This window comes from Gossypium hirsutum, chromosome A04, assembly GCF_007990345.1.
Source record: "Gossypium hirsutum isolate 1008001.06 chromosome A04, Gossypium_hirsutum_v2.1, whole genome shotgun sequence".
NCBI classification, from domain to species: domain Eukaryota; kingdom Viridiplantae; phylum Streptophyta; class Magnoliopsida; order Malvales; family Malvaceae; genus Gossypium; species Gossypium hirsutum.
The window spans coordinates 39576508-39648596 of NC_053427.1; positions in this window are offsets into that span (position 1 = coordinate 39576508).

Sequence of the window (72089 nt, forward strand, 5' to 3'; positions counted from 1 at the left end):
TTTAAAAATACCTTATCACTGAGTTGATATTCAATTTCTTTCCGTTTCAAATCCACGTAGGATTTCTGCCTATTTGAAGCAGCTTTCAGACAATCACAAATTACCTTCACCTTCTCTTCGGTTTCTTTGACCAGATCAACTCTGTGAATTTAATTCTCTCTAAGCTTGGTCCAATACAATGGTTGTAACACCCCTAACCCGTATCCGTCGTCAAACTAGGGTTAAAGGCATTACCAGACAAATCGAAACATTTAACTTTCATTTCATAAACATCAAAGCATCAGTGATCAACATTAGTAGAGTATCCCTTATATAAGTCATTGAGACCATAAACATGCATTAGAAAAGGGTCAGAACTAAATTGAATACAAACAAAATTTTTCCAAAACTTAAACATTTTTCAAACATGTATAGGTCACACGCCCGTGTGAATAGGTCGTGCACCTCATACGGCATTAGACACACTCGTGTGTCTAGGCCATGTCAAAACAGGGCATACATATTGACTTGCTCAGATGGCTACAAGACATGCCCTTGTGCTTGGCTCTGGTTGAGTCTAACTTGAGCCATACGGCTAGCTCCACACCCGTGTGCCTTGGCCATGCTCGAACCTAACTTACAATTTTAGGGTACCCCAGGGGACACACGGCCATACAACATGACCATGTGTCACACACGGCTAAGACACACGCCTGTGTCTTTACCGGTGTGGACAAAAATAAGCTATTAGAAAAGCCAATTTTCCACCCATTTAAGTCAAACCTACATGCAACCAAAATCACAACATTTCTTAACCAATTCACATCCAATTCACAACCAAAAATTTAACCATTCATGTTATATCATTGCCAACGAATTCCATGCTTAATAACCTTACTATTTTATGCCAAAACATAAGACAAAAACAGCTCAAAACATAGGGTTTATAAACCTTAATACATGTCACTCAATCTCATACTATGAGCTTACCAAATACTTGCCAGATTGACCATTTATTTTGGCCCAACAAGAACATGTCATAAACATAACTTCATCATATAACTTATACCACAACTCATTCATAAACATATCCATAATCAAGCCAAATCACATGGCTAGATATATATACACATTTCAAAACATATTCAAAGTACTTCTAGCCTATACATGCCATACTCCAATATTTACATTTCCAAAATGTACCAAAATGAAGTTCAATAGTGCAGTGATGATCCACAATGATCCCCGAGCTTCCAGTAGCTACGATATCTGTAATACAGTTAAAAGACACACAGAGTAAGCTTATAAAAGCTTAGTAAGCCATATACAAATAAACTTAACACATTAAACATTAATTCATTATCAAATTACATATACTTCAAGTCATAAACTATTACAACTTCCATATTCACATACATTTCATATCTTCCAATTTCCATGACACATATAGCATAATTTCTCATGCTTTTACCACATATCATCTTTTGTTCATTAAATAGTACATACTTACCTTTCACTATCAAATGTGATACTCATTTCGAACATACCTGAATCGGATATGTATTTCACAAGTCATTCATTTTTCAAAATGCCCGTTTGAACCATTTGGAAACGTAAGGATATGCGAAAAACTTGGGAAGCATATACAATGCCAACATCCCAGAAGTGGTCTTACATGCAATCAAACATCGATGCCACTGTCCCAATCAAACTTCCAATGGTCAAATAACCACATAAGGACCTCAAAATTAAGCACACAAACATTTAAATTTTCATACGAGACTTTCACATATACTAATTCATATATTATAAGCAAAGAAAATAATATTTAAATATTTTTCTTACTCGAATTTATGGTCCCAAAACCACTATTCCGACTAGGGTTAAAACCAGATTGTTATAATTCTCCCCTTTAGGGATTTTCGTCCCCGAAAATCTTACCGTTAAATAGATTTAGATATTGTAGTCTCATAGCATTTCAGGCTCCCACGTGGCCTCTTCAATACCGTGCCAATGGCACATCTCTTTTACTAATGGAATTTTCTTATTTCGCAGTTCTTTAACCTCACAAGCTAAGATACGTATCGGCTTTTCTTTGTAAGTCATATCAGACTGAATTTCAATCTCAGACGGGTAAATCACATGCGACGGACCATATCTGTATTATTGAAGCATCGATACGTGAAACACATCATAAATCTTTTCTGACTCTGGTGGCAACAACAATCTATATGCTACCGGTCCAATACGCTCGGTATTCTCATACGGCCTAATGAACCTCGGACTCAATTTCCCTTTTCTACCGAAACGAAGTAATTTCTTCCACGGAGACACCTTCAAAAACACTCTGCCATTGATCTCAAACTCAATATCTTTTCTTTTTAGATCCGCATAAGATTTTTGATGATCGGAAGCTGCTTTCAAACTATCTTAGATCACTTTTACTTTCTGTTCAGTTTCTTTTATCAAATCAATTTCGTGAATCTTATTTTCACTGAGCTCAGTCCAATACAAAGGTGTACGACATTTGCGACCATATAAAGCTTAGTATAGTGCCATTTTAATGCTCAATTGAAAACTATTATTATAAGTGAATTCAATCAAAGGCAAATACTATTCCCACGTACCTACAAACTCAAGAATGCAACATCTCAACATATCCTCAAGTATCTGAATGATTCGCGCAGACTGACCATCTGTTTGCGGATGGAAAGCAGTGCTAAAATGTAATTTAGTACCTAGCGCATCTTGTAGTTTCTTCCAAAACCGCGATGTAAACCTCGGATCTCTATCCGAAACAATAGAAATAGGCACACCGTGCAATCTCACAATATGACAAACATATAACTCAGCAAGCTTGTCAAGGGAATAATCTGTACAAATAGGAACAAAGTGAGCCGATTTAGTCAATCTATCCACACTAACCCAGATTACATTTTTCTTGCCTGGCCCAGACATTACGGCCAAGTCTGACGTGTCACATTGACTTACGGTTGATTGTGTTCTTTGTTTATGGTAATCAAGGTGATTTTGTAAACCAATGGTTAATTTTTGACAATGGAAAAGAAAACACAGATTAATTAAGTCTTTAGGTTATCCATTTGTTACGCTCATTGTGTTTGAAATCATTTATTAATTTTTGAACAAAAACCTACACTCCCTAAATTTAACAGTTTAAATCGAGTATAAATAAAACAAGTAATAAAACCATAAAATTTACGAGCGGCCTTATTACAACTTAAAACCCAAACCAAATAAAGTAAGTAAATGCTGATCAAAACACATGAAGAAAACTGAATTTGTAGAACATGTGGCCACTCCGAATCCCTCACAGCTCCAAGTCCACTATGGTTGGGGATTTCCTGCATGGATGAAATTAACGGGTGAGTTTGGAAAACTCAGTGTGTAAAACAACCCAACCATAGTCCAAATCAAATCAAACCACAGAAACAGATTAAGTTGGGCCTTAGCCCTATACAGAATTCAAAATAAAGCCCATAGGCCTATAACAGATACAGAACAGATATATCATGTATGCAGAAAACCCAACCCATATCCATCCGTATACACCCCCATACCAACCTTACACCATGTGGGGAGACAAATCGACTTACCCATCCACTACACACTACAGAATTTGCAGCATCGCTACCATAATAGATATTGTGACAGAGTCACCAGATACAGATATTGTGGCAGAGCCACCAGAACAGATATTTATGGCATAGCCACCAGAAATAGATATTTGTGGCATAGCCACCAGAAGGCTTCCGCCATCAATATAACCCATATCCCATGCAACAGATATACATGTCATGGCATACAACATACAGGATCAGAATATCATGCATTTTAGTCAAAATTAACCCTAGGGGTATAACGGTCACTTTGCACCTAGGGGTATAATGATAATTTTCATAATTAGAGGTATTTTAGTAAATTTACTATTTCAGGGTTTTCATGCATATTACAGCCATTAACGTATTAAGAGAAACACTTACCGAGTGTTTTTACCGAATTGGGCCCGTTGGCCCATTAACCCGATTTCGACCAGTTAAGCCCAAATATACCGAAGTGCACGAAATTGCGCACTCTACAATCTTACCGCTTGAGATTACTAGGATTAACAAACAACTATCTCACGAGTGCTCGCACGCTCGTAAGTTCACAAAATGCCGGCTCTTCAGTATTTCGGCTTTTTAGCTTTTGTCGATCTAGTCTATAAGTGGGTGTCGTTTACACACCTGCTTGTGACGACTATCAACGAAATCTTCCACGGTATCCTACAATCGATCACTATGCTATTAGTTTACAAATCGATGATAACCTTACGAAAAAACTACTTACCACATTCGACCACAATAGGCATCCTTAACCAGTTACCTTCGTCAATCCTCAGCTACTAGATCTAGTCTTTCCAAAGATCTTAACCTCCAACTGCTCCTTGATTGACAACCTTTAGTCCACCTTACTCATAACAAAACAATAAACAAATCTAATAACCCTTTAGTCTTAGTCGATAGCCACCCTATGTGAATAGGGGTTTTCGGCTTTTCTTATTTCTCGAAATAATGAACATAGAGATGAGAGCTGAGCACTTACCGAAGATTCACTTGCTAGAAACATTCCCAAGTACCTTCCTATTCTCGATCTGATGTAGTTCAAATCCCCAAAATACGAGTAGAGAACAGATCTAATGATTCGGCTTCTAGAACCTATTCTGAGGTATGCTTAATTCTGTTTACGAAGAAAATAGAAGAATGGGTTACCAAAATAGAAGAGATTATCGACAGATGAGAGGTTAAGGTTCGGGTTAAATATAAGAGAGATGAAAAGAAGTTTTATGAAAAAGAGGAAATAATTGGTAATGGATGAGAGAGTTGAGGGTTTTCGCCTCTTGAAAGATTGGAATAAAGAGGGTAAAAGATTCAACCAAGAGGAACAATCGGCTTCTAAGGAAATTCGGGTTTCGGCTTTTAAGTGTAATAGGCTATCTTTAATTGAGAGAAAAGATGAGTAAAAAGAGAACAGAAGAGTAGAAGAAGATAGGTTCGGTTCTTGATGAAGAAGAGATGAACAAGAAGGAAACAACTCATAAAAGCCCAAAATTAAAAGAATAATTTCGGCACAATTCCTTCCTGACTTAAATTCCATGTTTTGCTCCTTAATTCTTGGCCAAATTCAGTGTTTGAATTTCATTCAAACTCTTAACCAATCAGCAGCCTTATCCACCTCTTCATCATGCTGCTAAGAAGAGTTTTGGTCCAACTCTACTACTCACCCTCACGCATGCAGCAAAAAGAGAGTCCTTTGCGCGCACCGCAGCTCAAACCTGGGTCCTCCAGGCACACCCCTACATTGCTGGCGACTGGGACACAACCTTGTTTTCGATATAATACTGCTAAAATAATTTATAACCCTTACCTGCTTCAGTTCTGGCCCGCTTTAAAAATAAAACAGAATTCGCTCGTGCAAGGACTCGAACCTGCACCCACTCCACGTGCCCAGCACGCTGCTGCGACTGCGCCACCGGCACTCCTTGTGCTGGATTAGGCTCGCAACTCCTCTTAACCCCTATTTTATCCGCGACCTGAATACTAAAAAAAAACAACCATTTGCGAGCGCCGTGCCTTGAACCCAAGCACCTCCCACGCCCTCCTAGCTTGCTTAGCCACCAGGCCAGGTGCTTGTTTGTGCTAAAACTCAGCCCAATTTATTAATAAGGCCTAATGCCCAGATTCCCTAAGTTAGCATAAATTATTTTTTTTCGCTAGAGTCTTGAATGGAACCTAAGCCTTTTCCCACACTATAAATCCATTGTAACTCACTTAGATCCTACACTAAATAATTAATAACAATATTGATAATAATTTCCCGTAAAAAGTTAAAACATCAATAATTCTATCTCGGGCCATCTTCTACCCAAACTCAGACTCCGAACCCAATATTTCTAGGGTCAACTTTTGGGGCGTTACAACTCTACCCCCTTAAAAAAAATTTCATCCTCGAAATTTTCCATCCAGCTATCAATTGTCTAATACCGACTATTGTGCTATGCTACCGCTGCGCACTCTGATTAAAAAGAATTCTTAGTACGACCCAGAACATCTAATTACCAAAGTAAAGAAACATTTATCAAGCACGCATACAACTTGTAACACACACTTAAATAGAATAAGCTTGGCAGTCCTCAGCTCGATGCTCCTTGGACCCATATCTAAAGCATGCTCCTGTCTCCCTATGGCATTCACCTAGATGACATCCGTTGCAGTTCTTGCAGGTTGGAAAGTTTGGTCGTGTCTTAACATGTTTCACAGAATGAGGCTCGGTCGTCTAAGAACTAGAATCCTTCCTCTTCTTGCACTCCAAGCACCCTGCTTGAAGCGGTTTCCTAATTTCCTTAACCTTGGTCTCTAACACCTCTTCTACCACTTTCCTTACTATCTCGGCCAATGCCTTAGTACCAAGCTCCGAGTTACTGCTACCCGAAGTTGGCAGACTTTGCTTACCCTCAGAATCCATATCAATACTCTACATTACCGGCATATGTATCAAATAACTACCAAGGCCTCGATTCAATAATTTTAGTACTTATTCATATGTTTTATGCTGAGATAGTATTTTAAAGTTTCTATTTTCACAGAATCATAGCCTAGCTACAGTCTCAGTATTCTAGGGTTTTTAGTATTGCCCTAGCTATAGTGTCATGATATGGTCTCAGTTCTATCTACAGTAATAACTTAATACAGTGTAGTATGAGTAACAAAAATACTTACAGACTTGGGCTAGAGATTCGGTGTGCGACCTTCTCAGAATCCAAATTTTAGAAAATCGGATTTACAATCTTTGAAATCATTTATTGTAGAAAGAAAATTTTTTGTTTTTTTTTGTTTTTTAGACCCATTTCACAGTCGAGTTGTTGCCATCTGGCTCTGATACCACTAAATGTACACTCCAAACTCGGCCCAGACGTTACGGCCAAGTCCGATGTGTCACATTGACTTACGGTTGATTGTGTTCTTTGTTTATGGTAATCAGGGTGATTTTGCATATGAAAATAGACTCATTAATATTGAATTCTATAATTTTTTTGATATTTAATTGAACTTACACAATTTTTGGTAAATTTTCAAAGTCATGCACTGCTGCTGTTCAACACTATTTTACTACTAAAGTTCACTTTTAAACAATTCACTTAATCCATTCCATTTTACCGAGGTTTGCTCAAATATCGAGCATATTTCTCATAAATTCAAATAAAGATATACTTGCACTTGTTCATCACATAATCACTTTCACATGTACTTTCATTTAATCGATTTCCTGTTGAACTCGTCGAAATAATAACAGATACACAATTACCTGCACATTTTTCGATTTCCACACTTGTAGCCGAAGCTATCTGGTACGCATAGTAGCCTGCGCTTAGTACTACACATTCGACCAATAATCTGGTACACGTAGTAGCCTGCACTTAGTATGTAACACCCCGTACCCGAGTCCGTCGCCGGAGTCAGACACGAGGGGTTTGCAGACTTAAATCACTTCTTTGCACAATCCCTTTTAAATTTTCCAGGCAATCTGGCTAACTGCGTCACTGTCACCTTAAAAATTATATCTTGAGTTTCACAACTCAAAAATCAGCTTCATGATTTTTCCCTGAAACTAGACTCATATATGCATCTACAAATTTTTTCCAGAATTTTTGGTCGAGCCAATTAGTACAGTTTATTAGTCAAAGTCTCCCATGTTACAGGGATCGACTACACTGACCTTTGCGCATTACGACCTGGATATCTCCCTGTACAGGGCTTCAATGCTGATACCTTTTGTTTCTATAGAAACTAGACTCAAAGAGGAATCTATACATATATGGAATGACTCCTAATTATCTCTGGTTAATTTATAATGAATTTCCAAAGTCCGAACAGGGAATCCAGAAACCGTTCTGGCCCTGTCTCACGAGAACCTGAATATCTCTTAACATACTGTCCATATGATCGTTTCGTTACTTTCCTATGAAAATAGATTCATTAAGGTTTGTTTACATAATTTATTCACTATTATATTCCATTCCTACTATTTTTAGTGATTTTCCAAATCTACATCACTGCTGCTGTCAGCATCTGTCTTTAAGGTAGAGTTTACCTATTTCGTAGTTTCCATGATTCAACTAGCCCTTTTAGCATAAATAGCACAAATTATGATAGTGATTAACCATTCCCATGGCCAATCCTTGTTAAGCATATCCACACCTCTCAATAACCATATCCATACCAAATGATTATAACATTATGCTCAAACATATATAAGCCATTTTCGCATGGCTATCCAAAATTATACAAATCCAAAGGGTCCATGACCCACAACAAAAAGGGTAGTCCTATACATGCCATTTCAAAGTTCAACCAAAATTGTACCAAAAGGGGGCTTTGATAGTATGGGAGACTTCGACTTCCAAAAATCCCGAGTCCGATACCTGACGAGCCAAAATCTATAAAACAGAGAAACAAAGGAACGGAGTAAGCAATTTATGCTTAGTAAGTTTTGAGCAAGGGATTCCAGCACAACAAAAGTATAGCATTCATGTAGCTAAACAGATAATTTCATATGCACAAATTTTCAATATCATACTTACTTCACATTACCAACCCTTATATTCATACACAAAGATCAACTTAGCCAAAGGCCGGTAGCTCATTTATCAACTAAGCGAATACTTATTTGTAAGGGCTCAACTAATTCAAAGCACATACGAAACATACCTCAATGTTGGGATGTTACAAGCGTATTAACTGAAATTTTTACAGTAAGATCGTTCATTCCCAAATCACGTACCTTTGGAATTTAACCGGATATAGCTACTCATTCAAATGCCTTCGGGACATAGCCCGGTTATAGTAACTCGCACAAATGCCTTCGGGACTTAACCCGGATTTAGTAACTCGCACAAATGCCTTCGGGACTTAACCCGGATTTAGTAACTCGCACCAATGCCTTCGGGCTTAGCCCGAAATTAGTATCTCGCACAAATGCCTTTGGATCGTAGTCCGGATATGGTCACTTAGCACAAAGCCTTTGGGACTTAGCCCGGACATCATTCGAATAACCATGCACATTTAACAATAAATCATGACACATTCGTATTTCATTTTCATTAGCAAAACTCAAACACAAGAAACTTATTACTCTTGCAATTTCGGCTCAATAGCCACACACAAAGAGCATGATTTTGATTTGCTTAAAACATGATCTAATCAAATCATAATTTAAGCTCTATTACTCAAGAACTTACCTCGGATGTTGTCGAACGATTCCGATGGCTATCGACCACTTTTTCCTTCCCTTTATCGGATTTAGTTCCCCTTTGCTCTTGAGCTTAATTTAACAAATAAATTGATTTAATCATTTGAGCATCGAAAAGAGGAACTCAAGATACTTAGCCCATATATATATACATTAGACATTAAAGTCACATACATATGAAATCATGAATCAACTCAACATATTAACCCACACTTCTTTTTAGCCGATTGTCTAAGCCAAGATAAAAGCATCAATATGCTTGCCTCTAACCGAATACATGCAACACCAATCTTCTTCCTATGGCCGAATATGCATGTCTATGTTGAGGCCGATTATATGCTTAATACTTCCTACAAGTATGGTTACTTGTATTGATTATATATCATCTTGTTTCAAGTTCAAAACTCGGCTAATACGCATATATATACACTAGTAATCAAATACTAACATTTTGCACTTCACCTTACTACCATTTCACATCTATTTTCTACCATGGCCGAATGCATCAAGACACCATACCATTCAATTTTGGTCATGGGTTACACAAAGAACTTAATGTCTAACTCAAAAATGCCAAAAAGAAAATTCAAGAGTCATCAATCACCATCACATGTATCATTACAAAGCTTTACACTTAGCATGGAAATGACATCAACACAAATCCACCTTAGCCGAAACTTAACTCATCTTCATGCCTCATCACCACAACATCAAACATCAACCAAGAAGACAACACCCATGGCCGAATATCATCTCCATCTCATAGCAAAGATTTAAACCATGGGCTAGGTAGAACTCAAACTAACAACTAAAAACATGCATGAATCTCAAGGACAACATCAAACATACCTTAGTCTAGCAAACCACCATAGCCGATTTTCTCAAGCTCTTCCCCTTCCTTTCTTTCCTCTATTCGGCCAAAGATGTTCAAGAATGAACACTTTTTTTTTTGTTTTCTTTCTTCAATTCACGGCAATGGGGGGGAAACATGGATGAGACAATTTTTTTCATCATCATTTACCTTTCCATTATTATTTTATTACCCATACTCCTTATTTTATTTTATTGTTTCCTCCCATGATGCACCAACACAACATGTCTATGACATGTTTTGCCCATCACCCTTTGTCCATCCTAATGTCATGGCCGGCCACTACAAGATGGGGGGAAAAATTGACATGCAAGTCCCCTCTTTTTCAACATGCACTAATAGGTCCTTATATTTTGATCTATCACATTTCAAAAATGTCACACATAAGTCCTATTGACTAAATTCACATGAAATTTACTAAATCGAAGCTTAAAATTTTCACATATTTATTTTAGACAATAAATATCATATTCAAATAATTTGGTGACTCAGTTTAGCGGTCCCGAAACCACTTCCCGACTAGGGTCAATTTTGGGCTGTAACAACTCTCCCCCACTTAAGAAATTTTCGTCCCCGAAAATCTTACCGGTAAATAGGTTTGGGTATCGTTCTTTCATCGAGCTCTCAGTTTCCCAAGTAGCTTCCTCAATCCCGTGTTTGAGCCATAACACCTTTACTAACGGAACCCTTTTGTTTCGCAACTCCTTCACTTCACGAGCTAGGATACGAATCGGTTCTTCTTCATAACTCAAGTCAGATTGAATTTCAACTTCTGAGGGATTAATCACATGTGACGGATCGGATCTATAACGTCGAAGCATCGAAACATGAAAGACATCGTGAATCTTTTCAAGTTCAGGGGGCAAAATCAATCTATACGCAACCGGACCAACTCGTTCGGAGATTTCGTACGGCCCAATGAATCTCGGGCTCAACTTGCCCTTACGGCCAAATCTGAGTATCTTTTTCCAAGGCGAAACTTTAAGAAACACTTTATCTCCCACCTGATATTCAATGTCTTTTCGTTTCAAATCCGGATACGATTTCTGACGATCTGTGGCTGCCTTCAGACTTTCACGGATTACCTTTACTTTCTGTTCAGCATCTTTAATCAAATCAACTCCGAAAATTTTGCTTTCACCGAGCTCGGTCCAAAACAATGGTGTGCGGCATTTACGCCCATACAAAGCCTCGTAAGGTGCCATCTTAATACTTGATTGAAAACTATTGTTGTAAGCGAATTCAATCAAAGGTAAATACCGTTCCCATGAACCACTAAACTCAAGGATGCAGCATCTCAGCATATCCTCGAGTATCTGAATTATCCGCTCGGATTGACCATTGGTTTGGGGATGAAAAGCGGTGCTAAAATGCAACTTGCTACCCAAAGCTTCTTGCAATTTCTTCCAAAATCGCAAGGTGAATCTCGGATCTCTATCCGACACGATAGAAATAGGTACCCCGTGTAATCTCACAATTTGAGAAACATACGATTCGGCTAGTTTATCCAATGAAAAATCCGTACGCACGGGGATAAAGTGAGCCGACTTAGTCAGTCTATCAACAACAACCAAAATCGCATCCTTCTTACTTGCTGACAATGGCAGTCCGGACACAAAGTCCATTGTGACTCGATCCCATTTCCACTTGGGTATCATGATCGGCTGAAGTAATCCTGAAGGCACTTGGTGTTCTGCTTTCACTTGTTGACATATTAAACATCTTGAAACAAAGTCGGAGATGTCTCGTTTCATACCATGCCACCAAAACCGACGTTTCAAATCATTGTACATTTTCGTACTCCCCGGGTGAATTGACATTCGGCTACAATGGGCTTCGTTCAGAATCATCGAAATGAGTTCCGAATTCCTTGGAACACACAAACGACTTCTGAACCTCAAACAATCATCATCATCAATTTCAAACTCTGATTCCTTGTTCGGAACACACTCAGCCCATTTTGCAACCAATTCATCATCGACTTTCTGAGCTTCACGAATTTGATGAATCAATAATGGTTTGGCTTTTAATTCAGCTACTAACACATTGTCGGGTAGAACAGACAAGTGTACATTCATCGCTCGCAAAGCAAACAGTGATTTCCGGCTTAAGGCGTCCGCAACCACATTAGCCTTTCCCGGGTGATAATTAATGACAAGCTCATAATCTTTCAACAACTCAAGCCAACGCCTTTGTCGCAGATTCAAGTCTCGCTGGGTCATCAAATATTTGAGGCTTTTGTGATTCGAAAATACATGGCACTTCTCACCAAACAAATAATGTCGCCATATTTCCAAAGCAAATACGATGGCAGCTAGTTCGAGATCATGGGTCGGATAATTTCTCTCGTGTGGCTTCAATTGTCTTGACGCATAGGCCACAACTCGACCTTCTTGCATCAATACGCAACCCAACCCAAGTAGGGATGCGTCACTATTAATGACAAACTCTTTGCCTGATTCGGGTTGCACTAAAATTGGAGCTTCAGTCAAATAAGTTTTCAGTTGATCGAAACTTTTCTGACATTTCTCCGTCCATTCGAACTTAACATCCTTTTGAAGTAGCTTCGTCATTGGTGTGGCTATCATCGAGAAACCTTTTACAAATCGTCGGTAATAACCGGCGAGCCCCAGGAAGCTCCAAACTTCGGTAATATTTCTTGGAGGCTTCCAGTTAAGTATGACTGAAATTTTGCTCGGGTCAACTCGAATACCCGATGCGGATACCACATGACCCAAGAAGCTAACCTCTCTTAACCAGAACTCACACTTACTGAACTTAGCATATAACTGCTTATCCAGCAAAATTTGCAACACTAATCTCAGGTGCTCAGCATGTTCGATCTCATCTCTTGAATAGACCAAGATGTCATCAATGAACACAACTACGAACCGATCCAAATACTGTCTGAAGATCCGATTCATCAAATCCATAAATACCGCAGGGGCATTAGTGAGCCCGAACGGCATCACTAAGAACTCGTAGTGACCGTACCTCGTTCTGAAAGCAGTTTTGGGTACGTCCGAATCTTGAATCCGCAACTGATAATAACCCGATCTCAAATCTATCTTTGAAAACACTGAGGCTCCCTTTAGTTGATCAAACAAATCATCAATACGCGGTAACGGATATTTATTCTTTATCGTCACTTTATTCAGTTGACGATAGTCAATGCACAACCTCATGGTTCCGTCCTTCTTTTTCACAAACAATACTGGTGCACCCCAAGGTGAGAAACTTGGTCGAGCGAAACCTCTATCCGTCAACTCTTGCAACTGAGCTTTCAATTCTTTTAACTCGGTTGGTGCCATACGATACGGAGCTATCGAAATTGGCGTAGTTCCAGGTACAAGCTCAATACCAAACTCTATCTCCCGAACAGGTGGTAAACCCGGTAACTCTTCAGGAAAAACATCTGGGTATTCACAAACCACCGGAACAGATCCGGGTTTCTTTTCTAATTCTTTGTCATCAAGTACATACGCAAGGTATGCTTCGCACCCTTTTCTTACATATTTCTGGGCCAACATTGAGGATATTACAGCTGGCAACCCATCCAAGTCCGTAGACTCAACTCGAATTACTTCGTTATTTGCGCACCTCAAATCAATAGTCTTGCTTTTGCAATTCACAACCGCATCATGCACGGTCAACCAATCCAACCCGAGAATAACATCAAATTCATCAAACGACAAAAGCATCAAGTCCGCCGAAAAACAGGAACCTCGAATTACTAGGGGACATTTCTTACACACTTTGTCGACAAGCACGTAACGACCCAAGGGATTTGACACCCGAATTACGAACTCAGTAGACTCAATAGGTAAAGTCTTACTGGATGCTAAGGTTTCACATATGTAAGAATGAGTAGAACCGGGGTCAATCAAAGCAATTACATTAGTATCAAAGAGAGTAAAAGTACCGGTAATAACATCAGGCGAAGAAGCATCCTCGCGGGCACGTATAGCATAAGCTCTAGCAGGCGCACGAGCCTCGGATCTGGACGTAGCATCTCTAGATCCTCTCTGACCACCACTAGCATTGCCCGTAATTCTAGATGGTCTACCTCGAGCAGTGGTAGCACCCGGTTTCCCATTCTGATTTACATTCTGTTCAGACAGCCTCGGGCAATCTTTAATGAAGTGGTCAACAGATCCGCACTTGTAACAGGAGCGGTCATGGAATCTACAACTCCCATAATGCCATTTACCGCAATGTCGACATTCCGTTCTGTCTCGACGTTCATTCCCAACACTGGCGACCGAAGTGCCTTGTGTACCCACAGGGGGTCGATCACGATCTCGTCTAAAAAGGCCCGAAGTGCCTCTAGACCGGCCCACATCATCTCGAAATTTCTTCGATGCCTATTGAAGAGACTTTCCCGAGGATCTTTTACGAAACTCTCCAGTTCCCACATCAACTTTTTGTTTTTCTTTTCTAAGCTCTTCGGCTTTATAAGCTCGCTCGACAAGTACTACGAACTCTCGTATTTCAAGAATGCCAATGAACATTTTTATATCTTCATTCAGCCCATCCTCGAAGCGTTTACACATGATAGCCTCGGACGAAACACATTCCCGAGCGTATCTACTAAGTCTAACAAATTTTCGCTCGTAATCAGTAACTGACATAGAACCTTGCTTAAGCTCAAGAAATTCCTTCCGTTTTTGATCAACAAATCTCTGACTGATATACTTTTTCCGAAACTCAGTTTGGAAAAACTCCCAAGTTACTTGCTCTCAGGGCACAACAGAAGTCAAAGTACTCCACCAATAGTAGGCAGAATCGCGTAGCAAGGAGATAGTACACTTTAGGCATTCATCGGGTGTACAAGATAGCTCATCGAGTACCCGAATAGTGTTGTCCAACAAAAATTCAGCTTGCTCGGCATCGTCGCTATCCGCAGCTTTAAATTTAGTAGCCCCATGTTTTCGGATTCTGTCAACTGGGGGCTTATTTGACCTTATTTGGTCAGTTACCGGAGGTATTGTAGGTGCGGGGTGGTATTTGTCGGGAATGGAGGTTGTGGAACAGCCGTATTAGTTCGAATGTATTGGTTGAACCAATCATTCATCACGCTATAGAAAGCTTGTCTAGCTTCATCATTCGGGTTACTAGCATTAGGTTGAGAGTCCACCGGCGCTGTCCCTTGTGCGGGAGCAGGTGCTACACTCTCAAGATCATCAGCTACCGCTCGGTCGGGATCGGGATCCATTACTATAAATAAACACATTTGCAAATGTCAGAAATCACCACACTATCAAATAATCTCATAAAATGGCATGTATAGCTAGACCCAACGCATTACGGTAGTCATAGAATCGACTAAACCGTAGCTCTGATACCAATAAAATTGTAACACCCCGTACCCGAGTCCGTAGCCGGAGTCGGACACGAGGGGTTTGCAGACTTAAATCAATTCTTTGCCCAATCCCTTTTAAATTTTCCAGGCAATCTGGCTAACTGCGTCACTGTCACCTTAAAAATCATATCTTGACTTTCACAACTCGAAAATCAGCTTCGTGATTTTTCCCTGAAACTAGACTCATATATGCATCTACAGATTTTGTTCTAGAATTTTTGGTAGGGCCAATTAGTACAGTTTATTAGTCAAAATCTCCCATGTTACATGGATCGACTACACTGACCTTTGCGCATTACGACTTGTATATCTCCCTGTACAGGGCTTCAATGCTGATGACGTTTGTTTCTATAGAAACTAGACTCAAATGGGAATCTATACATATATGGCATGACTCCTAATTATCTCTGGTTAATTTATAATGAATTTTCAAAGTCGGAACAGGGAATCCAGAAACCGTTCTGGCCCTGTCTCACGAGAACCTGAATATCTCTTAACATACTGTTCATATGATCGTTTCGTTACTTTCCTATGAAAATAGATTCATTAAGGTTCGTTTACATAATTTATTCACTATTTAATTTCATTCCTGCTATTTTTAGTGATTTTCCAAATCTACATCACTGCTGCTGTCAGCATCTACCTTTAAGGTAGACTTTACCTATTTCGTAGTTTCCATGATTCAACTAGCCCTTTTAGCATAAATAGCACAAATTATGATAGTGATTAACCATTCCCATGGCCAATCCTTGTTAAGCATATCCACACCTCTCAATAACCATATCCATACCAAATGATTATAACATTATGCTCAAACATATATAAGCCATTTTCGCATGGCTATCCAAAATTATACAAATCCAAAGGGTCCATGACCCACAACAAAAAGGGTAGTCCTATACATGCCATTTCAAAGTTCAACCAAAATTGTACCAAAAGGGGGCTTTGATAGTGTGGGAGACTTCGACTTCCAAAAATCCCGAGTCCGATAGCTGACAAGCCAAAATCTATAACACAGAGAAACAAAGGAACGGAGTAAGCAATTTATGCTTAGTAAGTTTTGAGCAAGGGATTCCAGCACAACAAAAGTATAGCATTCATGTAGCTAAACAGATAATTTCATATGCACAAATTTTCGATATCATACTTACTTCACATTACCAACCCTTATATTCATACACAAAGATCAACTTAGCCAAAGGCTGGTAGCTCATTTATCAACTGAGCGAATACTTATTTGTAAGGGCTCAACTAATTCAAAACACATACGAAACATACCTCAATGTTGGGATGTTACAAGCGTATTAACTGAAATTTTTACAGCAAGATCGTTCATTCCCAAATCACGTACCTTCGGAATTTAACCGGATATAGCTACTCGTTCAAATGCCTTCGGGACATAGCCCGGTTATAGTAACTCGCACAAATGCCTTCGGGACTTAACCTGGATTTAGTAACTCGCACAAATGCCTTTGGGACTTAACCCGGATTTAGTAACTCGCACCAACGCCTTCGGGCTTAGCCCGGAATTAGTATCTCGCACAAATGCCTTCGGATCGTAGTCCGGATATGGTCACTTAGCACAAAGCCTTCGGGACTTAGCCCGGACATCATTCGAATAACCATGCACATTTAACAATAAATCATGACACATTCGTATTTCATTTTCATTAGCAAAACTCAAACACAAGACACTTATTACTCTTGCAATTTCGGCTCAATAGCCACACACAAAGAGCATGATTTTGATTTGCTTAAAACATGATCTAATCAAATCATAATTTAAGCTCTATTACTCAAGAACTTACCTCGGATGTTGTCGAACGATTCCGATGGCTATTCGACCACTTTTTCCTTCCCTTTATCGGATATAGTTCCCCTTTGCTCTTGAGCTTAATTTAACAAATAAATTGATTTAATCATTTGAGCATTGAAAAGAGGAACTCAAGATACTTAGCCCATATATATATACATTAGACATTAAAGTCACATACATATGAAATCATGAATCAACTCAACATATTAACCCACACTTCCTTTTAGCCGATTGTCTAAGCCAAGATAAAAGCATCAATATGCTTGCCTCTAACCGAATACATGCAACACCAATCTTCTTCCTATGGCCGAATATGCATGTCTATGTTGAGGCCGATTATATGCTTAATACTTCCTACAAGTATGGTTACTTGTATTGATTATATATCATCTTGTTTCAAGTTCAAAACTCGGCTAATACGCATATATATACACTAGTAATCAAATACTAACATTTTGCACTTCACCTTACTACCATTTCACATCTATTTTCTACCATGGCTGAATGCATCAAGACACCATACCATTCAATTTTGGTCATGGGTTACACAAAGAACTTAATGTCTAACTCAAAAATGCCAAAAAGAAAATCCAAGAGTCATCAATCACCATCACATGTATCATTACAAAGCTTTACACTTAGCATGCAAATGACATCAACACAAATCCACCTTAGCTGAAACTTAACTCATCTTCATGCCTCATCACCACAACATCAAACATCAACCAAGAAGACAACACCCACGGCCGAATATCATCTCCATCTCATAGCAAAGATTTAAACCATGGGCTAGGTAGAACTCAAACTAACAACTAAAAACATGCATGAATCTCAAGGACAACATAAAACATACCTTAGTCTAGCAAACCACCATAGCCGATTTTCTCAAGCTCTTCCCCTTCCTTTCTTTCCTCTATTCGGCCAAAGATGTTCAAGAATGAACACTTTTTTTTTGTTTTCTTTCTTCAATTCACGGCAATGGGGGGGAAACATGGATGAGACAATTTTTTTCATCATCATTTACCTTTCCATTATTATTTTATTACCCATACTCCTTATTTTATTTTATTGTTTCCTCCCATGATGCACCAACACAACATGTCTATGACATGTTTTGCCCATCACCCTTTGTCCATCCTAATGTCATGGCCGGCCACTACAAGATGGGGGGAAAAATTGACATGCAAGTCCCCCCTTTTTCAACATGCACTAATAGGTCCTTATGTTTTGATCTATCACATTTCAAAAATGTCACACATAAGTCCTATTGACTAAAGTCACATGAAATTTACTAAATCGAAGCTTAAAATTTTCACACATTTATTTTAGACAATAAATATCATATTCAAATAATTTGGTGACTCGGTTTAGCGGTCCCGAAACCACTTCCCGACTAGGGTCAATTTTGGGCTGTCACATAGTACTACACATGCGACCAATTATCCGGTACACGTAGTAGCCTGCACTTAGTACTACACACGTGACCTCACAATAGTTCATTTGTATCGTTCCTATTCCGAAGGTTCAACCGAGAAATTTCTCACTTTTCAACATTTTACTAAATTGTCCGTAATCAATTTAAATTCATAACTTACATCAAATAACCATTTCATAGGCAGCCACATTTCATATGATATCAAAATATAATAACATAAAAAGAATCGATAGATTATTTATGTACGAACTTACTTGAAGTGTCGATCTCACTATCCATAGTACCAATTGTCCATTCATAGTATAATAAGACACAACTCAAACATCAGATCAGCTTTTAAGAATTTGCATAACATATATCACGTATTTCATATATCACTTGTCATGTATCATCATTTTCTTGCATTTCATGTAACATTCTTTCATGTCATATTTCCACATCATAAACACCATTCCATCAACTTTTCCAATATATTAAATCATACAATATATGCAATAATAGTAAGAAATATAATTCAAACATAACATTGCATTATTATTATCATACGAACTTACCTCGATCCAAAAATGGCAATTTACCATTTTAGTCCACAACCTTGTATTTTCCCAATTTAAGCCCGAATCTCGATTTCCTTCATCTATAATATCACATTTAGCCTAATAATTAATCACACTATTCATATGGGCACAAAAATCGTATTTTTACAAATTTTCATTTTGACCCCTAAACTTTTGCTTTTTTGCACTTTTCCCCAAGGTTCGGAAATTAAACTTCATCCTATTTTCTTATGTTTTATGACATGCCTATCATTTTTCCTTCTATGACAACATCAAATTCTCACTCTAACATGTACTTATGACTATTAGGTATTTTTACCGATTAAGCCCTTTTACTCATTTTGACTTAAAAACGAGTAGCACAAGTTGTCTAACATAATTTAAAACCTCATATTCTATCATAAAACACCAAAATACACAAATTTCACCTATGGGTATTTTTCCAATTATGAACCCTAGGTTGAATTATTGCTAGCATAAGCTAAATTAAGTTACCGGGACTCCAAAAACATAAAAATCATTAAAAACGAGGCTATAACAGACTTACAATCGAGCTTGGAATCTTGGAAACCCTAGCCATGGAGTCTCCCTTGGTATACACGTCCATGGTGAAGAAGATGAACAAAATTGGCTTTTAATTTTGTATTTTAGTTCATTTTACCCTTAAATGACCAAAATGCCCTTTTTACTAAACTTTCCAAAAATTCCATCCATGTCCAATTTTTGTCCATAAACTTAGAAATTGGTCAAATTTCTATTTAAAACCCCTAATTAATATTTCAAAGCAATTTCATACTAGAAACTTCTAGAATGCAAGTTTTGTAACTTATTAAATTTAGTCCCTAACTTCAGTTTAAGCACTTTATGCATAGAATTTCTTTACGAAATTTTCACACAATCATGCAATCATATCATAGACCTCAAAACAATCATAAAGTAATTATTTCTATCTCGAATTTGTGGTCATGAAACCACTATTCCGATTAGGCCCTAATTCGAGATATTACAACTCTCCCCCCTTTAGGGATTTTCGTCCCCGAAAATCTTACCGGAAAAGTGGTCTTCACTTAGATTCCTCAATTTCATATTCAGTACTGAGGAACTTTCACTCAGGCGGTGCCTCCAATATATCTCTTTAATTTCTCATATATTCTGAAAGCTTACGGACTCATCTCTTAATTGTCCTTAAATTTTCAACCCTTCTCTGTTTCCCTTGTCATCTTGACATAAAACCAGATCTCAATTTGGTTAATGGAGACTAAAATTCCAAGAAATCCAACAATCAAAGGGACCTGCACTCTTTCGAAATAATCATACAGATTTTTATCATCAATAAATCACAATCCAATAACATCTGAATCAAATTACAATACATGTCATTACTTTCTGAATGAATAGGCAAATTTTCACTGTGAGCTTCATACAATTCTTTCTGTATAAGCCTCAGAATAATAATAATAATACCATGAATCAGATCCAATCTGAAATTCAACATCAGAAGTCGATCCTCACTGTACTCTTTTAGTTTACTACTCACTATCACATTTCCCTCTTTCCGCTACGGAAATAATTCTGATATAACCTCGAAAATAATCCTTTCTTCTAGTTACAAAACAATTCATCATGCCATCCTTTACTATTGATTCATTACGTTAATCAAAACCGTCTCAATTGCATTAGTTCAAGTACCAAAATATCTCAGTTGAAGACATTAACTATAATTGACTTACTTGAGAGAAGTAATCCACCATACCGATTGAAACTCGCACTTTTATCACTTATACCTTTACTGCTGTCAAACCTTACACGAAAATTAGAAAAATCCCAATACTGAAATCACCACATCACCCAAATCAAATCAGAAGTCTAGTCATACTTGACATGCTTATCACGAGCTGAAGAATGCACTCCGAACATGAGCCATAATTGACAAATTACGGCATAAAGATAACAAGAAAACTGAATAAAGAAATCCTAGATAGAGAAACCCAGAATAAAGAAACCCAAGATACGATACTATGCCGGAAAATTGAAAACCAAACTCATAGGAAAATATAGAAGTTCCCGATAATTCCTCAGAGAAAAGAAATCCAGTAGAAAACATCATTTAATCTCACTGGAATCAAATGCAACAAGAACAATGTATCTTCCCATATATATACATATCAAATGGAGCATCAAGTAGAAGAAACAAAATCATAGTATTATACATATTCTCTCACCAATTTCTTTATCAGGTAGAATATAATGGAATGCCCGAAGGAATACAGTAATTCAAATTATAAACCAATCAGGCTACCAATGTTTTCGTCTAACATTAGGATTAGAAAACATCCCCATATAACAAAAATTTCTTCAAAAGATCAATAATCATAGAAATATTTCTGGGAACGGATAAACACATAGAACATCTTAGAAGAAACTACTAAAATCTATCTAGCCATAACTGTCACACTTAGATATTACACATTTCAGATATCATTTCCCCAACTATTTCTGCCATCACAAATTTCATATTTCTTTTCACTAAAGAAGACTAGTTCTGAATAAATTTTGATTTGCACTTTTCTCGACCTTGTACCTTAGTAATTCGATTTACCAAAATAAATTTCTTCTCTAATTGGAACAATGCATAACTCCAATAATCCTTATGCCAATCTGATACTTTTCTAGCTTTGACTTTACTTATCAACTCATTCTTCAATCTCTAATCATATTTATAATTATTCTAGCACTGAACTCTTTGGTTTCTCAACCGGAAACTTATTCAGTACAAATCTCATGAAATTCCATTATAAAACACCACTTTGGTAAGAGGGAAGGGGTCGTAGGGCCTCTAACTCAACTCTCATATACATATACATGTAACATAGTTTTCATCATAGCAATCATATCTCAATCATGTCATTCATTTCGAGTAACTAACATTCATATTGGTTTAATGCCCACTTTCTAGTTATCTCATTTAGTCAAGTATAATTATGCATGCATCCTATGTTTTCTAGATAACTTGACTTATCCATTCATCTACTCGAACAAATCATACTCATGACATCATATAATGGTTAAAAAAACATAGATATTTGCATCACAATTGCAACTTTCATTTCGTGCATCATCATATACATATCATTACAATCACATAATTCAGTCCAAACAATTTAACATAGATAAATTAATTTCATTATAATCATTTATCTCATAAAAAATATCATTGACATTCATCAACATTCAACATTAAATCAAGGCAATGACATTTTCATTCATATCATGATATTAGGAACTTTTACTCATACCTCTACGAATTTCTATTTATCTCGTTCATCTTATCAAGTAAGTCAAATACACTACATCATATGAGCATCAAGCAAGTATGGATATTTATCACAACATGACCTTTCATCTCACGTGTTATCACTTATATATATCATAAATTTTTATTCATACTTTTCTAAATCGAGACTCATCATAATCGTAATTTTATTCAAACACCTTCGCATCACATTGGACATGGTCAGTGCAGCTCGGTTGGAGAGTACCTCTGTCTAAACAAGATGGTGCTCATACGCGTCGGGAGACATCACACTATCACAGATCAGTGGCATGTATAGCTGGACTTTTACACATGCTAAGTTAGTCCAAGAACCGACTAAACCATAGCTCTGATACCACTAAATGTAACACCCCTTACCTGTATCCAAGGCTGGAACAGAGTACGAAGCATTACTAGACCTAACAATACACATAGACGAAAATCGAGCCATAAAATTTCATTTAATTCAAAACTTTTCGAACACATGCATAACAAACAAAGCTAACTATATCATCACATCAAAACATAGAACATGTCACGATTAATTAAACTTATAAACCATAATGGATAAGGACTACATCTCATGATTATATACGATAACTCAATGCAGACTGATACGTATGGTCAAAATCTGTAACACCCCTCGCCCGTATCCCTAGCCGAAACAGGGTTCGAGGTGTTGCCCGACTTAAACTCAGTCAATCACACAAAAACAGTGCCGAAAAATTTCAATCAATTTAAAACTTGTCTTTTCACATGCAATCTGTCCCATATATGGGCTTACGAGGCCCAAAACATCACTAGCCAACACCTTTGGCTAAATTATAATATCACATACTCAACATTAAAACCCTATACATGCCATAGACTCGAAATACTAGGATTTACTTACACCAATAGCGTGAGATCGACAATGTGATAATATCTCCGGCGAACTCCAACCCGAGCAGGTAACCGAAGTCAACAATCTATAAAACAGAGGAATGTAACAACGGAGTAAGCTTTCATAAGCTTAGTAAGTCTTAAGCAATGCAAACAAATAAACGCAATTATACTTCGATTATTCAATTTCTTAAGTGGCCATATTCTAGGTATATTGCCATCTGGCCGAATACACACAAACACATAATGCACGTTCAGCATTCTTATCACACTTAATCTGAATTCGTATAACATAATTAAATCGAATACTTTCACATACTTTCACACCCTGACCCGGTGTATCATGATCATAGATATAGTTATAACATTTATTCACGTATGTATCACAATGCACGCTTATGATTCATTGCAAATCAAACTCACATATGAGTACATAATGCGTACCTGGCCCACTTAACGTACTGAATGTATTCATTTGTCAACCTAACACGAGGTACCTTAGTCATGGACTTTTCTCAAATCACCGGCATTTCGCCTGTTAGGCTCGAGGCCCGATATCAATTCACCGGCATTATAGCCTGCTAGGCTCGAAGGCCCGAATAGTATCTCACCTGCATTATAGTTTGCTAAGCTCAAAGGCCCGAATAATCAAGTCAACAAGTTCCATATAACATATTCATATCAATTAAGTACTAACATCATTCGAACGTATATAATTATACATCTCAAACACTTTTCTTTCATTTCATTTTCACACTTAGCATTTGATAGCTTATGCATAACATTTCACTCACGTTCATTTCAAACTTATCATTCGATTATAAAAGCATATTGCATTTTTACCAACATGTTGTACTTTCCATTAGGCCATATAAGCATGATACAATACACTATCATTTCATCTTTAACATTCGGCTAAACCCTTATCTTACAAGGAACACCAAATTCACATAACATATCATTTCACCAGCATTAGCCTGCTAGGCACGAAGGCCCGAATACACATCACTGGCACGAAGCCTGCTAGGCACGAAGGCCCGAATACACATCACTTGCACGAAGCCTGCTAGGCACAAAGGCCCGAATACACATCACTGGCACTAAGCCTACTAGGCACGAAGGCCCGAATACACATCACCAGCACTAAGCCTGCTAGGCACGAAGGCCCGAATACACATCACCGGCACTAAGCCTACTAGGCACGAAGGCCCGAATATAATACCAGCACTAGGCCTACGGGATTTATCTCGGATATAATACCAGCACGAAGCCTGCAGGATTTAACCCGAATACACATCAAATATCATGCATATTTAATCATATATTAATACATCTCATTCAACATATCACATTCGTAGTCATTTGCAACATTCGGGTATAAGCTCCATATGAACACCATCGTTTACATTTCGGTTCAAAAGTCATTCATAAATATCACATATCCATTTCACCATTCAAACTTAACCCATAGTGACCATTCGACTATAAGTCATATACATAAATTATTTATCGCACAACTTAATTCAAGTAGAACCAAAAGGTCACGATTCATCTAATATATACATACTTCTCGCTGATTCACACACAACCTTTCAAATTAGCAATTATAAGATGGTTTCGTACATAGCCCATCCTTATCGATAATTTACGATGGTTTTACCCTTACTCACATATATGTCATAGGTATTTTTACCTATGCTTCGCAATTCACATTCATGATTCAATTCCAATCGATTTAACATGCATAAGTACATATCACATACCTTAATAATTTACTTTACGGAATGAATCCACATATCGTATTAGCCCATAGTCTTATAGCACCACACTTTTAATAGTTTACCTCATCGAAGTTCACATTTAATCACTTTAGTGCCAAGCCATATTCGGCTACCACAAAGGACTAATAATAATAATTTTATACACATCATGGTTTCCTTTAGGTATTTAATAATCACAAATCGTGATATCCCCACCAGCATATATACGGCACAGTTTATTCATTGTAACACTCATTGAGTGCATCAAATTTCCAAATCCAATTCAACTTAAGCATAATAGCCATAATCGGCTCATAGCCTTAAATCATTACATATTCGGCACATTAACTAAATAAAATTTACATTCCCTTTTCCATATTAATTTAACTCTTGGGCATATAAAAAGGAATCAAGCTTAAACACTTAAGAACTTACCTTGAATGTTGTCGAACGATTACAAGGGCTATTCGATTACTTTCTCTTTTCCCTTATCCGAATTTTGCCCCTCTATGCTCTTGAGCTTGAATTCAAAGATTTGAAACTAGTCATTATTCGACTATTCGAGCATCACTTTCAAAATATAATATATACATATATATATTCGACTTTCACACCTATGATCATAGTAAGCTTATAAGAAATCAATAAGCAACTCATCAACAAATTTTTGTCAATGTTTACCACATAATCATAATTTCACTGCAAGCTGTCTTCCTGAGCAACAGTCACTAAATCATTTATAACTGGAGCTACGAAACTCCAAATCAAGTGCCGTTAATTTTCCCTAAAGATAGACTCATATATATTTCATACATAAAATTTTCAAAATTTTTGGTTTGGCCAATCAATACCATATTTTTCTTAAAGTTTCCCCTGTTTCACTGTTTGACTAATCTGACTACTCCTCACTACGAATCAAATTTATCATTGTACAAAATTCAAATTATGTTCTTGTTTATTTTATTTGAAACTAGACTCATAGTCTAAGCATATAAATTTCATCTTATGAAATTTTTTTTTACAATTTATAATGATTTTATAAATACAGAACAGAGGATCTAGAAGTCATTCTCACCCTGTACCACATCACTTCAAATATCTCATTATCGAAAATTCTTTTGCTTACACTGTTTGTTTTATAAGAAACTAGACTCATTAAGCTTTAATTACATAATTTAATCAGCTTCTAAATAATCTCCCACAATTTATGGTGATTTTCCAAAATCACGTTACTGCTGCTATCCCAAACAGATTTATTACCAAATCACTCTTTCACACATACCTCGCATGCATGTTATTTAAACATGCATATCACCAATCAATAAGCACATATCTATAATTTTACTTAAGCATAATTTTCATTTCATCATTTTAAAGCACAACATGTTAGCCGATTTTTCCCTTAGCATCTAAGGCACATGCATGCTCATTTGCTTGGCTCAACTTCACCTATCTTCCATTTTTCATCAAAACGACATGAAACAACAACCATTTCCTTCATTTTAATTCATGACCGAATGCTCACAACACAACCAAAAATCAAAATATGCTTCATGAGTTAGGGTAGAATCAAGAAGAACTCATGAATATCAAGATAGAAGCAAACTACCATGGACTTACCTTGGATTTTTCTTCCCTAAGTGACCGAACATTCAAGAGCTCTTTTCCTCTCCTTTCTCTTCTATTTTCAGCTTTCATGAACAAGAATGAACAAAAACCTTCCTTTTCTTCCTTTTTTTATTCTATTACTAAACATTTTATGACACAAAATAACATATATTATTTGTGCCATACTTATGCCATAACTTCAATAAAAAAATTTGCACATGTTGTCTACCATTAACACCATGGCCGGTCACTACACATAAAATGGGGAGTTTGACATGCAAATCCTCCTATTTTGCACTACTATTTATTAGGCCACTACATATTAGCCTATAGCATTTTCAAAAATTTTCACATAGGTCCTATTTCATAATTTCACTCACAAATGGTAGAATCAAAGCATGGGATTTTCACACATTCACTTTCACATGAAATAAACACATAATATAACATTTGATTATTTTTGGGACTCGATTTTGTGATCCCGAAACCACTTTTCGACTAGGACCAAATTAGGGCTGTCACAAAATCATAATAAAAATACATATCACAAACCAACTTCCTATACATGCCACTCACTTGATATTTCTAATATTCGAATTAATTCTCCCAAAATGATAGTTTGATAGTGTGATTTTGCCTCCGACGATCTCCAACCCTGAGCCGACCTGCCAATACTAAAGAAATGGAGAGGATGGGTAAGCTTTATGCTTAGTAAGTTCATATGAAAATAATAAGCAATTACTACCACGCTTTTCAAGATAAAACACTATAATTGTACAATTACACATGTTCAGGTTAAGCTGTGTTATCGAGTTACACTTACTAAATCATTCATATCTGAAGTTACAAAACTCAAAATTTAGTTTCGTTAATTTTCCTTGAAACTAGATTCATATCTATTTCTCCCATAAAATTTCTAGAATTTTTAGTTTAGCCAATTAGTACAGTTTATTCATTAAAGTTTCCCCTATTTCAGGGTATGACTACTCTAACCCCTGTTCACTACGAACCAAATTTTTCCCTGTACAGAATTTCAACGACCATGCTGTTTGTTTCACTTAAAAACAAACTCAACAAGGAATCCATGCATGTAAGGTATGACTCTTAATAATTTTTTGTACAATTTATGGTGAATTTATAAAGTCAGGATAGGGGATCTCAAATTTATACTGACACTATCTTACAAAAATTATAATATCAAATAATATATAACTCTTTTGCTCCCCCTGTTTCTTTTATATGGAAATAAACTCATTAGTCTTTAATTCCATAATTTTTTTGAAATTTAATTCAACTTACACAATTTTTGGTAAATTTTCAAAGTCATGCACTGCTGCTGTTCAACACTATTTTACTACTACAATTCACTTTTACACAATTCACTTAATCTATTCCATTTTACCGAGGTTCGCTCAAATATCGAGCATATTGCTCATAAATTCAAATAAACATATACTTGCACTTGTTCATCACATAATCACTTTCACATGTATTTTCATTTAATCAATTTCCCGTTGAACTCATCGGAATAATAACAGATACACAATTTGTAACACCCCTAACCTGAATCCAAATGCCGGATTAAGGCTAAGAGGTATTACCGAACTAAACATTTAATTATCTCATTCACAGTGTCAATAAATATAAACAAAGATCGAGCTGAAATACATACTGATATTTAAGTTATACGCAATTTTCGTATGGCCAAAATATTTACAATTTCAAAACATAGTTATCATCAGCCTAACCTATACATGCCATATCGAGTCCAAAATATAACTATACCAAAAAGATCGATAGTGTGATGAACTGCTGACGATCCCTGAGTCGGTGACCAAGATCAACAATCTATAAAACAGAGAAATAAAGAACAGAGTAAGCTTTCAAAGCTTAGTAAGTTTTAAGCATCACAAACAATTAAAGACTTATCGAAAATCAAAACATTCATTCACACTTAAGTATCATTCTTTAGTACTAATAATTCACAAAAATCATTGACTGAATGTACATGAGTACATAAAGAAATTTTAACATATAATTCATATACAAATATACTATGACCGATTAAATCATTCTCATATTCAAAAATATAACCATCAAACATATTTATATATATATTCTTCTTTGATGCTAATGATTCACTTCGAAATCAATTAACCGGTGAGTAAGTAATACGTACCTGAACATTTTAAATGTATAGTACTTACTCGATGATGGTTTACTGCGAACATTAAATATCGTAATCTTACTTAACTTACTGGCATTAAGCCTGTTAGGTCTTAGGACTTGAAACCAATTACCAGCACAAGCCTGCGGAAATTTAAACCCGGTATAATACCAGCTCGAAGCCTGCGGGACTTTAGCCCGGACATATTTCCAGCACGTAGCCTGTAGACTTTAAGTCCGGATATAATTCCAGCACATAGCCTGCGGACCCTAAGTCCGGATATACATCACTGAATGTCGTGCATACTTATTCGTAAGAAAATTCAATTCACATAACATCTCACAATCATAGTTCATTTATTCCATTCGAATAATAGCATAACATGGGCACCATTCATATAACTTTTGGCTCAATAACATACATAAGAATATATGTCCATTTACTTTCCAAGCTTAACTTCTAATGTCTATTCAGCTTTAAGCCTTAAACATAAATTATTTTTCACTCAACTATATTCAAATAGAATCAATAGATCGCAGTACAGTTATCATACACATATCAAGACATTATCAATTACGTACTAAATGTGACTATTCAAAACTTACCTCGGATATACTTGAACGGTTGCAGAAAGGCTACTCAATTACTTTCTCTTTTCCCCTATCCAACTTCGACCCTCTTTGCTCTTGAGCTTGATTTAAGCCTATGGTAACCGAATGAAGTTTTCTCCCCTTTCCTCTCTTACATTTCGGCCCAGAAGAACAAAGGTGAAGCTTTGTTTTCATCACCCATTTTCTTTTTATTAATTCATTACTAAATTAAAATTATAAAGCCATTATAATTAAATAATACATATATTCCATATAACATATCATCATTGCCGGCCACTACCTAAATAAAATGAATATTTGACATGCAAGTCCATCCTCTTTGTCACATGCATTAATAGGCCACTTAAGATTAACCTATCACATTTCAGAATTTTCTCACATAAGTCCTATTTAATAATTTCACATACAATTGACCAAATTAAAACATGAAACTTTCACACGTGCATGTACACATACAGTAAGCATAGATTATAACGGTTAATTATTTTTATGACTCGGTTTTGTGGTCACGAAACCACTTTCCGACTAGGGCCAAATAGGGCTGTCACATAATTGCCTACACATTTTCCCATTTCCACACTTGCAGCCGAAGCTATCTGGTATGCATAGTAGCCTGCACTTAGTACTACACATGCGACCAATAATCTGGTACACGTAGTAGCCTGCACTTAGTACTACACATGCGACCAATTATTCGGTACACGTAGTAGCTTGCACTTAGTACTACACAAGTGACCTCAAAATAGTTCATTTGTATCGTTTCTATGCCAAAGGTTCAACCGGGAAATTCCTCACTTTCTAACATTTTACTAAATTGTCCATAATCAATTTAAATTCATAACTTACATCAAATAACCATTTGATAGGCAGCCACATTTCATATGATATCAAAATATAATAACATAAAAATAATCGATAGATTATTTATGTACGAACTTACTCGAAGTGTCAATCTCACTATCCATAGTACCAATTGTCCATTCATAGTATAATAAGACACAACTCAAATATCAAATCAGCTTTTAAGAATTTACATAACATATATCACATATTTCATATATCACTTGTCATGTATCATCATTTTCTTGCATCTCATGTAACATTCTTTCATGTCATATTTCCACATCATAAACACCATCCCATCAACTTTTCTAATATATTAAATCATACAATATATGAAATAATAGTAAGAAATATAATTCAAACATAACACTGCATTATTATTATCATACGAACTTACCTCGATCCAAAAATGGCAATTTACCATTTTAGTCTATAACCTTGTATTTTCCCGATTTAAGCCCAAATCTCGATTTCCTTCATCTATAATATCACATTTAGCCTAATAATTAGTCACATTATTCATACGGGTCCAAAAATCATATTTTTACAAATTTTCATTTTGACCCTTAAACTTTTACATATTTTCACTTTTGCCCCAAGGTTCAGAAATTAATCTCATCCTATTTTATTATGTTTTATGACATATCATTTTACCCTTCTATGGTAACATCAAATTCTCACTCTAACATGTACTTATGATTATTAGGTATTTTTACCGATTAAGCCCTTTTACTCGTTTTCACTTAAAACCGAGTAGCACAAGTTGTCAACATAATTTAAAACCTCATATTCAGTCATAAAACACCAAAATACACAAATTTCACCTATGGGTATTTTTCCAATTATGAACCCTAGGTTGAATTATTGCTAGCATAAGCTAAATCAAGTTACCGGGACTCTAAAAACATAAAAATCATTAAAAACTAGGCTATAACGGACTTACAATCGAGCTTGAAAGCTTGGAAACCCTAGCCATGGAGTCTCCCTTGGTATACATGTCCAGGGTGAAGAAGATGAACAAAATTGGCTTTTAATTTTGTATTTTAATTCATTTTACCCCTAAATGACCAAAATGCCATTTTTACTAAACTTTCCAAAAATTCCATCCATATCCAATTTTTGTCCATAAACTTAGAAATTGGTCAATTTTCTATTTAAGACCTCCTAATTAATATTTCAAAGCAATTTCATACTAGAAACTTCTAGAATGCAAGTTTTGCAACTTATTCAATTTAGTCCCTAACTTCCATTTAAGCACTTTATGCATAGAATTTCTTCACGAACTTTTCACACAATCATTCAATCATATCATAGACCTTAAAATAATCATAAAATAATTATTTCTATCTCAGATTTATGGTCATGAAACCACTATTTTGATTAGGCCCTAATTCGGGATATTACAGATTAATTATGTCTTTAGGTTATCCATTTGTTACACTCGTTGTGTTTGAAATCATTTATTAATTTTTGAACGAAAACCCACACTACCTAAATTTAACAGTTTAAATCGAGTATAAATAAAACATGTAATAAAACCATAAAATTTACGAGCGGCCTTATTACAACTTAAAACCCAAACCAAATAAAGTAAGTAAATGCTGATCAAAACACATGAAGAAAACCGAATTGGCAGAACATATGGCCACTTCGAATCCCTCACAGCTCCAAGTCCACTATGGTTGGGGATTTCCTGCATGGATGAAATTAAGGGGTGAGTTTGGAAAACTAAGTGTGTAAAACAAGCCAACCATAGTCTAAATCAGATCAAACCACAGAAACAGATTAAGTTGGGCCTTAGCCCTATACAGAATTCAAAATGAAGCCCATAAGCCCATAACAGATACAGAACAGATATATCATGTATGCTGAAAACCCAACCATATCCATTCGTATACACCCCCGTACCAACCTTACACCATGTGGGGAGACAACTCGACCCACCCATCCGCTACACACCACAGAATTTGCAGCATGGCTGCCAGAATAGATATTGTGACAGAGTCACCAGATACAGATATTGTGGCAGAGCCACCAGAACAGATATTTGTGGCATAGCCACCAGAAATAGATATTTGTGGCATAGCCACCAGAACGCTTCCTCCATCAATATAACCCATATCCCATGCAACAGATATACATGTCATGGCATACAACATACAGAATCAGAATATCATGCATTTCGGTCAAAATTAACCCTAGGGGTATAACGGTCACTTTGCACTTAAGGGTATAATGGTAATTTTCATACTTAGGGGTATTTTAGTAAACTTACTATTTCAGGGTTTTCATGCATATTACAACCATTAACGTATTAACAGAAACACTTACCGAGCATTTTTATCGAATTGGGCCCGTTGGCCCATTAACCCGATTTCGGCCCGTTAAGCCCAAATATACAAAAGTGCACGAAATTACGCACTCTGCAATCTTACCACTTGAGATTACCAGGATTAACAAACCACTATCTCACGAGTGCTCGAACGCTCGCAAGTTCACAAAATGTCGGCTCTTTGGCATTTCGGCTTTTCGGCTTTTACCGATCTAGTCTATCAGTGGGTATCATTTACACGACTGTCAACGAAATCTTCCACGGTATCCTACAATCGATCACTATTCTATTAGTTTACAAATCTATGATAACCTTATGAAATAACTAGTTACCACATTCGGCCACAATAGGCATCCTTAACCACTTACCTTCGTCAATCCTCAACTACTAGATCTAGTATTTCCAAAGATCTTAACCTCCAACTACTCCTTGATTGATAGCCTTTAGTCTACCTTACTCATAACAACACAATAAACAAAACCAATAACCCTTTAGTCTTAGTCGATAGCCACCCTATGTGAATAGGGGTTTCCGGCTTTTCTTATTTCCCGAAATAATGAACAGAGAGATGAGATATGAGCACTTACCAAAAATTCACTTGCCAGAAACATTCCCAAGTACCTTCCTATTCCCGATCTGATGTAGATAAAATCCCTAAAATACGAGTAGAGAACAGTTCTAATGATTCAGCTTCTAAAACCGATTCTGAAGTATGCTTAATTCAGTTGAAGAAGAAAATAGAAGAGTAATAGGCTATCTTTAATCGAGAGAATAGATGAGTAAAAAGAGAAGAGAAGAGTAGAAGAAGATAGGTTCGGTTCTTGATGAAGAAGAGATGAACAAGAAGGAAACAACTCATAAAAGCCCAAAATTAAAAGAACAATTTCGACACAATTCCTTTCTGACTTAAATTCCATGTTTTGTTCCTTAATTCTTGGCCAAATTCAATGTTTGAATTTCATTCAAACTCCTAACCGATCAGGAGCCTTATCCACCGCTTCGTCATGCTGCTAAGAAGAGTTTCGGTCCAACTCTACTACTCACCCTCACGCATGCAACAAAAAGAGAGTCCTTCGCGTGCACCGCAGCTCGAACCTGGGTCCTCCAGGCACACCCCCATTTTGCTAGCCACTGGAACGCAACCTTGTTTTTGATATAATACTGCCACAATAATTTATAACCCTTACCTGCTTCAATTCTATCCCGCTTTAAAAATAAAACAGAATTCGCATGCGCAAGGACTCGAACCTGTGCCTACTCCGCGTGCCCAACACGCTGCTGCCACTGCGCCACGGGCACTCCTTGTGCTAGATTAGGCTCGCAACTCCTCCTAACCCCTATTTTAACCGCAACCTGAATACTAAAAAAAACAACCATTTGCGCGCGCCATGCCTTGAACCCAGGCACCTCCCACGCCCTCCTAGCGTGCTTAGCCGCCGGGCCAGGTGCTTCTTTGTGCTAAAACTCAGCCTAATTTATTAATAAGGCCTATTGTCCAGATTCCCTAAGGTAGCATAAATTATTTTTTTTCTCTAAAGTCTTGAACGGAACCCAAGCCTTTCCCACACTATAAATCCATCGTAATTCACTTAGATCCTACACTAAATAATTAATAACAATATTGATAATAATTTCCCGTAAAAAGTTAAACATCAATAATTCTATCTCGGGCCATCTTCTACCCAAACTCGGACTCCAAACTCAATATTTCTAGGGCCAATTTTTAGGGCGTTACAACTTTACCCCCTTAAAAAAATTTTCGTCCTCAAAATTTTCCATCCAGCTATCAGTTGTCTAATACCGACTACTGCACTATGCTGCCACTGCACACTGATTAAAAATAATTCTTAGTACGACCCAGAACATCTAATTACCAAAGTAAAGAAACATTTATCAAGCACGCATACAACTCGTAACACAAACTTAAATAGAATAAGCTTGGCAGTCCTGAGCTCAATGCTCCTTGGACCCACATCTAAAGAATGCTCCTGTCTCCCTATGGCATTCACCCGGATGACGTTCGTTGCAGTTCTTGCAGGTTGGAAAGTTTGGTCGTGTCTTAACATGTTTCACAGAATAAGGCTCGGTCCTCTGAGAACTAGAGTCCTTCCTCTTCTTGCACTTCAAGCACCCTGCTTGAAGCGTTTCCCTAATTTCCTTAACCTTGGTCTCTAACACCTCTTCTACCACTTTCCTTACTATCTCGGCCAATGCCTCGATACCAAGCTCTGAGTTACTGCTACCCAAAGTTGGCAGACTTTGCTTACCCTCAGAATCCATATCAATACTGTACATTACCGGTATACATATCAAATAACTACCAAGGCCTCGATTCAATAATTTTAGTACTTATTCATAGGTTTTATGCTGAGATAGTATTTTAAAGTTTCTATTTTCACAGAATCATAGCCTAGCTACAGTCTCAGTATTTTAGGGTTTTTAGTATTGCCCTAGCTATAGTGTCATGATATGGTCTCAGTTCTATCTATAATAATATCTTAATACAGTGTAGTATGAGTAACAGAAATACTTTAAGACTTGGGCCAGAGATTCGGTGTGCCACCTTTTCAGAATCCAAATTTTAGAAGACCGGATTCACAATCTTTGAAATCTTTTATTGTAGAAAGAAAATTTTTTGTTTGTTTGTTTTTTTAGACCCATTCCATAGCCGAGTTGTTGTAATCTGGCTCTGATACCACTAAATGTAACACCCCAAAACTGGCCCAGACGGTACGGCCAAGTCTGACGTGTCACATTGACTTACGGTTGATTGTGTTCTTTGTTTATGGTAATCAGGGTGATTTTGTAAAAAAATGGTTAATTGTTGACTAAGAAAAAGAAAACACTGATTAATTAAGTCTTTAGGTTATCCATTTGTTACACTCATTGTGTTTGAAATCATTTATTAATTTTTAAACAAAAACCCACACTGCCTAAATTTAACAGTTTAAATCGAGTATAAATAAAACAAGTAATAAAACCATAAAATTTACGAGCGACCTTATTACAACTTAAAACCCAAACCAAATAAAGTAAGTAAATGCTGATCAAAACACATGAAGAAAACCAAATTTGCAGAACATGTGGCCACTCCGAATCCCTCACAGCTCCAAGTCCACTATGGTTGAGGATTTCCTGCATGGATGAAATTAAGGGGTGAGTTTGGAAAACTCAGTGTGTAAAACAACCCAACCATAGTCCAAATCAGATCAAACCACAGAGCAGGGTACGAGGTATTAACAAATTATAGTATATACTATTAAATAAAACCCAACAAAAAATATGGCGTGCAATTTGATCATGGATCATTATAACATATGCCATTAACGATACAAACCAATTTCAAAGGCTTCGTACAAAATGATTAGTTTGATACTATAAGTAGTAATATAAACCTAGACAATTATGACATGTAACAAAATAACTAAGTCTGCTATACATGCCATATTTCAAAATGTTGAGTTCAGATACCAAGAGTATTGATAGTGCGGGCGAATCTTCTACGACTCTAACTCCTGTGCTAGTTGGATGACACTATAAGACAAAGGAGAGAAAAGAAAGTAAGCTTATAGCTTAGTAAGTAAGTATATAAATAACAAATAAGGAATCTAATATGTTTACAACATAACTCAATTATATCATATTTTAAATTTTACTGTCTACTCCAATTTGATCAAGCTATCCCTCCTGCGTCATGATTACTAAATAAATCATAACTCGAGTTACGAAACTCAAAATTCAAATCCGTAAAATTTCCCTGAATCTATACTCATAAAAATTCTTACTGATTCTTTTCTAGAATTTTTGGTTTAGCCAATTAGTACAGTTTATTAGTTAAATTTTCCCTTGTTACACAGCTCAACTAATCTGACCTCTGTTCACTACGAATTGAATTTCTCTCAGTACACAATTCAAATAACCATGAAACCTGTTTCATTTAAAACTAGAATCAATAAGGAATTTATTCATATAAACTATATTTCTTAATTTGTTTTATACAAGTTTTAATGATTTTTCAAAGTTGGAATAGGGGATCACATAGTCATCCTGAGCAAGTCACACGTAATTGTAAATATCTCAAAATATAGAATTCTTTTGCTTGATCTGTTTCTTTTATATGAAAATAGACTCATTAAGTTTAATTTCACATCTCATTCAATCTCTAATTAAATTCCTTATATTTTTGATGAATTTTCAAAATCACATCACTGCTACTGTCCAAAACAGTTTTAATGCTAATTTCACTCTTTCACACTTTCTTTATACTAACCTCATTTTAACTTACATATATATACCACAAATCATTTTCACCATATTTCATACATCACAAGTGTAGGTCCATGACTACAATGTCACCACAAAACCATCCCGTTGAACAACAAAACCATCCCGTTGAATAATTTGGATTAATCCTCGATACTTGATGGTTTCAGCACACAGCCCCACCATCATATTTCATTTAATTCGGCTCTCTTGTACACATGGTGAACACTTAGTACCACTCATGCGACCTAGCCGATTTGTCTCGTAGCTCTCTTGTCTACATGGTGCCCTTCACTTGGAATCACGCATGCGACCTAGCTACATTTATCTCTCACGTAGCTCTCTTGTCTACATGGGATACATCCCGTATCACACATGTGACCTAGCTACTACATAGTATCTCGTAGCTTTCTTGTACACATGATGTGCACTCGGCACCATACATGTGACCTAGCTACGCTCCCTCTATTTTATTCGATCTTTCCGAATGTTCAACCGGGATCTCTCTCTCTATTACTTATTTCTATTCTTCCAATAGTCGATTTATACTTCAACATCAGCTAGTATATATATTTAATAGGCTGAAATATAAGAATGTAAATGAAATTAATGTATTATTTACATACAAACTTACCTCGGTGCAAAATATGGGAATTTTGCAATTTAGTCCAAAACTTTCTCCTTCCCCCGTTCGAGGTCGATTCCACGCCTTTCTTGATCTATAACAACATATTTAGCTCATTTAACACTCGAACTATTTATTTTAATCCAAAAAATCACATTATACAAAAATTACATTTTTGCCCCCTAACTTTTACAAAATTATGATTTTTCCCCAAGGCTCGGAAATTTAATTTCAGCCCTTATTCTTATTTTTAATGACCTACTGATCATTTTTCTCTTCTATGGTAACATCAAATTCTCACTCTAACACATAGTTATGAACAATAGGTATTTTTATCGGTTATGCCGTTTTGCTCGTTTTCGTTAAAAATCGCTTGAAAAGATCGTTCTCCTAACTTCAAACATTCATATTCTACCATCAAACAAGAAAATACATGCCTATCATTCATGGGTAAATTTTTAAACATAAACCCTAACTCGAAATAATGGTAGAAATAAGTAAACCGAGCTACGAGGATTTCAAAAATGTGAAGAACATTAAAAACGGGGCTTGAAATCACTTACTATGAAGCTTGAAAGTTGAAGAAACCCTAGCTATGGAGGAGAGCAATTTTTAGCAGTAACTAATGAAGATGGTAACCAATTTTGCGTTATTTTTCCCATTTTATTTCATTTAATATACAAATGACCAAAATGCCCTTACTACTAAACTTTCAAAAAAATTCCCTCCATGTCCAACTTTTGTCCATAACTTAAGAATAGGTCAAATTGCTATTTAAGACCTCCTAGTTAATATCCCAAAGCAATTTCATACTAAAAACTTCTAAAACACGAGTTTTACAATTTATTCGATTTAGTCCCTAATCTCAACTTAAGCGCGCAATGCAAAGAATTTCATCACGAAATTTTCACGAAATCATGAAATCATATCATAAACCCCAAAATAATTATAAAACAATTATTTCTATCTCAGATTTGTGGTCACGAAACCACTATTCCGATTAGGCCCTAATTCGGGTTGTCACAGAGTTGGGCCTTAGCCCTATACAGAATTCAAAATGAAGTCCATACGCCCATAACAGATACAGAACAGATATGTGACAACCCTAAAGTGACACTAGTAGGAAAGCGGTTTCGGGACCGCTAAACCGAGTCACCAAATTGTTTGAATATGATATTTATTGTCTAAAATAAATGTGTGAAAATTTGAAGCTTCTATTTAGTAAGTTGCATGTGAATTTAGTCAATAGGACTTATGTGTGACATTTTTGAAATGTGATAGATCAAAACATAAGGACCTATTAGTGCATGTTGAAAAAGGGGGGACTTGCATGTCAATTTTCCCCCCGCATCTAGTAGTGGCCGGCCATGACATTAGGATGGACAAAGGGTGATGGGCAAAACATGTCATAGACATGTTGTGTTGGTGCATCATGGGAGGAAACAATAAAATAATGAGCATGGTAATTAAATAATGAAGGGGAGGAGTGATGAAAAAAAAAATGGTCTCATCCATGCCCCCCCTTTGCCGTGAATGGAAGAAAGAAAACAAAGAAAAAAAAATGTGTGTTCATCCTTGAACATCCTTGACCGAAATTCAAAAGGAAAGAAAGTGTGACAGCCCTAAAGTGACCCTAGTACGAAAGCGGTTTCGGGACTGCTAAACCGAGTCACCAAATTGTTTGAATATGATAGTTATTGTCTAAAATAAATGTGTGAAAATTTTAAGCTTCTATTTAGTAAGTTGCATGTGAATTTAGTCAATAGGACTTTATGTGTGACATTTTTGAAATGTGATAGATCAAAACATAAGGACCTATTAGTGCATGTTGAAAAAGGGGGGACTTGCATGTCAATTTTTCCCCCCCATCTAGTAGTGGCCGGCCATGACATTAGGATGGACAAAGGGTGATGGGCAAAACATGTCATAGACATGTTGTGTTGGTGCATCATGGGAGGAAACAATAAAATAAAGTTAGTAATAAAGAAATGGAAAAAAAGAAAGAAGGTGTGATTGTTTCTCCCCCTCCCCATTGCCGTGAATGTAAGAAAGAAAACAAAAAAAAAGTGTCCATCTTTTTTTCATGTCTCTTGGCCGAATGTTCTAAGGAATAAAGGAAACAAGTTGTGTTCTTTGGTTCTTCTTGGCCGGATTGAGAGGAGGAAGGAAGGAGTGAAGCAATCGGTCATCTTAGGTCGATATTAAGGTAAGGAAGTTGATACTAGTTCTTGAAATCCTAGTTGATTTTGAGTGAGATATCAAGTTATTGTTGTAACCCATGTTAAAATTGTGATTTTGGAATAAGTAAGGTTTTCGGCTATGGAGATTAATAAGGGTGATGGTTGTGTTTCATGCTAAATCTAAATGAAAAATGGTAGTTGCTTACATCTTGATGATTATGAGTTTCTTTCTTGGTTCTACCTTAGATCCATGAAGTATATTTTTATTTGGTGTTGTTGGAAGTATCGGCCATGGTATATCCATAAGTGTGATTTATGCTTATTGCATGGTAGGTAAGATTTATGTTTTGGATATATGTTTAAATTTGGTTATAATCAAATTTGTGATTCGGCTCTTGCACATATATATATGATTGCACATGATGTATTGGTGTGACCTATATATTATCTCAAGGTATATACTTGCACATGATGGTGCTTCGGTTATGGATTAAATGATGGATGCGTATTGAGTTATAATATGTAATGCATTAGTTAGTAAAATGTATGCCATTTATGTGTGGAATTAAATATATAATCGGCCTCAACATAGACATGCATATTCGGCCATAGGAAGAAGATTGGTGTTGCATGTATTCGGTTAGAGGCAAGCATATTGATGCTTTTGTCTTGGCTTAGAAAATTCGGCCAAGAGGGAAAATTAGCTAAAATGTTGAGTTTGATTCATGATTCTGTACATATGTGACTTTAATGTCTAATGGATATATGTGGGCCAAGTGCCTTGAGTTCCTCTTTTCGATAATCAAATGATTAAATCAATTTATTTGTTAAATTAAGCTCAAGAGCAAAGGGGAACTAAATCCGATAAAGGGAAGGAAAAAGTGGTCGAATAGCCATCGGAATCGTTCGACAACATCCGAGGTAAGCTCTTGAGTAATAGAGCTTAAATTATGATTTGATTAGATCATGTTTTAAGCAAATCAAAATCATGCTCTTTGTGTGTGGCTATTGAGCCGAAATTGCAAGAGTGATAAGTGTCTTGTGTTTGAGTTTTGCTAATGAAAATGAAATACGAATGTGTCATGATTTATTGTTAAATCTGCATGGTTATTCGAATGATGTCCGGGCTAAGTCCCGAAGGCTTTGTGCTAAGTGACCATATCCGGACTAAGATCCGAAGGCATTTGTGCGAGTTACTAATTCCGGGCTAAGCCCGAAGGCATTGGTGCGAGTTACTAAATCCGGGTTAAGTCCCGAAGGCATTTGTGCGAGTTACTATAACCGGGCTATGTCCCGAAGGCATTTGAACGGGTAGCTATATCCAGTTAAATTCCGAAGGTACGTGATTCGGGAATAAACGATCTTGCTGTAAAAATTTCAGTTAATACGCTTGTAACATCCGAACATTGAGGTATGTTTCGTATGTGCTTTGAATTAGTTGAGCCCTTACAAATAAGTATTCGCTCAGTTGATAAATGAGCTACCGGCCTTTGGCTAAGTTGATCTTTTGTGTATGAACATAAGGGTTGGTAATGTGAAGTAAGTATGATATTGAGAATTTGTGCATATGAAATTATCCGTTTAGCTATATGAATGCTATACTTTTGTTGTGCTGGAATCCCTTGCTCAAAACTTACTAAGCATAAATTGCTTACTCCGTTTCTTTGTTTCTCTGTTTTATAGATTTTGGCTCGTCAGCTATCGGACTCGGGATTTTTGGAAGTCGAAGTCTCCCACACTATCAAAGCCCCCTTTTGGTACAATTTTGGTTGAACTTTGAAATGACATGTATAGGACTACCCTTTTGTTGTTGGTCATGTACCCTTCGGTTTTGTGTAAATTTGGATAGCCATGCGAAAATGGCTTAAATATACTTTGATCATAGCATTATAATCGTTTTGTATGTTGTCCGTCGAGAGGTATGGAAATGTTGGTAACGGTTAGCCATGGGAAGGGTTATTCTTGATCACCTTTGGAATATGTATGACAAACTCTAGTTGATCCATGGAGGATCATGAAATAGGTAAAGTTTACCTTAAAAAAAAACAGATGCTGGCAGCAGCAGTGATGTGGATGTGAAAAATCACTAAAACTAGTAGTAATGGGATTAAATAGTGAATAAATTATGTAAACGAACCTTGATGAATCTATTTTCATAGGAAAGTAACGAAACGATCATATGGACATTATGTTAAGAGATATTTAGGTTCTCGTGAGACAGGGCCAGAACGGTTTCTGGATTCCCTGTTCTGACTTTGGAAATTCATTATAAATTAACCAGAGATAATTAGGAGTCATCCCATATATGTATAGATTCCTCTCTGAGTCTAGTTTCTATAGAAACAAACGGCATCAGTATTGAAGCTCTGTGTACGTAGATATCCAATTCGTAATGCATGAAGGTCAGTGTTGTCGAACCCTGTAACAGGGGAGAATTTAACTAATAAACTTTACTAATTGGGCCGACCAAAAATTCTAGAAAAAAATATGTAGATGGGCATATGATTCTACTTTTAGGGAAAAATTACGAAACTGATTTTCGAGTTGTGAAACTCAAGATATGATTTTTAAGGTGACAGTGACACAGTTAGCCAACTGCCTGGAAATTTTTAAAATGGACTGCGATAGTAAGCGAATTTAGTCTGTGAACCCCTCGTGTCCGACTCCGGCAACGGTCTCGGGTACGGGGTGTTACAATTTTATTGGTATCAGAGCACGGTTTAGTCGATTTTAGGACTATCGTAATACGTTTGGCTCTAGCTATACATGCCATTTTGTGATTATTTGATAGTGTGGTGATTTTTGACAATTGAAAATGTGTTTATTTATAGTAATGGATCCCGATCCCGACCGAGCGGTAGCTGATGATCTTGAGAGTGTAGCGCCTGCTCCCGCGCAAGGGACAGCGCCGACGGACTCTCAACCTAATGCTAGTAACCCGAATGATGAATCTAGACAAGCTTTCTATAGCGTAATGAATGATTGGTTCAACCAATACATTCGAACTAATACGGCTGTTCCACAACCTCCATTCCCGACTAATGCCACCCCCGCACCTACAATACCTCCGGAAACTGACCAAATAAGGTCAAATAAGCCCCCAATTGACAGAATCCGAAAACATGGGGCTACTGAATTTAAAGCTACGGACAGCGATGATGTCGAGCAAGCTGAATTTTGGTTGGACAACACTATTCGGGTACTCCACGAGCTATCTTGCACACCCGATGAGTGCCTAAAGTGTACTATCTCCTTGCTACGTGATTCTGCCTACTATTGGTGGAGTACTCTGACTTCTGTTGTGCCCCGAGAGCAAGTAACTTGGAGTTCTTCCAAACTAAGTTTCGAAAAAAGTATATCAGTCAGAGATTTGTTGATAAAAAGCGGAAGGAATTTCTTGAGCTTAAGCAAGGTTCTATGCCAGTTACTGATTACGAGCGAAAATTTGTTAGACTTAGTAGATACGCTCGGGAATGTGTTTCGTCCGAGGCTATCATGTGTAAACGCTTCGAGGATGGGCTGAATGAAGATATAAAAATGTTTGTTGGCATTCTTGAAATACGAGAGTTCGTAGTACTTGTCGAGCGAGCTTGTAAAGCCGAAGAGCTTAGAAAAGAAAAACAAAACGTTGATGTGGGAACTGGAGAGTTTCGTAAAAGATCCTCGGGAAAGTCTCTTCAACAGTCATCGAAGAAATTTAGAGATGGCTTAGGCCGGTCTAGAGACACTTCGGGCTTTTCTAGACGAGATCGCAATCGACCCCTTTCGAGTGCACGAGTCACTTCGGTCGCCAGTGTGGGAAATGATCATCGAGATAGAACGGAGTGCCAGTATTGTGGCAAATGGCATTCTGGAAGTTGTAGATTCCATGACCGCTCCTGTTACAAGTGCGGATCAGTTGACCACTTCATTAAAGATTGCCCGAGGTGGTCTGAACAGAATGTAAATCAGAGTGGGAAACCGGGTGCTACCACTGCTCGAGGTAGACCATCTAGAAATACGGGCAATGCTAGTGGTGGTCAGAGAGGATCTAGAGATGCTACGACTAGATCCGAGGCTCGTGCGCCTGCTAGAGCTTATGCTATACGTGCCCGCGAGGATGCTTCTTCGCCTGATGTTATTACCAGTACTTTTACTCTCTTTGATACTAATGTAATTGCTTTGATTGACCCCGGTTCTACTCATTCTTACATATGGGAAACCTTAGCATCCAGTAAGACTTTACCTATTGAGTCTACTGAGTTCGTAATTCGGGTGTCAAATCCCTTGGGTCGTTACGTGCTTGTCGACAAAGTGTGTAAGAAATGTCCCCTAGTAATTCGAGGTTCCTGTTTTCCGGCGGACTTGATGCTTTTGCCGTTTGATGAATTTGATGTTATTCTCGGGTTGGATTGGTTGACCGTGCATGATGCGGTTGTGAATTGCGAAAGCAAGACTATTGATTTGAGGTGCGCAAATAACGAAGTAATCCGAGTTGAGTCTACGGACTTGGATGGGTTGCCAGCTGTAATATCCTCAATGTTGGCCCAGAAATATGTAAGAAAAGGGTGCGAAGCATACCTTGCGTATGTACTTGATGATAAAGAATTAGAAAAGAAACCCGAATCTGTACCGGTGGTTTGTGAATACCCGGATATTTTTCCTGAGGAATTACCGGGTTTACCACCTGTTCGGGAGATAGAGTTTGGTATTGAGCTTGTACTTGGGACTACGCCGATTTGGATAGCTCCGTATCGTATGGCACCAACAGAGTTAAAAGAGTTGAAAGCTCAGTTGCAAGAATTGACGGATAGAGGTTTCGCTCGACCAAGTTTCTCACCTTGGGGTGCACTAGTATTGTTTGTGAAAAAGAAGGACGGAACCATGAGGTTGTGCATTGACTATCGTCAACTGAATAAAGTGACGATAAAGAATAAATATCCGTTACCGCGTATTGATGATTTGTTTGATCAACTAAAGGGACCCTCAGTGTTTTCAAAGATAGATTTGAGATCGGGTTATTATCAGTTGCGGATTCGAGATTCGGACGTACCCAAAACTGCTTTCAGAACGAGGTGCGGTCACTACGAGTTCTTAATGATGCTGTTCGGGCTCACTAATGCCCCTGCGGTATTTATGGATTTGATGAATCGGATCTTCAGATAGTATTTGGACCGGTTCGTAGTTCTGTTTATTGATGACATCTTGGTCTATTCAAGAGATGAGACCGAACATGCTGAGCACCTGAGATTAGTGTTGCAAATTTTACGGGATAAGCAGTTATATGCTAAGTTCAGTAAGTGTGAGTTCTAGTTAAGAGAGGTTAGCTTCTTGGGCCACGTGGTATCCGCATCGGGTATTCGAGTTGACCCGAACAAAATTTTAGCCATACTTAACTGGAAGCCTCCGAGAAATATTACAGAGGTTTGGAGCTTTTTGGGACTTGCCGGTTACTACCGACGGTTTGTAAAAGGTTTCTCGATGATAGCCACACCGATGACGAAGCTACTTCAAAAAGATGTTAAGTTCGAATGGACGGAAAAATGTCAGAAAAGTTTTGATCAACTGAAAACTTATTTGACCGAAGCTCCAATTCTAGTGCAGCCCGAATCAGGCAAAGAGTTTGTCATTTATAGTGATGCGTCCCTACTTGGGTTAGGTTGCGTATTGATGCAAGAAGGTCGAGTTGTGGCCTATGCGTCGAGACAATTAAAGCCACATGAGAAAAATTATCCGACCCATGATCTCGAACTAGCTGCCATCGTATTCGCTTTAAAAATATGGCGACATTACTTATTTGGTGAAAAGTGCCATGTATTTTCGGATAACAAAAGTCTCAAATATTTGATGACTCAAAGAGACTTAAATTTGCGACAAAGACGTTGGCTCAAGTTGTTAAAGGATTATGAGCTTGTCATTGACTATCACCCGGGAAAGGCTAATGTGGTTGCAGACGCCTTAAGCCGGAAATCACTGTTTGCTTTACGAGCGATGAATGTACTCTTGTCTGTTCTACCCGACAATGTGTTAGTAGCTGAATTAAAAGCCAAACCATTATTGATTCATCAAATTCGTGAAGCTCAGAAAGTCGATGATGAATTGGTTGCAAAACGGGCTGAGTGAGTTCCGAACAAGGAATCGGAGTTTCAAATTGATGATGATGATTGTTTGAGGTTCAGAAGTAGTTTGTGTGTTCCAAGGAATTCGGAACTCATTTCGATGATTCTGAACGAAGCCCATTGTAGCCGAATGTCAATTCACCCGGGGAGTACGAAAATGTACAACGATTTGAAACGTCGGTTTTGGTGGCATGGTATGAAACGAGACATCTCCGACTTTGTTTCGAGATGTTTAATATGTCAACAAGTGAAAGCAGAACATCAAGTGCCTTCAGGATTACTTCAGCCGATCATGATACCTGAGTGGAAATGGGATCGAGTCACAATGGACTTTGTGTCCGGACTGCCATTGTCAGCAAGTAAGAAGGATGCGATTTGGGTTGTTGTTGATAGACTGACTAAGTCAGCTCACTTTATCCCCGTGCGTACGGATTTTTCATTGGATAAACTAGCTGAATTGTACGTTTCTCAGATTGTGAGATTACACGGGGTACCTATTTCTATCGTGTCGGATAGAGATCCGAGATTCACCTCATGATTTTGGAAGAAATTGCAAGAAGCTTTGGGTACCAAGCTGCATTTTAGTACTGCTTTTCACCCCCAAACCGATGGTCAATCCGAGCGGATAATTCAGATACTTGAGGATATGTTGAGATGTTGTATCCTCGAGTTCAGTAGTTCATGGGAATGGTATTTACCTTTGATTGAATTCGCTTACAACAATAGTTTTCAATCAAGTATTAAGATGGCACCTTACGAGGCCTTGTACGGGCGTAAATGCCGTACACCATTGTTTTGGACCGAGCTTGGTGAAAGTAAAATTTTCAGAGTTGATTTGATTAAAGATGCCGAACAGAAAGTAAAGGTAATCCGTGAAAGTCTGAAGGCAGCCACAGATCGTCAGAAATCGTATGCGGATTTGAAACGAAAAGACATTGAATATCAGGTGGGAGATAAAGTGTTTCTTAAAGTTTCGCCTTGGAAAAAGGTACTCAGATTTGGCCGTAAGGGCAAGTTGAGTCCGAGATTCATTGGGCCGTACGAAATCTCCGAACGAGTTGGTCCAGTTGCGTATCGATTGATTTTGCCCCCTGAACTTGAAAAGATTCACGACGTCTTTCATGTTTCGATGCTTCGACGCTATAGATCTGATCCGTCGCACATAATTAGCCCATCAGAGGTTGAAATTCAAGCCGATATGAGTTATGAAGAAGAACCGATGCGTATCCTAGCTCGTGAAGTGAAGGAGTTGCGAAACAAAAGGGTTCCGTTAGTAAAGGTGTTATGGCTCAAACACGGGATCGAGGAAGCTACTTGGGAAACCGAGAGCTCGATGAAAGAACGATACCCAAACCTATTTACCAGTAAGATTTTCGGGGACAAAAATTTCTTAAGTGGGGGAGAGTTGTGACAGCCCTAAAGTGACCCTAGTAGGAAAGCGGTTTCAGGACCGCTAAACCGAGTCACCAAATTGTTTGAATATGATATTTATTGTCTAAAATAAATGTGTGAAAATTTTAAGCTTCTATTTAGTAAGTTGATGTGAATTTAGTCAATAGCACTTTATGTGTGACATTTTTGAAATGTGATAGATCAAAACATAATGACCTATTAGTGCATGTTGAAAAAGGGGGGACTTGCATGTCAATTTTTCCCCCCATCTAGTAGTGGCCGGCCATGACATTAGGATGGACAAAGGGTGATGGGCAAAACATGTCATAGACATGTTGTGTTGGTGCATCATGGGAGGAAACAATAAAATAAAGTTAGTAATAAAGAAATGGAAAAAAAGAAAGAAGGTGTGATTGTTTCTCCCCCTCCCCATTGCCGTGAATGTAAGAAAGAAAACAAAAAAAAAGTGTCCATCTTTTTTTCATGTCTCTTGGCCGAATGTTCTAAGGAAGAAAGGAAACAAGTTGTGTTCTTTGGTTCTTCTTGGCCGGATTGAGAGGAGGAAGGAAGGAGTGAAGCAATCGGTCATCTTAGGTCGATATTAAGGTAAGGAAGTTGATACTAGTTCTTGAAATCCTAGTTGATTTTGAGTGAGATATCAAGTTATTGTTGGTAACCCATGTTGAAATTGTGATTTTGGAATAAGTAAGGTTTTCGGCTATGGAGATTAATAAGGGTGATGGTTGTGTTTCATGCTAAATCTAGATGAAAAATGGTAGTTGCTTACATCTTGATGATTATGAGTTTCTTTCTTGGTTCTACCTTAGATCCATGAAGTATATTTTTATTTGGTGTTGTTGGAAGTATCGGCCATGGTATATCCATAAGTGTGATTTATGCTTATTGCATGGTAGGTAAGATTAATGTTTTGGATATATGTTTAAATTTGGTTATAATCAAATTTGTGATTCGGCTCTTGCACATATATATATGATTGCACATGATGTATTGGTGTGACCTATATATTATCTCAAGGTATATACTTGCACATGATGGTGCTTCGGTTATGGATTAAATGATGGATGCGTATTGAGTTATAATATGTAATGCATTAGTTAGTAAAATGTATGCCATTTATGTGTGGTATTAAGTATATAATCAGCCTCAACATAGACATGCATATTCGGCCATAGGAAGAAGATTGGTGTTGCATGTATTCGGTTAGAGGCAAGCATATTGATGCTTTTGTCTTGGCTTAGAAAATTCGGCCAAGGGGGAAAATTAGCTAAAATGTTGAGTTTGATTCATGATTCCGTACATATGTGACTTTAATGTCTAATGGATATATGTGGGCCAAGTGCCTTGAGTTCCTCTTTTCGATGCTCAAATGATTAAATCAATTTATTTGTTAAATTAAGCTCAAGAGCAAAGGGGAACTAAATCCGATAAAGGGAAGGAAAAAGTGGTCGAATAGCCATCGGAATCGTTCGACAACATCCGAGGTAAGTTCTTGAGTAATAGAGCTTAAATTATGATTTGATTAGATCATGTTTTAAGCAAATCAAAATCATGCTCTTTGTGTGTGGCTATTGAGCCGAAATTGCAAGAGTGATAAGTGTCTTGTGTTTGAGTTTTGCTAATGAAAATGAAATACGAATGTGTCATGATTTATTGTTAAATGTGCATGGTTATTCGAATGATGTCCGGGCTAAGTCCCGAAGGCTTTGTGCTAAGTGACCATATCCAGACTAAGATCCGAAGGCATTTGTGCGAGTTACTAATTCCGGGCTAAGCCCGAAGGCACTGGTGCGAGTTACTAAATTCGGGTTAAGTCCCGAAGGCATTTGTGCGAGTTACTATAACCGGGCTATGTCCCGAAGGCATTTGAACGAGTAGCTATATCCGGTTAAATTCCGAAGGCACGTGATTCGGGAATGAACGATCTTGCTGTAAAAATTTCAGTTAATACGCTTGTAACATCCCAACATTGAGGTATGTTTCGTATGTGCTTTGAATTAGTTGAGCCCTTACAAATAAGTATTCGCTCAGTTGATAAATGAGCTACCGGCCTTTGGCTAAGTTGATCTTTTGTGTATGAACATAAGGGTTGGTAATGTGAAGTAAGTATGATATTGAGAATTTGTGCATATGAAATTATCCGTTTAGCTATATGAATGCTATACTTTTGTTGTGCTGGAATCCCTTGCTCAAAACTTACTAAGCATAAATTGCTTACTCCGTTTCTTTGTTTATCTGTTTTATAGATTTTGGCTCGTCAGCTATCGGACTCGGGATTTTTGGAAGTCGAAGTCTCCCACACTATCAAAGGCCCCTTTTGGTACAATTTTGGTTGAACTTTGAAATGGCATGTATAGGACTACCCTTTTGTTGTTGGTCATGTACCCTTCGGTTTTGTGTAAATTTGGATAGCCATGCGAAAATGGCTTAAATATACTTTGATCATAGCATTATAATCGTTTTGTATGTTGTCCGTCGAGAGGTATGGAAATGTTGGTAACGGTTAGCCATGGGAAGGGTTATTCTTGATCACCTTTGGAATATGTATGACAAACTCTAGTTGATCCATGGAGGATCATGAAATAGGTAAAGTTTACCTTAAAAAAAAACAGATGCTGGCAGCAGCAGTGATGTGGATGTGAAAAATCACTAAAAATAGTAGAAATGGAATTAAATAGTGAATAAATTATGTAAACGAACCTTGATGAATCTATTTTCATAGGAAAGTAACGAAATGATCATATGGACAGTATGTTAAGAGATATTCAGGTTCTCGTGAGACAGGGCCAGAACGGATTCTGGATTATCTGTTCCGACTTTGGAAATTCATTATAAATTAACCAGAGATAATTAGGAGTCATGCCATATGTGTACAGATTCCTCTCTGAGTATAGTTTCTATAGAAACAAACGTCATCAGTATTGAAGCTCTGTGCAGGGAGATATCCAATTCGTAATGCATGAAGGTCAGTGTAGTCGCACCCTGTAACAGGGGAGAATTTAACTAATAAACTGTACTAATTGGCCCGACCAAAAATTCTATAAAAAAATATGTAGATGGGCATATGAGTCTAGTTTCAGGGAAAAATTACAAAACTGATTTTCAAGTTGTGAAACTCAAGATATGATTTTTAAGGTGACAGTGATGCAGTTAGCCAACTGCCTGGAAATTTTTAAAATGGACTGCGGTAGTAAGCGAATTTAGTCTGTGAACCCCTCGTGTCCGACTCCGGCAACGGTCTCGGGTACGGGGTGTTATAGAAAGGAGGAAATGTTGAAGAGGTTCGGCCATGCATGTAACTAGGCTAAGGTATGTTTGAGGTTGCTCCATGAGATTCATTTATATTTTAGTAGTTAGCTTGAGTTCTAACTAGCCCATGGTTCAAATCTTTACTATGTCATGGAGATGATATTCGGCTAAGGTGGATTTGTGTTGATATCATTTGCATGCTAAAAGTGATGCTTTGTAATGGTGCATGTGATGGTGGATTGATGATTCTTGAATCTTCTTTTTAGCATTTTTGAGTGAGACATTAAGTTCTTTGTTTAACCATGACCAAAAATTGAAATGGTATGGTGTTGTGAAGCAGTCGGCCATGGTAGGAAGTAGAAGGGAAAAATATGGTTGTTGTTAGATGAAGTAGAGTCTAACGAATGAGCACATATGTGCATTAGTTGCAAGATGGAGAAGAATCGGCTAGCAAGTTGTGTGCTAAGGCCGAATATAATTTTTTTATATTAATGAGTAATGCATGTGTTAAATTGATGGAAAGGGAGAGGATGCTTTACTAGTGTATATATGTGTGTATTAGCCAAGTTTTGAACTTGAAACAAAATGGTGTTTAGTCAATACAAGTGACCATACTTGTAGAATGTATTAAGTGTTGCAATCGGCCCCAACATGGACATGTATGTTCGGCCACATGACTAAGTACATAAGCTATGTGTATGTTCTGCCATAGGTAGCCTATTGATGGCTTTAGCTTGACTTAGAAAATTCGGCTAAGGGGAAATATTAGCTAGTATGTTGAATTCGATTCGTGATTTCGTACATATGTGACTCTAATGTCTAATGTATATATGGGCTAAGTACCTTGAGCTTCTCTTTTGATGTTCGAATGAATTGTATTAAATTGCTTGATGTGATTAAAAATGCGTATGACCATTGTGTATTTGAGCTAAAAGGTGGCCATATGACCTATCAAACTCCTTGTAATATTCGGCCATAAGCTAGCAAAATGAAACTTTAATGAGTTAAATTTGTTTGAATTAGCTCAAGAGCTTAGAGGACCACAGTTGGATAAGGGAAAGGAAAAAGTGATCGAATAGCTGTCGAAATCGCTCGACCACATCCGAGGTAAGTTCTTCAGTAATAGAGCTTAAATTATGATTTGATTAGATGATGTTTTAAGCAAATCAAAATCATGCTCTTTGTGTGTGGCTATTGAGCCGAAATTGCAAGAGTGATAAGTGTCTTGTGTTTGAGTTTTGCTAATGAAAATGAAATACGAATGTGTCATGATTTATTGTTAAATGTGCATGGTTATTCAAATGATGTCCGGGCTAAGTCCCGAAGGCTTTGTGCTAAGTGACCATATCCGGACTAAGATCCGAAGGCATTTGTGCGAGTTACTAATTCCGGGCTAAGCCCGAAGGCATTGGTGCGAGTTACTATAACCGGGCTATGTCCCGAAGGCATTTGAACGAGTAGCTATATCCGGTTAAATTCCGAAGGTACGTGATTCGGGAATGAACGATCTTGCTGTAAAAATTTTAGTTAATACGCTTGTAACATCCCAGCATTGAGGTATGTTTCGTATGTGCTTTGAATTAGTTGAGCCCTTACAAATAAGTATTCGCTCAGTTGATAAATGAGCTACCGGCCTTTGGCTAAGTTGATCTTTTACGTATGAACATAAGGGTTGGTAATGTGAAGTAAGTATGATATTGAAAATTTGTGCATATGAAATTATCCGTTTAGCTACATGAATGCTATACTTTGGTTGTGTCTAAACTCTTTGCTCAAAACTTACTAAGCATTTAATGCTTACTCCGTTTCTTTGATTCTCTGTTTTATAGATTTTGGTTCTTCAGCTATCGGACTCGGGATTTTGATGTCAAAGTCGCCCACACTATCAAAGCCCTTTTGGTACACTTTTGGTTGAACTCTGAAAATTGCATGTATAGGACTACCCTTTTGTTGTTGGTCATGTACCCTTCGGTTTTGTGTAAATTTGGATAGCCATGCGAAAATGGCTTAAATATACTTTGATCATAGCATTATAATCGTTTTGTATGTTGTCCGTCGAGAGGTATGGAAATGTTGGTAACGGTTAGCCATGGGAAGGGTTATTCTTGATCACCTTTGGAATATGTATGACAAACTCTAGTTGATCCATGGAGGATCATGAAATAGGTAAAGTTTACCTTAAAAACAGATGTTGGCAGCAGCAGTGATGTGGATGTGAAAAATCACTAAAAATAGTAGGAATGGAATTAAATAGTGAATAAATTATGTAAATGAACCTTGATGAATCTATTTTCATAGGAAAGTAAGGAAACGATCATATGGACAGTATGTTAAGAGATATTCAGGTTCTCGTGAGACAGGGCCAGAACGGTTTCTGGATTCACTGTTCCGACTTTGGAAATTCATTATAAATTAACAAGAGACATTTAGAAGTCATACCATATATGTATAGATTCCTCTTTGAGTCTAGTTTCTATAGAAACAAACAACATCAGTATTGAAGCCCTATACAGGGAGATATCCAAGTGGTAATGCGCAAAGGTCAGTGTAGTCAATCCCTGTAACATGGGAGACTTTGACTAATAAACTGTACTAATTGGCCCGACCTAAAATTCTAGAAAAAAATATGTAGATGGGCATATGAGTCTAGTTTCAGGGAAAAATTACGAAACTGATTTTTGAGTTGTGAAACTCAAGATATGGTTTTTAAGGTGACAGTGAAGCAGTTAGCCAACTGCCTGGAAATTTTTAAAATGGACTGCGATAGTAAGCGAATTTAGTCTGTGAACCCCTCGTGTCCGACTCCGGAAACGGTCTCGGGTACGGGGTGTTACAATTTTATTGGTATCAGAGCCAGGTTTAGTCGATTCTAGGACTACCGTAATACGTTTGGGTCTAGCTATACATGCCATTTTGTGATTATTTGATAGTGTGGTGATTTCTGACGATTGAAAATGTGTTTATTTATAGTAATGGATCCCGATCCTGACCGAGCGGTAGCTGATGATCTTGAAGTGTGGTGCCTGCTCCCGCACAAGGGACAGCGCCGGCGGACTATCAACCTAATGCTAGTAATCCGAATGATGAGGCTAGACAAGCTTTCTATAGCGTAATGAATGATTGGTTCAACCAATACATTCGAACTAATACGGCTGTTCCACAACCTCCATTCCCGACAAATACCACCCCCGCACCTACAATACCTTCGGTAACGGACCAAATAAGGTCAAATAAGCCCCCAGTTGACAGAATCCGAAAACACGGGGCTACTGAATTTAAAGCTACGGACAGCGATGATGCTGAGCAAGCTGAATTTTGGTTGGACAACACTATCCGGGTACTCGACGAGCTATCTTGCACACCCGATGAGTGCCTAAAGTGTACTATCTCCTTGCTACGTGATTCTGCCTACTATTGGTGGAATACATTGACTTCTATTGTGCCTAGAGAGCAAGTAACTTGGGAATTCTTCCAAACCGAGTTTCGGAAAAAGTATATCAGTCAGAGATTCATTGACCAAAAACGGAAGGAATTTCTTGAACTCAAACAAGGTTCCATGTCGGTTACCGACTATGAACGAAAGTTTGTAAGGCTTAGCCGGTACGCACGAGAATGCATTTCCTCAGAAGCCGTAATGTGTAAACGTTTTGAGGATGGATTGAATGATGATATAAAGCTGTATGTTGGCATTTTGGAAATCCGAGAATTTGTGGCACTTGTCGAGCGAGCTTGCAAAGCCGAGGAGCTCAGTATGGAGAAAAGAAAAGCTGAGGCGGGAGCAAGGGAGTTTCGTAAGAGGTCTTTGGGGAAGCCCTTCCCACAGTCATCGAAGAAATTTAGAGATGGCTTAGGCCGGTCTAGAGACACTTCGGGCTTTTCTAGACGAGATCGCGATCGACCCCTTTCGAGTGCACGAGTCACTTCAGTCGCCAGTGTGGGAAATGATCGTCGAGATAGAACGGAGTGCCAGTATTGTGGCAAATGGAATTCTGGAAGTTGTAGATTCCATGACCGCTCCTGCTACAAGTGCAGGTCAGTTGACCACTTTATCAAAGATTGCCCGAGATTGTCTGAACAGAATGTAAATCAGAGTGGGAAACCGAGTGCTACCACTGCTCGAGGTAGACCACCTAGAAACCCGGGAGATGCTAGTGGTGGTCAGAGAGGATCTAGAGATGCTGCGACCAGATCTGAGGCTCGTGCTCCTGCTAGGGCTTATGCTATACGCGCACGCGAGGATGCTTCCTCGCTAGATGTTATTAGCGGTACTTTTACTCTCTTCGATACTAATGTAATTGCTTTGATTGACCCCGGTTCTACTCATTCTTACATATGTGAAACCTTAGCATCCAGTAAGACTTTACCTATTGAGTCTACTGAGTTCGTAATTTGGGTGTCAAATCCCTTGGGTCGTTACGTGCTTGTCGACAAAGTGTGTAAGAAATGTCCCCTAGTAATTCGAGGTTCCTGTTTTCCGGCGGACTTGATGCTTTTGCCGTTTGATGAATTTGATGTTATTCTCGGGTTGGATTGGTTGACCGTGCATGATGCGGTTGTGAATTGCAAAAGCAAGACTATTGATTTGAGGTGCGCAAATAACAAAGTAATCCGAGTTGAGTCTACGGACTTGGATGGGTTGCCAGCTGCAATATCCTCAATGTTGGCCCAGAAATATGTAAGAAAAGGGTGCGAAGCATACCTTGCGTATGTACTTGATGACAAAGAATTAGAAAAGAAACCCGAATCTGTGCCGGTGGTTTGTGAATACCCGGATGTTTTTCCTGAAGAATTACCGGGTTTACCACCTGTTCGGGAGATAGAGTTTGGTATTGAGCTTGTACCTGGGACTACGCCGATTTCGATAGCTCCGTATCATATGGCACCAACCGAGTTAAAAGATTTGGAAGCTCAGTTGCAAGAATTGACGGATAGAGGTTTCGCTCGACCAAGTTTCTCACCTTGGGGTGCACCAGTATTGTTCGTGAAAAAGAAGGACAGAACCATGTGGTTGTGCATTGACTATCGTCAGCTGAATAAAGTGACAATAAAGAACAAATATCCGTTACCGCGTATCGATGATTTGTTCGACCAATTGAAGGGAGCCTCAGTGTTCTCAAAAATAGATTTGAGATCGGGCTATTATCAGTTGCGAATTCGAGATTCGGACATACCTAAAACTGCCTTCAAAACGAGATATGGTCACTACGAGTTCTTAGTGATGCTGTTTGGGCTCACTAATGCCCCTGCGGTATTTATGGATTTGATGAATCGGATCTTCAAACCATATTTGGATTGGTTCGTAGTTGTGTTCATTGATGACATCTTGGTCTATTCAAGAGATGAGACCGAACATGCTGAGCACCTGAGACTAGTGTTGCAAAATTTGCGGGATAAGCAGTTATATGCTAAGTTCAGTAAGTGTGAGTTCTGGTTAAGAGAGGTTAGCTTCTTGGGTCATGTGGTATCCGCATCGGGTATTCGAGTTGACCCGAGCAAAATTTCAGCCATACTTAACTGGAAGCCTCCAAGAAATATTACCGAAGTTCGAAGCTTCCTGGGGCTCGTCGGTTATTACCGACGATTTGTCAAAGGTTTCTCGATGATAGCCACACCAATGGCGAAGCTACTTCAAAAGGATGTTAAGTTCGAATGGACGGAGAAATGTCAGAAAAGTTTCGATCAACTGAAAACTTATTTGACTGAAGCTCCAATCTTAGTGCAACCCGAATCAGGCAAAGAGTTTGTCATTTATAGTGACGCATCCCTACTTGGGTTGGGTTGCGTATTGATGCAAGAAGGTCGAGTGGTGGCCTATGCGTCGAGACAATTAAAGCCACATGAAAAAAATTATCCGACCCATGATCTCGAACTAGCTGCCATCGTATTCGCTTTAAAAATATGGCGACATTACTTATTTGGTGAAAAGTGCCATATTTTCGGATCACAAAAGTCTCAAATATTTGATGACTCAAAGAGACTTAAATCTGCGACAAAGACATTGGCTTGAGTTGTTGAAAGATTACGAGCTTGTCATTGATTACCACCCGGGAAAGGCTAATGTGGTTGCGGACGCCTTAAGCCAGAAATCACTATTTTCTTTACGAGCGATGAATGTGCACTTGTCTGTTCTACCCGACAATGTGTTAGTAGCTGAATTAAAGGTCAAACCATTATTGATTCGTCAAATTCGTGAAGCTCAGAAAGTCGACGATGAATTGGTTGCAAAACGGGCTGAATGTGTTCTGAATATGGAATCCGAATTTCAAATTGATGATGACGATTGTTTGAGGTTCAGAAGTCGGTTGTGTGTTCCAAGAAATTCAGAACTAATTTCAATGATTTTGAACGAAGCCCATTGTAGCCGAATGTCAATTCACCCGGGGAGTACGAAAATGTACAACGATTTGAAACGTCGGTTTTGGTGGCATGGTATGAAACGAGACATCTCCGACTTTGTTTCGAGATGTTTAATATGTCAACAAGTGAAAGCGGAACATCAAGTGCCTTCCGGATTACTTCAGCCAATCATGATACCTGAGTGGAAATGGGATCGAGCCACAATGGACTTTGTGTCCGGACTGCCATTGTCAGCAAGTAAGAAGGATGCGATTTGGGTTGTTGTTGATAGACTGACTAAGTCGGCTCACTTTATCCCCGTGCGTAGGATTTTTCATTGGATAAACTAGCTGAATTGTACGTTTCTCAGATTGTGAGATTACACGGGGTACCTATTTCTATCGTGTCGGATAGAGATCCGAGATTCACCTCACGATTTTGGAAGAAATTGCTAGAAGCTTTGGGTACCAAGCTGCATTTTAGCACTGCTTTTCACCCCCAAACCGATGGTCAATCCGAGCGGATAATTCAGATACTTGAGGATATGTTGAGATGTTGCATCCTCGAGTTTAGTAGTTCATGGGAACGGTATTTACCTTTGATTGAATTCGCTTACAACAATAGTTTTCAATCAAGTATTAAGATGGCACCTTACGAGGCTTTGTACGGTCGTAAATGCCGTACACCATTGTTTTGGACCGAGCTCGGTGAAAGTAAAATTTTCGGAGTTGATTTGATTAAAGATGCCGAACAGAAAGTAAAGGTAATCCGTGAAAGTCTGAAGGCAGCCACAGATCGTCAGAAATCGTATGCGGATTTGAAACGAAAAGACATTGAATATCAGGTGGGAGATAAAGTGTTTCTTAAAGTTTCGCCTTGGAAAAAGGTACTCAGATTTGGCCGTAAGGGCAAGTTGAGTCCGAGATTCATTGGGCCGTACGAAATCTCCGAACGAGTTGGTCCAGTTGCGTATCGATTGATTTTGCCCCCTGAACTTGAAAAGATTCACGACGTCTTTCATGTTTCGATGCTTCGACGCTATAGATCTGATCCGTCGCACATAATTAGCCCATCAGAGGTTGAAATTCAAGCCGATATGAGTTATGAAGAAGAACCGATGCGTATCCTAGCTCGTGAAGTGAAGGAGTTGCGAAACAAAAGGGTTCCGTTAGTAAAGGTGTTATGGCTCAAACACGGGATCGAGGAAGCTACTTGGGAAACCGAGAGCTCGATGAAAGAACGATACCCAAACCTATTTACCAGTAAGATTTTCGGGGACAAAAATTTCTTAAGTGGGGGAGAGTTGTGACAGCCCTAAAGTGACCCTAGTAGGAAAGCGGTTTCGGGACCGCTAAACCGAGTCACCAAATTGTTTGAATATGATATTTATTGTCTAAAATAAATGTGTGAAAATTTTAAGCTTCTATTTAGTAAGTTGCATGTGAATTTAGTCAATAGGACTTATGTGTGACATTTTTGAAATGTGATAGATCAAAACATAAGGACCTATTAGTGCATGTTGAAAAAGGGGGGACTTGCATGTCAATTTCCCCCCCCATCTAGTAGTGGCCGGCCATGACATTAGGATGGACAAAGGGTGATGGGCAAAACATGTCATAGACATGTTGTGTTGGTGCATCATGGGAGGAAACAATAAAATAATGAGCATGGTAATTAAATAATGAAAGGGAGGAGTGATGAAAAAAAATGGTCTCATCCATGCCCCCCTTTGCCGTGAATGGAAGAAAGAAAACAAAGAAAAAAAATGTGTGTTCATCCTTGAACATCCTTGACCGAAATTCAAAAGGAAAGAAATGAGGAAATGTTGAAGAGGTTCGGCCATGCATGTAACTAGGCTAAGGTATGTTTGAGGTTGCTCCATGAGATTCATGTATATTTTAGTAGTTTGCTTGAGTTCTAACTAGCCCATGGTTCAAATCTTTACTATGTCATGGAGATGATATTCGGCTAAGGTGGATTTGTGTTGATATCATTTGCATGCTAAAAGTGAAGCTTTGTAATGGTGCATGTGATGGTGGATTGATGATTCTTGAATCTTCTTTTTAGCATTTTTGAGTGAGACATTAAGTTCTTTGTTTAACCATGACCAAAAATTGAAATGGTATGGTGTTGTGATGCATTCGGCCATGGTAGGAAGTAGAAGGGAAAAATATGGTTGTTGTTACATGAAGTAGAGTCTAACGAATGAGCACATATGTGCATTAGTTGCTAGATGGAGAAGAATCGGCTAGCAAGTTGTGTGCTAAGGCCGAATATAATTTTTGTATATTAATGAGTAATGCATGTGTTAAATTGATGGAAAGGGAGAGGATGCTTTACTAGTGTATATATGTGTGTATTAGCCAAGTTTTGAACTTGAAACAAAATGGTGTTTAGTCAATACAAGTGACCATACTTGTAGAATGTATTAAGTGTTGCAATCGGCCCCAACATAGACATGTATGTTCGGCCACATGAATAAGTACATAAGTTATGTGTATGTTCGGCCATAGGTAGCCTATTGATGGCTTTAGCTTGACTTAGAAAATTCGGCTAAGGGGAAATATTAGCTAGTATGTTGAATTCGATTCGTGATTTCGTACATATGTGACTCTAATGTCTAATGTATATATGGGCTAAGTACCTTGAGCTTCTCTTTTGATGTTCGAATGAATTGTATTAAATTGCTTGATGTGATTAAAAATGCGTATGACCATTGTGTATTTGAGCTAAAAGGTGGCCATATGACCTATCAAACTCCTTGTCATATTCGGCTATAAGCTAGCAAAATGAGACTTTAATGAGTTAAATTTGCTGAATTAGCTCAAGAGCTTAGAGGACCACAGTTGGATAAGGGAAAGGAAAAAGTGATCGAATAGCTGTCGAAATCGCTCGACCACATCCGAGGTAAGTTCTTCAGTAATAGAGCTTAAATTATGATTTGATTAGATCATGTTTTAAGCAAATCAAAATCATGCTCTTTGTGTGTGGCTATTGAGCCGAAATTGCAAGAGTGATAAGTGTCTTGTGTTTGAGTTTTGCTAATGAAAATGAAATACGAATGTGTCATGATTTATTGTTAAATGTGCATGGTTATTCGAATGATGTCCGGGCTAAGTCCCGAAGGCTTTGTGCTAAGTGACCTTATCCGGACTAAGATCCGAAGGCATTTGTGCGAGTTACTAATTCCGGGCTAAGCCGAAGGCATTGGTGCGAGTTACTAAATCCGGGTTAAGTCCCGAAGGCATTTGTGCGAGTTACTATAACCGGGCTATGTCCCGAAGGCATTTGAACGAGTAGCTATATCCGGTTAAATTCCGAAGGTACGTGATTCGGGAATGAACGATCTTGCTGTAAAAATTTCAGTTAATACTCTTGTAACATCCCAGCATTGAGGTATGTTTCGTATGTGCTTTGAATTAGTTGAGCCCTTACAAATAAGTATTCGCTTAGTTGATAAATGAGCTACCGGCCTTTGGCTAGGTTGATCTTTTGTGTATGAACATAAGGGTTGGTAATGTGAAGTAAGTATGATATTGAAAATTTGTGCATATGAAATTATCCGTTTAGCTACATGAATGCCATACTTTGGTTGTGTCTAAACTCTTTGCTCAAAACTTACTAAGCATTTAATGCTTACTCCGTTTCTTTGATTCTCTGTTTTATAGATTTTGGTTCTTCAGCTATCGGACTCGGAATTTTGAAGTCGAAGTCGCCCACACTATCAAAGCCCTTTTGGTGCACTTTTGGTTGAACTCTGAAAATGGCATGTATAGGACTACCCTTTTGTTGTTGGTTATGTACCCTTCGGTTTTGTGTAAATTTGGATAGCCATGCGAAAATGGCTTAAATATACTTTGATCATAGCATTATAATCGTTTTGTATGTTGTCCGTCGAGAGGTATGGAAATGTTGGTAACGGTTAGCCATGGGAAGGGTTATTCTTGATCACCTTTGGAATATGTATGACAAACTCTAGTTGATCCATGGAGGATCATGAAATAGGTAAAGTTTACCTTAAAAACAGATGCTGGCAGCAGCAGTGATGTGGATGTGAAAAATCACTAAAAATAGTAGGATTGGAATTAAATAGTGAATAAATTATGTAAACGAACCTTGATGAATCTATTTTCATAGGAAAGTAACGAAACGATCATATGGATAGTATGTTTAGAGATATTCAGGTTCTCGTGAGACAGGGCCAGAAAGGTTTCTGGATTCCCTGTTCCGACTTTGGAAATTCATTATAAATTAACCAGAGACATTTAGAAGTCATTCAATATATGTATAGATTCCTCTTTGAGTCTAGTTTCTATAGAAACAAACAACATCAGTATTGAAGCCCTTTACAGGGAGATATCCAAGTCGTAATGCGCAAAGGTCAGTGTAGTCGGTCCCTGTAACATGGGAGACTTTGACTAATAAACTGTACTAATTGGCCCAACCAAAAATTCTAAAAAAAAATATGTTGATGGACATATGAGTCTAGTTTCTGGGAAAAATTACAAAACTGATTTTCGAGTTGTGAAACTCAAGATATGATTTTTAAGGTGACAGTGATGCAGTTAGCCAACAGCCATTAACGTATTAACAGAAACACTTACCGAGCGTTTTTACCGAATTGGGCCTGTTGGCCCATTAACCCAATTTCGGCCCGTTAAGCCCAACTATACCGGAGTGCACAAATTAGCGCACTCTACAATCTTACCGCTTGATATTACCAGGATTAACAAACAACAATCTCATGAGCACTCGCACGCTTGCAAGTTTACAAAATGCCGGCTCTTCGGCATTTCGGCTTTTCGACTTTTGCTGATCTAGTCTATAAGTGGGTGTCGTTTACACACCTGCTTGCGACGACTGTCAACGAAATCTTCCATAGTATCCTACAATCGATCACTATGCTATTAGTTTACAAATCGATGATAACCTTACGAAACAACTACTTACCACATTCGGCCACAATAGGCATCCTTAACCACTTTCCTTCGTCAATCCTCAACTACTAGATCTAGTCTTTCCAAAGATCTTAACCTCCAACTGCTCCTTGATTGACAGCCTTTAGTCCTCCTTACTCATAACAGAACAATAAACAAAACCAATAACCCTTTAGTCTTAGTCGATAGCCACCCTATGTGAATAGGGGTTTCTCGCTTTTCTTATTTCCCGAAATAATGAATAGAGAGATGAGATCTGAGCACTTTCACTTGCCAGAAACATTCCCAAGTACCTTCCTATTCCCGATCTGATGTAGATCAAATCCCCAAAATACGAGTAGAGAACAGATCTAATGATTCAACTTCTAAAACCTATTCTGAGGTATGCTTAATTTGGTTTAAAAAGAAAATAGAAGAATGGGTTACCAAAATAGAAGAGATTATCGGCAGATGAGAGGTTAAGGTTTAGCTTTAATATAAGAGAGATGAAAAGAAGTTTTATGAAAAACAGGAAGTAATCGGTAATGGATGAGAGAGTTGAGGGTTTTTGGCTCTTGAAAGATTGGAATAAAGAGGGTAAAAGATTCGGCCAAGAGGAACAACCAACTTCTAAGGAAATTTGGGTTTCGGCTTTTATGGGTAATAGGCTATCTTTAATCGAGAGAAAAGATGAGTAAAAAGAGAAGAGAAGAGTAGAAGAAGATAGGTTCAGTTCTTGATGAAGAAGAGATGAACAAGAAGGAAACAACTCATAAAAGCCCAAAATTAAAAGAACAGTTTCGGTACAATTCCTTCTTGACTTAAATTCCATGTTTTGCTCCTTAATTCTTGGCCAAATTCAATGTTTGAATTTCATTCAAACTCCTAACCAATCAGTAGCCTTATCCACCACTTCATCATGCTGCTAAAAAGAGTTTCGGTCCAATTCTACTCCTTACCCTCATGCATGCAGCAAAAACAGAGTCCTTCGCGCGCACCGCAGCTCGAACCTAGGTCCTTCAAGCACACACCTATGCTGCTGGCCACTGGGACGCAACTTTGTTTCCCATAAAATACGGCCACAACAATTTATAACCCTTACTTGCTTTAGTTCTGGCCCACTATAAAAATAAAACAGAATTTGCTTGCGTAAGGAATCGAACCTGCGCCAACTCCGTCTGCCCAACACGCTACTGCCACTGCCCCACGGGCACTCCTTGTGCTGGATTAGGCTCGTAACTCCTCTTAACCCCTATTTTAACCGCAACCTGAATACTAAAAAAAACCATTTGCGGGCGTCGTGCCTTGACCCCAGGCACCTCCCATGCCCTCCTAGCGTGCTTAGCCACCGGGCCAGGTGCTTGTCTGTGCTAAAACTCAGCCCAATTTATTAATAAGGCTTACTGCCTAGATTCCCTAAGATAGTATAAATTATTATTTTTTTCGCTAGAGTCTTAAATCAAACCCAAGCCTTTTCCCACACTATAAATCCATCGTAATTCACTTAGATCCTACACTAAATAATCAATAACAATTTTGATAATAATTTCCCGTAAAAAGTTAAAACATCAATAATTCTATCTCGGGCCATCTTCTACCCGAACTCGGACTCCAAACCCAATATTTCTAGGCCCAATTTTTGGGGCGTTACAGTCAATGATAGACCAGATACAAAATCCATTGTGACTCTGTCCCACTTCCACTCAAGTATCATGATTGGTTGAAGCAACCCAGAAGGTACATGATGCTCGGCTTTTATTTGCTGACAGACTAAACATTTCGAAACAGAGTCAGAAATGTCTCGTTTCATACCTTGCCACCAATAAAGCTATTTTAGATCATTATACATTTTCGTACTACCCGGGTGAACAAATAACCAACTGTTATGAGCTTCATTCAAAATCATCTGAATGAACTCTGGATTTCTCAGAACAGAAATTCTATCTCGGAATCTCATACAATCATCTTTATCAACTCTGAATTCTGAATCAGACTCTATATTACACTGAGCTCATTTAGCTAAAATCTCATTATCAATCTTCTGAGCTTCGATAATCTACTGTAAGAACAAAGATCTTGCTTTCAATTCAGCTAAAACTAAAACATCATTGGACAAAACCAAATGAGCATTCATCGCATGCAAAGCAAACAATGACTTTCGACTCAGGCATCAGCAACAACATTTTCTTTTCCCGGATGATAATCTATCACAAGTTCATAGTCTTTAAGCAATTCAAGCCACATTCTCCGTTGTAGATTCAAATCTTTCTGAGTCATCAAATACTTCAAACTCTTATGATCAGAATATACGTGACATCTTTCATTGAACAGTAATGATGTCAAATCTTCAGAGCAAACACAATCGCAGCTAACTCAAGATCATGTGTCAGATAGTTCTTTTCGTGTGGCTTTAACTGTCTTGAAGCATAAGCAATGACTTTGCCTTCTTGCGTCAAAACACATCTCAATTTGATCAACGAAGCATCATTGTAAACCACTAATTCTTTACCCGATTCGGGTTGTACCAATATCGGAGCTTCAGTCAACAAAGTTTTCAACTGATTAAAACTGTTCTGACACTTTTCAGACCATTCAAACTTCACATCTTTCTGAAGTAGCTTCATTAACAGGGTTGCAATCATAGAAAAGCCTTTCACGAACCTTCTGTAATAACCAAAAAGTCCCAAAAAACTACGGACTTCAGAGACATTCCTCGGAGGTTTCCAATCCAGAATAGCTGAAATCTTGCTCGGATCAACTCAAATACCAGATGTTGATACAATATGACCCAGAAAACCAACTTCTCGCAACTAGAATTCACATTTACTGAACTTTTCATATAACTGTTTATCTCGTAGAATCTGTAGCATTAATCTCAGATGCTCGGCATGTTCAGATTCATAACATGAATAAATCAATATGTCATCAATGAATACAACCTCAAATTGATCTAGATACGGTCTGAAAATTTTAATCATCAAATCCATAAAGATAGCAGGTGTGTTAATTAATCCAAAAGGCATAACTAAGAATTCATAATGGCCATACCTCGTTCTGAAAGTAGATTTCGGAATGTCTGAATATTTCATTTGCAAATAATAATAGCCTGATCTGAAATCTATCTTCGAAAGCACAGATGCTCCTTTCAATTGATCAAACAGATCATCAATTCGGTGCAGAGGATACTTATTCTTAATAATCACTTTGTTCAACTGACGATAATCGATACACATTCTCATCGTACCATCTTTCTTTTTCACGAATAGAATCGAAGAAACTCAGTCTAGCAACCCCTCTATCGGTTAATTCTTGCAACTGAGATTTTAATTCTTTTAATTCGGTCGGAGCCATTCTATACAGAGCTATCGAAATCGGAGTAGTACCAGGTAACAATTTAATGCCAAATTCAACTTCTCTAACCAGAGGTAAACCGGGAAGTTCTTCAGGAAACACATCAGGGAACTCACAGACAAGAGGCAAAGATTCAACTTTCTTTTCTGACATTCTCGAATCAATCACACAAGCAAAATAGGCTTCAGAACCCTTTTTCACAATATTCAAAGCTTTCATCGAAGATATTATAGCAAGTAATCCATTCAAATCACTAGATTCAATCCTGACTATTTCATCACTCTTGCATCTCAAATCAATAGTTTTTCGTTTTCATTTCACAACAGTATCATGCAAAGTTAACCAATCCATAACCAGAATTATATCAAATTCATCGAAAGGTAACAACATCAGATTAGCCAGAAAACAAATGTCTCGAAACATTAATGGACAATTCTTGCAGACTTTATCAACCAAAACACATCTGCCTAGGGAGTTCGAAACTCTAATTACAAATTCAGTAGACTCTACAAGCAAAGTCTTACTATTCACTAAGTTCATACATATATACGAATGTGTTGATCCAAGATCTATCAAAGCAAACACAGAAGTATCATAAAGAGTAAATATAGTCGTAATCACATCTGGTGACGAAGCTTCCTCATGAGCTCGAATAGCATAGGCTCTGGCAAGTGCACGAGCCTCAGATCTAACAACTGTATCTGTTGTCCCTCTCTGACTGCCACTTACATTTTTCGTATTTCTGGGAGGTCTACCACGAGAAGCATTGCCACTTGGTCTTGAATTTTGCACACTTTCCTGTTCGACAGCTTTAGGGCAATCACGGATAAAATGGTCTAACGATCCACATCTGAAACAAGCCCGATCATACAATCTACAATTATCGGGATGTCTTTTACCATAATGCTTGCACTTAGGGCGATCAAATTTAGCATTTTTGACACTAGCAACTGATGTAGCTAGAGCTTTGAAGTTCAACTGTGATCTAGCACGATCTCTATTCGAATGCCCTACATTAGCCTTTGAAATGCTATAATCATCTCTGAATTTCTTTGATGCAAACTGAAATGATTTGCCCGATGATCTCTTTCGCACATCTCTAGCTTCAAAATCAGCTTTTCTTTTTTTTCCTAGATCTTCAGCTTTACATGCTCGTTAAACAAGCACAACGAATTCTTTAATTTCAAGAATCCCAACTAGCAAACAGATATCCTCGTTGAAACCATCTTCAAATCTTTTACACATTATTTCTTCCGTAGATACACATTCACGAACATACTGACTCAGTCTTACAAATTCTCGCTCATATTCTGTGACAGACATACAGCCTTGTTTAAGCTCGAGAAACTCTTACTTTTTTCGAAATTCAGCTTGAAAGAAATCCCAGGCAACCCGCTCACTTGATACAATGAATATTAAAGTTTTCCACCAATGGTATGTCGTATCTCTCAAAAGTGAAATGGCACATTTTATGCATTCTTCAGGATTCAAAGATAATTCATCAAATATCTTATCGTGTTCTCTAACCAGAACTCGGCCCTTTTCAGCATCAGCATTTGTTGTAGCTTGGAACTCTTCGGCCCCATACTTTCTAATCTTATCTACCGGAGGCTTACTTATCTTAACCGAATTCATTGATGGCATAACAGGAGCTTGTGGCGAATTAACCGGGGGCAGAGGTTGTTTAACAGCCGGATTGGTTCTAATATATTGGCTAAACCAATTATTCATCATCTGATAGAAGGCTTCTCTAGCCTCACCATCACAGTTACTCATAATCGGTCTAGAATCGGATGGTGTCGTCCCTTGTACGGTAGCAGGCGTATTGCATTTGACATAGTCTACTATGGCTCGATCAGGATCCATTTTCTATATAAAAGCACATTTCAATGTCAGGATTCATCACACTATCGCAGTTCATAAATATGAAATGTATAGTTAGGCTCACATACGCTATGGTAGTCCTAGAACCGACTAAACCATAGCTCTGATACCAACAAAATGTAACACCTCTAACCCGTATCCGTTGCCAAACTAGGGTTTCAGGCATTACCAGACAAATTAGAACATTTAACTTTCATTTCATAAACATCAAAGCATCAGAGATCAACATCACTATAGAGTCCCTTATATAAGTCATCAAGACCATAAACATGCATTAAAAAAGGGTCAGGACTAAACTGAACACGTACAATTTTTTTTCAAAACTTAAACATTTTTCAAACAAGTACAGGTCACACGCCCATGTGAATAGGCCGTGTACCTCCCACGACATTAGACAAGCCTGTGTGTCTAGGCCGTGTCAAAACAAGGCATACATACTGACTTGCTCACACGGGCATAAGACATGCTCGTGTGCCTTGGACGTGGTTGAGTCTGACTTGAGCCACACGGCTAGCAGCACGCCCGTACTTCTTGGCCGTGCTCGAACCTGACATAAAATTGTAGGGTACCCCAAGGGACACACAACCGTACAACATGACTATGTGTCACACATGGCTGAGACACAGGCCCGTGCCTCTACCCGTGTGGACAAAAATAGGCCATTAGAAAAGCCAATTTTCCACCCATTTAAATCAAACCTACAAACAACCAAAATCACAACATTTCTTAACCAATTCACATCCAATTCACAACCAAAACTTTAACCATTCATGTTATATCATTTCCAACCAATTCCATGCTTAATGAACTTACTATTTTATGCCAAAACATACGACAAAAACATCTCAAAACATATGGTTTATAAACCTTAATACATACCATTCAATATCATATGAACTTACCAAATACTTGCTAGATTGACCATTTATTTTGGCCAAACAAGAACATGTCATAAGCATAACTTTATCATATAAATTATACCACAACTCATTCATAAACATATCCATAATCAAGCCAAATCACATGGCTAGATATATATACACATTTCAAAACATATTCAAAGTACTTCTAGCCTATACATGCTATACTCCAATATTTACTTTTGCAAAATGTACCAAAATGAAGTTCGATAGTGTGGTGATAATCGACAATGATCCCCGAACTTCCAGTAGCTACGATATCTATAATAAAGTTAAAAGGCACACAGAGTAAGCTTATAAAAGCTTAGTAAGCCATATACAAATAAACTTAACACATTAAACATTAATTCATTATCAAATTACATATACTTCAAGTCGTAAACTATTACAACTTCCATATTCACATACATTTCATATCTTCCAATTTCCATGACACATATAGCATAATTTCTCATGCTTTTACCACATATCATCTTTTTTTAATTAAAGAATACATACTTAACTTTCACTATCAAATGTGATAATCATTTCGAATGTACCTGAATCGGATATGTATTTCACAAGTCATTCATTTTCGTAATGCCCGTTTGAACCATTTGGAAACGTAAGTATACGCGAAAAACTCGGGAAGCATATACAATGCCAACATCCCAGACGTTGTCTTACATGCAATCAAACATCGATGCAACTATCCCAGGTAGGGTCTTACACGAAATCAGATACGATGTCGATATCCCAGACATGGTCTTACACGTAAAATAGAAGTTGATGCCAACGACCCAAACGTGGTCTTACACGAAAACACATATTGGATCCTATGTCATGACATGTGTATCCTAACTATTCCTAAGGTTCGTACTAGGCTTTTCCGACGTCGGAACCTTGTCGATACTTTCTTAGATAGCATACATTTAGCTCAGACATTCATTCATCACAATTCAATATCAAATGAATAATAATAATTCAATTCAAACAAGCTTATTTCTATATCGATTTACCTCGTACGGATTCGGATGGATGGAATCTGTTACTCGACAACTTTCGACTTTCCCCGATCTAATTTCATTTTCTTTAACTCTTGATCTATATAAATTCAAATTTAACTTATTCAATCACAAATTCATTCAAAGCAATCCATAAACACATATTTATGGCATTTTGCAAACTAGTCCTCACATTTTCACATTTTGACACTTTAGTCCCTATTTCACAAAATCACAAAATACACATAATTTGCACATACTCATGCTTGGCCGAATATTCATAGCACTCATACAAGTCCACACATTTCATTTATTTCACATTTTAGTCCCTCAAATTATAAATTTCACAATTTAGCCCATTTTACTCAAAATCATCAAAAATATAAAGACAAAAGATTTTAACCCAAATTATATTTTCCATTTATCAACAGCAAACTTCACAAAACTCATAGTTTCATCAATGGCATAACTCAAAATCTTAAACAAAATCAAAAATTGAGACATGGGCTTGATAGTATACAAAGCAACAATTACAAAAACGTAGAAATTATCAAAAATGGAACAAAAACAAACCTTCAATTGAGCTTTAGTATGGTCGAACCCTAGCTAACTCTTTTTCCTTTCTTTTATTTTGATCTTCAGTTGAAGATGAACACAAATGACTTGATTTTCATGCCTATGTTTTATTTTGATTAACATTAATAATTCTTTTACAATTTTAACCTTTAATAACCCATTACAAATTCAATTAATGGATGGTTATTTATGTCCATTCAAACTTCCAATGGTCAAATAACCACATAAGGACCTCACAATTATAAAACCAAATCAAATAGGCACTTTAACAATTAGAAGACCACATTAACATTTTACGCGATTAAGTCCTTTTTCAAAATTAAGCACACAAACATTTAAATTTTCATACGATACTTTCACACATACTAATTCATATATCATAAGCACAGAAAATAATATTTTAATATTTTTCTGACTCAAATTTGTGGTCCCGAAACCACTGTTCCAACTAAGGTGAAAACCAGACTATTACAATGGCGTTCGACATTTATGCCAATATAATGCCTCAGAATGCGCCATTTTCAAACTCGACTAATAACTGTTGTTGTAGGCAAACTCCACCAATGGTAAGTACCTTTCCCAATTACCTTGGAAATCCAATACACAACATCGGAGCATGTCTTCCAAGATCTGAATTATTCGCTTAGACTGACCATCAGTCTGTGGATGAAAAGCTGTGCTAAAATTCAGCTTTATACCTAAAGCTTCTTGTAACTTTTTCCAAAACCATAAAGTGAACCTCAGATTTCTATCCGATACAATCGATATAGGTACTCCATGAAGTCTAAGAATTTCACCAATGTATAATCTGGCTAACTTATCAAGTGAGTAATCAATACACTCTAGAATAAAGTGAGCCGAATTAGTCAGTCTATTGACAATAACCCATATGGCATCTTTCATTCTCGGAGTTAAAGGCAAACTTGTCACAAAATCCATAGTAATCCGGTCCCATTTCCACTCGGGAACCATGATGGGCTGAAATAAACCTAAAGGTACTTAGTGTTCAACCTTTACTTGTTGACAAACTAAGCATTTCGATACAAACTCTGAGATATCTCTTTTCATACCATTCCACCAATACATTTTCTTCAAGTCGTTATACATTTTTGTACTACCTGGGTGAATTGACAAACAACCATTGTGTACCTTATGTAAAATATTCCGAATCAACTCAATGTCCTTCGGAACACAAATCCTACCACGGAATCTCAAACAACCATTGGAGTCACTCAGAAAATTCGGTTCACTGTTGGACTCATACTGAATTCTCTTAGCTTCCAACTCTTTATCAACTTTCTTAGCATCTAATCTGTTGAACAAAAGTCGATCTAGCTCTTAGCTCTGCTAGAATCGAACCATCATTGGACCAAGTTAATTGTGTATTCATAGCCCTCAAGGCAAACAACGACTTCCTACTCAAAGCGTCGGCGACCATATTTGCATTACCCGAATGATAATCAATCACAAGCTCATAATCTTTTAACAGTTCCAACCATATTCGTTGCCGCAAGTTCAAATCCTTTTGAGTCATCAAGTACTTAAGACTTTTGTGATCGGTGTGGACATGACATTTCTCACCAAATAAATAATGTGGGCAAATCTTCAAAGCAAACACTATGGTGGCCAACTCTAAATCATGTATCGGATAGTTCTTCTCGTGAGGCTTCAAATTTCTTGAAGTGTAAGCTATGACTTTACCCTCCTGCATAAGTACACATCCTAAACCATTTAATGCAACATCACTATAAATCACAAATTCTTTACTAGACTCAGGTTGTACCAAAACTGGAGCCTTAGTCAACAATGCCTTTAATATCTGAAAACTCTGTTGGCATTTTTCTGTCCATTCGAACTTGACACTTTTTTTTAACAACTTAGTAATCAAAGTAGCAATCATGGAGAATCCTTTGACAAACCGTCTGTAATAACCGGCCAAGGCTAGAAAGCTTCTAACATCGGTTACATTCTTTGGCGGTTTCCATTCAATAATAGTTGAGATCTTACTTGGGTCAACTCTAACACCACCGCCCGAAACAATGTGGCCCAAGAATCTAACTTCTCGAAGCCAGAACTCGCTTTTACTAAACTTAACATACAACTGCTTGTCTCTCAAGATTTGCAAAATAGTTTTCAAGTGTTCAGCATGATCGGATTCATCACAAGAATAAATCAATATGTCATCAATAAAAACAACAACAAATTTATCCAAATACGGTCAAAAATAGGGTTTATCAAGTCCATAAATACGGTAGGAGCATTCGTTAAACCAAAAGGCACGACAAGAAATTCATAGTGACCATACCTCGTTCGGAAAGCGGTTTTTGACACATTTATGTCTTTCACTCTCAACTGGTAGTAACCGGACCTCAAGTCTATTTTAGAAAACCATGTCTCTCCTTTCAATTGATCAAACAAGTCATCAATCATTGGCAAAGGATACTTATTCTTAATCG